The following is a 72,089-nucleotide window of genomic DNA, read 5'->3' on the forward strand; positions in this document are numbered from 1 at the left end:
GTAGACTACGCGATGTTAAAGATATCAAGGGTATGATAAGGGTGTTGTTGTAAGTAATAGATGAAATATAAGAAAACATGCACAGCAATCTTTGTGTGTGTGTGTGTGTGTGTGTGTGTGTGCGCATAGATTGGGAATACACTGAATGTGAAGGTTGCTGCTGTGAAGGACATATCTAGTCTATGGTAAGTAGTCATCCTTAATAGGTTTGGTTTGGATGTGAAATATTGGTGTGCCAAGTCAGTATGTGACATTAGTGTTGTCTCTAGGGAAAACTGCAGACTGATCTCAGTTCAGCAAGAAGCAAGACAGCATGGAGGGCTAAATAAAGGCTTAGATAGATGAAACTACCTAAACCTTACCACTCTTAAGACAATCAATTCCCTCCACATTCTGTGATGTCCATGTTAACGTACAATCTTTTTGCTGAAAAGTACTCATGTATGTTCATTAGTATTTTTTTCTCAGTTGTCTTAATTCAATGTAGACTAATCTGCTGTTTTCATGCAAAATCTTAAGCATAGTTTGTAGCCTATAAAATTTAATATTAAAGACACTGGAACTACACATCGTCAGTCTTGCATAACTTTATACATACTGCTGTGTATAGAGTCATAAGAACAGTCTGATATTTGACAATTATAATTCAAATTACACTATAATTATGTAATTATAACCTTAACAATTAGTGCTTTGGATCTTAGGTTTTGTGCTATATTTTGTGAGGGGTCATTAGAATGAAGGGGTGGCATTGTAACTTTCCAAAGAACGTTTTATTTAGTGCATTTGCAATCTGTGCTCCTTATCCAAATCTTATAACCAATTCAAACTTGGAATCCTGACACAGTTAGTGTTGCAGAATGCTAAGGGTTTTCCTTGTTTTAAAAAGTCTTGGCTCTGTCAATGAAGTGGTTCTTTGATTGAAATCCTTGCCATGAAGTGTGACATGAGCGTTTCCTCTCCGTTCTCCTATTATCAGCTGAGCCTGTGGTGCACAACCTAATCCCTCTTCATCAAAGCAGTGTGGGCAGCAGTCAGTGAGATGTGACCATCAATTAATCACCCACTACCCTCCTGACCAAGCTCAGTCCCTGCTCACATGTGAGGCCTCATTGGTTTTAAACACTCTCACTGGGAGCTCTGCTGCAGATGTAAGACTGCCCCAACTGGCTTTGTGAAAGGGCTTTTGTGGACAGTAAGGCTGCCCCCACTATAACAGCAAGGCTGATGTAAGGGGAGGTCATTGAGAGAGGGTACCATCAGATTAACCTTTCAGCTTAACCTTAACTACTTCCCTCTTATTGTCTGCTTTATTAACTTTACTTCATTTTTAATTAAAAGGAATGCTCTATATTTTCAGTTCATTGTCAAAAGGACTTTTTGAGAGTTAAGATCATCTAGTGAGCTCATTTACTCAGTTTCACTCGGGGTGTCACTGCTTTCCAGTTAAGCTGCTTTCAAAGAAACCCATTGTCTTATTGGAAATCTTCTAAATATTGGATAAACCAATTTCCCCAAAGCCCCTCTCCCTAACCCAGCGCTCCCTGCACACACAAGGCAGATAACTCACCAGCTTGCTCACCTTACTTTTCATTAAAAAGCAGGTAAATGTCATTTGAAAGTGCATTTCCATTCAGCCTTGTGTACTTTAAACTCTAAATGCACTATACTTTTTGCCACCTAGCCATAAAATATTCCATGTAGATTTAAGCATCTCAAGACCGGTAGCTTAAAGCACTGCAGAACGGAAGGGTTGCAGAGTTCATAAATGAGTAAGAATCTCCAAATGAGTTTGGTGACCTCTTAAACTCCATGAAATTAATATAAGCAGACATTCAGCATGCTGCAGGCTACTGCAGAGCTGGGGAAGATCACTTAAGCTCTCTGAGTTTCATAAAACTTTTACAAGTTGACTTTCAAGACACATTGTAGCTGCTTATTCCTGACGACAGGGAGCAATATGGAAGCAAACAAACCTTTACTACCTTCACTTAACCCCTCATATAAGTACAGGGGGAAATACTGGCATCAAAACATGTAAGACCACCCTAGGGCTTTATAAGAAGTCTCTCTCAAAAGATTTCTGATTGAATTTAGTCATTTGGGTGGCACCAGATCTTTGAGTTTTCAGTTGGTTTTGGGATAGAATATGTCCTTGCTGTTTCATCTCTGTAACTTAGCAGACATATTATACTTAGCTGCAGGGACCTTCCTACTGAAATTATATATATTTATTCTATATAGAATGATGGACTGATTTTACAGGTAGTTGCTTGAAAGTCTGTGTCCATAGTCCACTTCATATTAGGCTCCAAGACCAGTAACAAAAAACCTATTAGAATTTGTAGATGTTTCATTATACCAAAATGAAACCATTACTCTGAGAAAATCTGTTTATTAGTGTGCTATATTTGGTATATTTTCTGTTAGAAAGAATGAACTACATCCCAAAAGAAATGGAATTAAATTGGTATTGATATTTGTGATACTACTAAATGTGTGATATTATTTTGTTACATTGGCTTATATGATACTGTACTGGTTGTACTGTTGAGAAAAAATCTGCCAGGAACTGCTTATCAGTAAAAGTTGCCTAACAAATGGAAATTTTATTTATTCACAGTTTTTGTGATGCAATAGAAAAACATTGGATCGTGCTATTGAGTTTAGAACATGATATTTATTGGAAAGCCATTCAACTCTCATTCAGTTGTAGTATTTTTCTATGCTAGCCAGCAATGATTTTGGGATTAGAGTAGGGATGGGAGTAATATTTTGTTTAAGTATTAAAAAGATAATAATGAGAAAACATGGGCAAAGGTTACTTATGTGTTAGTTTAGAGCTCTGTACTATAACTTTTTTTGCCATCTTTCCAAAACTGTCCCAAAACAGATTTTGTATGTTTGTAAATGCTCATTGACTGACTTGGTTATAAGCCAAATAGCTGTTGTAAGCGATAAAACACATCAAACAATGACCTATTTTACTCGCATTGCACAGCCAGCTCATTTTGCCTAACACTGGAACTAGCAACAGTGTGACAGTGGACATTCTGTCCCATGCATCCAGTCCTGTCTGTTATTAGCAATGTGTAATGACACAGATGTGTGTGCAGAGGGAGAGAGACAAATATACACATGCAAAACATGTGCATATTGACTTGCGCTACGTTTCAGACTCCTGTTTAACATAAACCTCTTGGCTGAATCAGTGCCACCTCTAGACTAAATGCGATCATCTAGGAAAGTCTCTGGACAGACTGGCCTACTTCCTGTGATCTGTTCCCGTTCTGGCTCATGTACTCACATGGATGTCCATTTCTGTGTTCAATGTAGTTGAGAGCAGCCTTTTACACTCAACCAGAGCCACAGCAGATACCCTCCACCATTTTGCAGACATCAAGAAAAATTATGAATGTTTAGATATTAAATATTCAGAGACGTTTTGCTAACTAGCCACCTTTAGCGGTTTGGTTAAGGACAAGCAAAGACACCACAAGCAGCTAATAGGAGTTCTGTTTAATTAGGGCCTTTCAACTTAAAAAAGGCAGTGCGACCTGCCAAGTCAAAATACAATAAATTTGAAGGTTGCAAAACTTACTAATCCAAGTGAAATTTTGAAATTCCCTGATTGGCTAGAATGTCAAGCAAATGTCTCCCAAAAATGTTAGACGTGAATATCTGCAATTCTGCCAGTTCTGATTTCACAGAAAGTCATGACAGTACCTCCCCACAACAAGTGGAAGAAGAAGGAGCTTAATTGACATCTTTACACATTTACATGTTACAATAAACTTGATCTCTGCATTTAACCCATCCCCCTCCGGGGAACCCTGGGAGCTAAGGCTTAGTGTCTTGTTTAAGGACACACCTGGTGCTAGAACTTCTGCATCCCAGCTTGATGCTTTACCCATTAAGCTACTAGATGCACGATTCCAAATGGATAATGCTAGATGTGTAGAGTTTTTCTTTAACCCTTTTCTTACAGATGCATCCCTGGTTAGCACACATACATTTTACCTGGTACCCAAAGCACTTTACACTGCTTGTCATTCATCCTTTCACACTCAGTGATGGCAGAGCCGCTCTGCAGCTAGCCTGCACTCACCGGGATGTTGGGGTTCAGTTTCTTGCTTGAGGTCCCTTCCACATGTGACGGGAGGAAGAACCAATAATCTTGGGATTGGATGACTGCTCTACCTCCTGAACCACAGAGGCCCATAGAAAGTTCTTATTACTTTCTTTAGCCTTGGAGGATAAATGTTAACTGTTAAACCACTGTAGCCTGCTTCAGCCTCATGAATCTTAATGCTGTTCTTATAAATACTGTTGTATTAAATCTTTAGTGTCCCAGAGTGTCACTCTCTTAGCAACTGGTTGTATACCAATATGAACGTGCCTCTGGAAATTAAGAGAGACAATAGGCTGTTTAAATATGATCAAGTGCAGTGATGCTGACAGTATTTGCTGCAGGTTATATCCAGCACAGAAAGCTTTTTTTTTTTTTTTTTTTTGCAGAACTGAGGCAGCAAGATAAATGAGGACACTAGACTGTATTTATTGAGAATGAAATTCTCTAAAAAGCACATACTATATGCTTGATGCTTTTGGACTATGAGATTTTTATCTGTATTTTGAAATGATTGTGGGAGTGTTAGAGAAATCAATATCTGGGGTTCCAACTAGTAAAAGGGGAGAAAATGTCAATTTTTGTCTAAATCATCAAATTTGTGATGATTTAGACACACCCAATTCTGACTCAAGTGACATCACTTGAGCAGCAGTTTTAACTTCACTGTATTTGACAGATGTTATTATATTTTATGTTTATCTTTAAGATGATTTAACATAAAACTGTTATTAAATTATATGAAAGTGTACACAAAAATGGCTTTCGCTTGACCAGTTTTGACATTATAACGCTACCTGATGCAACGTAAAGTCTTGAAAAATGATTACATAATATTGCATCAGTAATTATCCAAAATTATGTAATATAATTCAGTTTTTTTATGTTTCAACATACAAATACATTTTGCTTATAATACTTAAGTACTTAATTTTGCTTGCTGGAGTTGAACTCGACTTTTGTACAGTATTATTTAAAACAAATTGCAAACCCAGTATTTCCTTTACTACTACTGTTGTTCATAGATCCCCTTGTTCAGTTTTCTGTTGGTTGAATCATGTACAGTAACTGGTAAAATAACCTTAGCATTTTTTTTATTATTTATTTATCTATTATTTTTGTCCTTTCGACTTATCCTATGTGTTCAGGGTCACCGCAGCATGTCATTATTCTCATCATATACACATCACATTTATGTCCTATGTACATCTTTCTACAAAAAAATCTATATTTAAAATAAATATATGTTAAAAAAAATATTATAACTAAATTAATACATTTCTATTCTGTTTTATTCTAGCTGTAGGTTTGAAAGAGCTCTGTGGCAGAATGATATAGTGCGTTGTATGATGAGATTATTAGGCATGAGTGAAAAGATGAGGTCAGAACCTGGGCACTGGATGCAGTAATCTCAGTTACATGCAGTCAGTATGGAAAATGTGTGGGTTAGAAGCTCACCTTTTGTGTGTGTGCGCGCAAACGGGCATATTTCTGTTTGAGAGTGAACGAAGGAGGGAGAGAAAGGGGCACGTAGTCTGCTGGAATTGCAATCTCCCCTGTGGGCTAATAGATTCGAGATGACATGCTCTCCGCTTTCGTGCTGAATGTTCACTGAACTCTTTGGCAAAAGAGGCTGCCACTAAAGAGGGTTCAAGCAGAGGTTAATATAAACAAACAGCAGAAAATACAGAGCTAGGGATTATTAAATACAGGGATGACTGACAAATCCCTCATTGCTATTAGCCCCTGGCCTCCACCTATGCCCCTTGCCAAAAATACTGTCTTCCTATTGTTGTCTTGATGATCCTTGAATATGAAGTGTCAGCTTTGCAGGTTCAGTATTGCCTATTCTTGATTTTGAAGTGACACAAAATTGTACTATTGATATTTTCTGATACTATTGTACTTTTTCCGTCAATCAGATAATCTTTCTGATAATCTGATTAACTGTTTAAGGGTTTATATAAATTGTTGTAATTCTGTCTTAAGATCTTCTATCTTGAGACAGTTTAGTATAAAATCTGAGTGTTAGTTTAATTAAGTTCTCAATAAGCCAGCGTTACTAGCTTCATTGTTTTTTTTAATTTTGTTTAAATTTTTTAAGTTCTCTTTTGGAAAACACCTAAAATATGTTTTTAAACCCGCCTCCTTTCCCAGTTATTATATAACAAGGTCATGGTGTTTAGATTGTCTGCTGCCCTCCAGTGGTTATTTTCATACATTGCTCATATTGTCAGACTGTATGGCCAACTTAGATGAGAAGGTAAACTCTGGTTATTACTCTGGTTATTACTCTGATGATATAATCTTGATGGGAATCTGTTAAGTAAAATTCACTCTAACAGCTGAAACATGTTATGAATACACATGTGCAATACTAAACTAAACAACACCATCTTAGTTAACTTAGGAATGTGAGTTCCCAGTCCAGGCTGGGATACTGAAATTTATCACTGCCAGCACTAATGTGCAAATTTTGTGATGTTGGCTGTGCATTGTTAACAGTGATTGTCATCTAATTAAATCGTGGCTCATCACAAGAGATGCTTTTAATGGTGAGATAAGCGCTGGGAGTCCACTGAAGCATTCCCAAGATCAATGAAGATGTTACAGTCTGCAGTACGAATTGTCTTAAGGTTACATAGGGCAGTTGAATTAATTAGCGTTGCAATCTAATATCCCCCACTGAAACTTTAAGAGCAAGCAGCATTCTGTTGGGTGCTGCATACATCTAGCCCCTGACTCTTATTTATTTGCCCATGGGTAGCTTCATTAAAGGTATTAAGCTGGCATATATTTATTTCTACACCTAAATGAATGGATCAATACATTTATGTATACGTCTGCTAAAAACAAGATGTTTTTCTGTGACCTATTTTAAGACTTTAAGACTGTATTACTGTTCATTTTGGCCCATTTTCCCCCCTTGCAACAGCTTTGTAAATCATGTCCATCAACTAGCTCTGGATAAAGCTTTTTTGTCATTGCAGGTGGCCTTACCACTAGATTGGTGTCTGCCCTATTTCTGTTTCTCTAATTTATACTTCTCTGTAGGCCACAGAGAAATAGTCAACAGCAGAAGTTCTGTTCTTAGTCTTCAAAAGCATGCTTCAGTGAGACAGAGGTGAGACAGTTTTAAGACATACTCGAAGCAGAAGGTTTGTTAAATACAACATGATTTTGGTCTGTGACAGTGAACTATTCTCACTTTTTCTCTACATAATGGCAGCATTCATTCTCAAAATTCTTAATTTTTCATATCAGCTTACAGAAGGAAGAATTATTAAAAGCCTCTTTGGAAGTTCTTTCTTATTGTTATATTGTAAATTTGAAGGTTAGACAAACAGAAGATAGAAGACATTGAAGAAGATAAAATGAGGGTTGGTGATGTCAGTCTAAGCATACTATAGCAGGGCACAGCTGACAACATCTGACCGTGACTGTGTGAACCCTGGGGTCCCTTACAGACTGTGCTTTGTGTCAGTAAAGTGAGCCAGGGGCTCAACTCAGGGGCTCAGTTCAGGCCACCTAACTGGAAGTCAAATCAGAGGCGCTCAGTTGGCACCTCATGCCTGACTGGCCCATGACCCTGAGGGGCAAGACCCTTGTCTGGGTCATGTACAGTCCTGTGACCCAGTTAAAAACTGATGGAAGTATGACAGTCATGTTCTTATGAAGCAGCATCCACCTTGAAATAACAGTTTCACTCTTTGCAGTGTTAACTTATAGTCCCGTCAGGTCAAATAAATGTTAACGTGTATTTCATACAACAATGCCATTTGAGATACTGACATATTTTCTGTTGTGCTACAGATGGAAAATAAAAAATATGGCTTGAGAGTCTTTGTTTACCGTGTAACTCTTGTATTCTATCATCTTGATGTAAATAGGTGTTTACCAAAGCCATTTTGTTAGTGTTTTACTATTTAAAAAAAAAAGCAACTTTGCCTATTTTTTTGCCCAATATGTCTTTAAGAAAAGAAATCTCAAAAATGCAGTAGAATTTAAGCATTTTTACCCCTTTAAAATGCCAGCACGGAGCCTTAAATTAGTAATAAAAGGATTGTTTTTTCACTGTATCTCAAATGGGTTTCTTAAGCTGTTGTATAACATGTATAGTTGGTCACATTACTGTCCACTATAAATTTGAATTATATTGCTATTGAATTGGATATGAATCTTTCGAATCTGGAATTACGTTATTGTAACTGTGATCTGAGACATATTCATTAGAACTGGCATCTGATTTCTTAAGGGTACAAAGAAGCTCACTGTAGGCTGCATAGTGGTGCAGGGCCACTGGGAGCACATCACCTGCTTCCCTTGTAGTCACCCCTTGCAGCTGTGATGCACCACAGGCCTGGTCACTGCTCGATGAGCCAACCCTAATACGCACCATCCCCCTCTTTGCACTCCTAATGGCCTTTACACTTCAGTGTCACCTACAACAGGAAAATGTCCCATGTCATGTTCATACATAATTCATTATTTAACATAATACAAATGTTTTATAATATTTCTTTCATGTGCAGAAGCTTTGTCAGTGGTTTTTGCTACGATTAAGATTTAAATTTAGGAACAAACTGGTATGGTGACACTGAACCAAAACTTTTGAAAAAGATTTCAGGGAAATTATAAAAAAAATACCCTAGATACGGCACGTTTTAAAATATGTCGGTCATATTACACTTTCTAGCCTATATAATTGGCTTAGTATACTTTAGTGTCTGATGATGGCCAGGCCTTATTTTTGTCACTGTTTGTGTTTTAATGACTCCTGGCTCTATTTGCTGATGTGGCCTATGTCAATAAAATTATTTAATATTTTAATAGCATTATTTTTTTGTTGTTGTGATATAGTTTAAAAATAGTAAAATATCCAAATAAACTTTTAAGTATACATTCCCCATCCCTAGTGATAATGTTGCTAATGGGTGAAAAAAAACTGCACCTCTTTAGCTTAATCTGAGAAGACAGAATGAAACTGTGGTCTCTCCTTGTGCGATGGGGTCTATTAGCTCACCGACATGCTACACAGTATGGCATTTGAGTCTGTTACAGTGGCAAACTGCCTCGTTACCCTCGTGCCTTGTTGTGCAGCCTGACCAATTACTTTTGATCTTAAGAGGACGTGACATTTGTAGGTTTTGCACTCTGAAATGACTGCACATGTTAAAAGATGCATCATGCCTTTTCCCTTGCAAATAATTTATAGCACTTGCCCCCAAGGGTTTACTCTTTGAACTTAAAGGTACAAGCTTAAAATGAAGCTGTTATAGAGGGGTTTTTTAAAATGTCATGTTTGGAATGCTAATTTTGGCAGTTTAAATTTGTATATTCTTTGGTGAGATAAATACTTTCCGATGGAAAACATGATTTGATTGCTATGTAGAGAACTGTTAATTTTATTGATGGTTTATATTATTAAAACAGACCAAAAAAGTAGCATTGCCCTCAATATGGTGTTAACACATTGCTGATTGAAACATCTTACAGGTACTGTACTACTGCTAGTGGGACTGAACAGAAAATACAACAGGATAATGCAAATACATTTTCTGATCTGCCAACAACCTGCATATTTTCGTCTTGTTTTATATGGCTAACTGGTAATGGGTGATATGATGTATTAGATGTCAGGTTTTGTGTTATTAGGTATACTGAAAGCCTGAGGTTTAGACATATTTTATGCTTATTCAGCATATTTGAATTGTTGCCTTTCACATTCAAATTCACTGTGATAGATTGGCAAAAATGCAAATCCTACAAATCTCTCTGTTTATATGCTGATCAAAGGTGATTTTTAAAGATGAAGGTAAATATAGACCAAAACTTTCAAATGTATGCGCAGTCCTCTTATGTGACTGTACAATTACAGTATTATTCTCCACACTGTGTAGCAAAAATCACCACACGTGGTTAAACTTTTAGTAAAATGTAATTTTGCCAATGTTCACAACCACTGATGTAGTTTATAAATGCGAAAACATTTTCCAAAATGTATATTTTGGAAATGTGTTATGGACTAAATTAATATTGTTAAAGCATCTCTTCCCCTGCAGCTATTGGGTGTTATGATATAGCAGATAACATGCACAGAAAATTACAGGTGGGTGTGTAGGAGGGAGGATGGTTGTAAACCCAGTCTTACTTTCTAATTCCCTTGCGGAGTACATGTGTTACCTCCATGGCAATTTGTCAAACACAACAACACTCCATGCTTGAGGAACTAGATGCCCCCTGGTGGTGATGTAATGGACCAGAAAAATAGATTTTTATTGTTTAAATTGGATGTACAACCAGCCAAGGGCACTCTATGTCCATTTGAGTATTAATTTGCACAGAAAGAAATCACTGTAAAGCAATTTATACAAGCCTAAAACTATATTGTATATTATGTGTCTGCAAAGATGACTTTTTTTTCTGTGGATTTTTTCAAATAAGAAATACTTACTCAGAATACAACCATTTGTAAGGCAGTCATGCTTTTTTGACTCATCACTTCCATTGTCTTACTTTCAAATTGCTATGAAGTCTTAACATGGGTGAGTAACTTATGAGTCTGACATGCAGATAAACATACACAATTCTAAACAAGGGACATGAGGGAGTGTCCAGCCAGATGGTTTTTAGCCTTTGTGTTTCTGTGTGGAGGTCACCAAATGAAAGGGAGCCAGAGCAGGACATTTAATCCTATCAGCAGAACTGCATTCCCATAATGAGAAATTAATAACATGAGCATGCTTTCAGATTAAACAGAGCAGTTAGGACCATTAGATCGCTTTCATTGCTGGCATTAGGGCAGTGGATCAGTTTTTTTCTCTCATATAATCCAACAAAGTAGGTCAATGTCTATTGAGTATTAGTGCTGTGGCTGTGATCCTGTTGTTTTCAGCTCCAGGACATGGAATTAACCCCAAAGACAGCTAAACTGGATAGGGCAGAGGTTGTTGGAGGGGTAAGGTTGAGGGAAGGAATCCAGTGCCTATACACGTGGGTATAAAGTGTGGATAGAACATCTAAACCTGTAACAGGTCCTGACATTCAGCTCGTATATTCTCAGAATTTGAACACGTGTGTCTGTTTCACTCACACATCAATAATTTGTTAGTGTGCTCGCATCACATACTGAACCCAACTTTCTTACTTCTATTAAGTTTCCGTCCTAGTAAGCTCTGTACTATATGGACCAACACTATCACTGTGTTCACGGTGTGAGACAACACGTTTTCACGTTTTCAAGAAAACTTCTACAACATGGTTTCATGCAATAAACTTAAACTTGAATTACTTGAATGACCTCTAACAACACAGTGATCCCATTCACAGCTGACCAGTGAGGAATAATCAGCAAACAAACAGAAGGCCCATTTAAGATCAACGTCCTAATAACCACACCCAAAAGCTTACACCCAATGAGATGATGAGTCACAGATCATGTCAAATTAGTGCAGTGCATTTTACTGTGGTACTTGAAGCCCTGATGCCACACGCACATGTGCACACACACACACACACACACACACACACACACACACACACACACACACACACACACACATTGTCAGCTTGTCACTGCTGCCCTCTTAAAGTGGAAGCATGTATATTTTGACAGATAAAGAATGAGTGGCAGGAGAATACAGCGCAACTCCTGTCATATAATGAAGTGAACAATGTAAGATATGACAGTTGAACCATGGAGATAAATAGTTTTAAGTTCCTTTTTTTGTGTTTTCTTTATTCAGGGAAAAAACACATTCAGAAACTATAGGATAGCATGTATGCCTGATGCAGTAATGTATGAGTCAGGCTTCAGTTGCTATTCGGATCATTAGAAAGATTTTGTTTTTGTCAATTCTAAAAATGCATGTTTACTATGTGCTGCAGGAATGCTGTAACTACATTGAAACGTGGCTCCCTATGAGACATATTTTCAAAGATTTATGAAATAACCTATCCTATCCCTGACAACCAATGACACCCATTTGAGCAGAGAATGCAATGAACCATTGAGGCTTGGGCTGCTCTGTCCAGCTCTTACAATCACAGAGGAACCTAAAGCTAGTGGTGGTGCTTCTGAAGCAATCTATGATGCCATTAAAAGTGACAGCAGCTGCTCTGTCTGTCCTTGTGCACAGCATCAGTAGTTCCCTCTGCCACTTTTTAAAGAGCCAGGTCACTTTTACCTCTATTGACCCTTATGGTTTTAATACTGATCTTTTTGTGAGAGTGCTCAGGGTCTACGTGATCACTTAATTTTGAAGATGTTCTTTGGAACCATAAAGATGAATAGCGGTACAGGAGATCATTTTTCTTGTACTTAGCACATCTACGTATGTTGTGCAGTTAGCCCATTATATCTGGTGACGAATTCACATGGAAGATGTCATGACCTGGATTGCCCTGTTGCTGTGAATGCAGTGAAAGTTGGCCAGGCTGAATCCCAAGGGAAGTGTGCAGTGTTGTTAGTGTGACCTAAATAGGGCAGTTTGGCACATTTACCTCAGTTGACCCGCACAGAAACTGAAGACAGAAGAGAAGGGGAAAGACAGAGAGAGCTAAACAGAGTGTAAGAGCACGCACATACAGTGGGGGGGAATTTGAGGGTACATTTTTCTAATTTTTAAAAATGACATTAGCTCAGAGCTCAGAGACAGGATTATGCAAGGCCTAAATCTGGGGAAGTCTACAGAAAGATTTCCGCCGCTCTGCAGGTTCCCAAGAGCACAGTGGCCCCCATAATTCTCAAATGGAAGAAGTTTACCACAACCGCAACTCCAAGAACTGGTTGTCTGACCAAACTGAGCAATCAGAGGAGAAGGGCCTTAGTAAGAGAGGTGAATAAGAAGCCGATGGTAACTCTTACCGATATATATTCTGACTGTGTGGCAATGGAACAAAGTCCAGAAAGACAACCATCAGAGTGGGTAGATGAAAGCCTCCTCTCAGTCTAAACACTTGAAAAACTGGTTGGAGTTTGCAAAGCACCTGAAGGAGTCTCAGACTTTGGGGAACAAAATTCTGTGGTCTGATGAAACCAAGATTGAACGGTTAGGTCTCTGTTCTAAATGTTATGACTGGAGAAAACCAGGCACTGCTAATCATCTACACAATACCATTCCTACAGTGAAGCATGGTGGTGGCAACCTCGTGCTGTGGGGGTGTTTTTTAGTAGTAGAGACTGGGAGATTGGTCAGGGTTGAGTGAAATCTGAATGGAGTAAAGTGCAGAGACCTACTAAAAGCTGTTCAACAGCACTCAAGACCTCAGACCAGGCCTAAGGTCCACTTTCCAACATGGCAATAATCCTAAACACACAGCCAAGACAACATATGAGTGGCTTATGGACAATTCTGTGAATGTCCTAGTGTGGCACAGCTAGAGCCCTGACTTGAACCCTATTGACGGACTCAGGGGAGACCTGAGAAAGGCTATCCACCTAGGGTCCAACAAGGATTTGCAAAGAAGAATAGCTTGTTGTGTCATACCCCAAAAGACTCGAGCCTGTAATTGTTACCACAGGGGCTTCAACAAAGTACTGAGATCTGGATACTTAGGAGATGTTATTTCACCCATTCATTATCTGTAATTACTTATACCCTGTAGGGTCGGGGAGGCTGGAGCCTATCCAAGCGGTCATTGGGGGAGAGTCCGTAAATTAATACATTTATAGACATTTCTAAACTTCTGTTTTCATTTTGTCACTATGGAATATTGAGTGTAGATTAATAAGGGAACTTTTTTTTTTTTTTTGGCCCATCCATCCATCCATCCATCCATCCATCCATCAGCTCAAGTTTAATTTTGTAGAATGATGGCAGAACTATAGCAAAGTGCTTGCAGCATTAATTTGAAATACACATTAATAAATGTACATATCATCAGTCTGTGTGAAATTAAGAATGAAAAGTAATTTTATATCAAATAGTTTCTATTTTACATATTTTCTGTCTTTTTCTCCTAATTCAGTTATTCTGATTTTGGAAAACATACATGCAAACTAGGCCCTTAGAGTAAACAGGTTTTTATAGAATTTGTGCCAGAACTGACTGCTTCTGATGTGTCCGTGTATGACTTAATTACTTGGCTGGTTAAGCTCTCGGCCACTCGGATCAGTGACCTCAGCTCTTAATAATCTTACTCTGGTCTTTGGGAAGTGCAGCAGGTGACGGCCTAGACAAAAAACTGCCATACAACTAACCTGGTCCATAAAGACACAGCATAACAGCCATCACTTTTACATCTGAGAGTAAAAATAAACATCTTTTGGAGTTAAATTAAAAAGTTAAATGTTTTTTAGAGTAAAAATGTAATTTTCTTTCACCTTCTTGAACTGTACTTAATTAGGTTCTACTGTGCACTTGAAACATGAGTGTACACAGTGAGAACCTTGAGTTTTGCGAGTGGTGGTTGTAAAAATGGTGTTGGAGGGCATAAGGGCAGTGAACCATAGACCACAAGGAACTCTTAATCCTGTAGAGGGCAGTGAAGACACATGGCACAGTGTAGGCCTAGGTTGTGTTCTGTACTTACAAGGCTTTACATGTAATTTTCTTTAAGTGTGGTAGAAACATAACATGCATACACTAGTGACATGTAATAAAGGAAATTTTTATGGAGCCCCTGATCTGAAACCTAAAGTTGCCAGTGAAAATCCTGCTAGTTGATTGTGTACATTTTTCCTTTATTGGTTTTGAAATTAGAGTTGTGTGTTTTATTATTGTGGGGTAAAATAGTCCCCACATTCTAGTTTTATATATACTGATACAACCTTTTTCTACTTGTCCTGCTAATATGTGTAAAGTGTAAGATAACTAGCAATTTAGAGCATTTGTGTTCTTTATAAGAGACCATATTTCTTGCTGTATCAGGTCTCCCACCCTTTAAATGAGTGCTTCAGTGCTTTAAGGCAATTTACCTCCACAAAGGTGGGGAGTGTAAGGCTGGGTTTTTCTGTTTTCACAGAGTCGGTGCAGTTTTTTGCGAAGTAAATTGATTGTTATTTGTAAAGTTGATGTTGTAGCCGTTTAAGTGTTAAAATAACTAATAAATTTACCAATTTCTTATTCTATGGTCAGTACAATTCAAAACATACTTGTACAAACATACTTCTAACTATTTGTCAGTCATTTGTCTACTTCACTTTGTTTGGCGCTACTGACGGCCTGTGGGTCAGGGTTTTCTTGGAGGGGCTGGTGAGAGCTTTTAAAACACTGACATACTATCAGCTGAAGCTGTGTAGAACTGCAGCTGGGGCTTTTGATTCTCAAGAGTTTCAGCAGTAGTGTTTCACACATATTAGTTGTAGTCTTGCATCGCCTGACTAATTGTTTTCTTTTATAAGATTTTTATCTTCGCATATTAAATGTTCTCAAAATGACAACCATGTCACTCAAAATGTCAAGCTTTTACAGCTCTGAAAAATACAGTAATTGTAGCAGTGTACTGGGCTTGGTAAAATGGCCAAAGAATTTTATAAAATTAGATGTATTAAAACTGTATGCTTTTGTCCCAGTAACTCAGGCCATATGTCTAATATTGACAAAGATATATTGTAAACATTGCAAAGAATAACACTAGCAGCAGCTGTGCAGAAATAACAAAAAAGTAAGGCCTACTCATAGTAATTGCATACTGGGCTCTGAACATACTGAAAGCTCTGCGATGCATCTGGATTGGCCACAGTAATCGTTGCTAACAGCAGAGCCATAGAGACAGAAGAGTTGTGACAGGGGTCAAATACGATAGTGAATTGCATGGCTCATGTGTCTTCCACATGTTCAGTGACAATGATTCAGATCTTTTCTATCAAAAAAAGTACAATTTTAGAGGTAAATCAATTATTGTTTGAAATATTTTTGAAGCCATGTTAAATACTTTTAGAATTGAATTGTTAATAAATTGTGTATACTTATTGTTCAGCTTTCTAGAATATCATCTTTCGGTTGCTAAAATATTTAATTAATAATTTCAACCTAATATTATGGCAAAACATTATTCCTGCTTGTTAAAAATGTAGTTAGTTTCTTTCATATTAGTTAGTTAATTAATTAATGATTGATTAATTCACTCAATGCTATGTCTTTTAATCTGTTATGCAAATTCTCTGCACAGTGAGGCATTCAAATGCTGTAAAATGACCTATTATTGTTGCTAAATCAATTTTAAACCAGGTGTTAATTTCTGCAAATTTTGTTTTTAGGTAAATTTGTGGCACTATGACTTTTAGTTTCAAATAATTTTAACTTTACTTGAACTTTATTTAAAGTCTCCATGGTCTGCCATTTTATGAACATAATGTCTTTATCTTTTTAAATTCCCTCTAGCTAACAGGTGGCTATCGCTACGGATTCTAGGAAGACAGTGTTACTTTCTTTTAATGTTTATACCACATACAAAGACGAATGCAAGAGAAAGGAGCTGGTATATTGGGCATTTGCATACCACTGAGGTAACATGACTACCTTCGTGTGGTATAAATTTATTATCCTTACCTGATGCGAACGCCATTGCTCCAGGTTGTTGACTACCGATTTGGTGTCTCCAAAAATAGTAGCTCATTTTACTGTCGTAAAATCTGAGCTGCTCGTGCTGCTGTAATGTTTTTTCTATTTAGGCCTTTTGTTTTTTCATTAGTTAAAAAACAAAATTAATCTAATTTATTTAAAATCTCACCCAACCCTACTGTGCGCTCTTCTGGTTCCACAAAATCTAAATCTAATTTTGGTGTTCATTCTTGTGAGTTATTTAAAAACTTAATTGGCTCCTTAACTAGCGAACCTGGCATATTACTGTCTAGCATGAACGTTTGTTCTTCTCACTCCATTTTACTTTTTTGCCACATTGCTTACTTGCATGCTTAAGCATAGGCACTTAGTATTTTGGATTTTGGTGTCCCGATTTTTTCCCGAACTTTTTTCCACACAGAGTACAAGACGAGAACTTACATTTTAGTACTGGCCAAAATGAGTATCGTTACTAAGTACTTACCAGTACTCAATTGCTTTGCAAGTAGCTGGATAATAAAATTCATATCAATTGCAGTTAAGCAAATCCAACGACAATGGAAATTTTTGTACATTGTTCTGCCAAAACAAAATGGCGGCCACAGGTGTTTAATAAACGGAGAAAGTTTCATTCAAAAGATCAGAAAGAGGGGGGAAAAAGACAAACAAAGCACACACAGTGAGATCCTAGATGGAGAAGCGTGGACAACCTGGGCAGAAGAGTCTGCACATATAAAACCCTTGTTGCAAAGTCTGTCGCAAATAGCCATTAAAATATTCTTGAGGAAGTATGACTTTTGGTAACTAGATCTTAATACTTCAGCACTAATCGATTATTTCAACACAGCTCTAAACAACAGATGTTTTACAATGTCTACCTACCTGCGGAGGCTTACGTGGTATCGGACGCAGTATCGGAAAGGTACAAATACACAAAGGCAGGATCTGGGCCGATCCCTAATTTTGGAGAAATATTTTAATTTTAATACTATTTCTGCTTCAGTGGGAAGGAAGAAAATGTGAAACTTTACATGCTGCAAATTTTGAGGTCCATATTTTAACCCAGTTGTTACATTTTATGAGCTTTAATGTTAGCTGAGACTTCAGGGCAGATAGTGGCTCAGTTTCATAATTACTGACTCCCTGATCATTGGACTCAGTTTACTGCCCCACTTAGTCTACAAGTTTTGACTAACGAAACACCTTTTAGGAAAATATAATAATGCCATCACTAATAGCACATCAAATTGAATTACATTAAGCCATTCATAGCTAATTTTATCTTAATAATTCTCCTGTTAAGAATGACGAGAAAGGCATCAGAAGTGCCATCAAGGACAGAGTTAAAACTTAATAATTGCATCTGAACCTTAGTCCATAAAAATTTCTCTTCAACAGTACTCCTCCATCAATCAAACCACAACCCACATGCTCCAAACTCACACAACAAAGCACTCCCATATATAGCACTCCATGGCTGCAGTGGAAATATCAGGTCTTAGTAGGCACTGCACATAAAAAAACAAACAATTTTACCAGCTCACTTTGCAGTGCATGGTGCTTGGTCATGTATGTCAGATGATTATTACATGCCACTCTGAGACAGAAGGTCCCAGGATAAAATCCTCCTTGGAGCTTTAGACTATCAGACTGCAGATTCTCATCCGCCATAATGCAGAGGATTAGGGGAGTAATGCGTATGATGGCAAGTTATGGCACATCATAGCGCATAGTCCAAATTGCTTTCTGACCTAGGTGTTTTTAAAGGGGTAAGTAATGCAGATAAACAGACCGAAAAGTCAACAGATAATGTAAGTTGGTGAAGTACAAGTCCTAAAGTGTTACACTGTAAATGGTGCAGCCAGGTTATATTTCATGTGAATCACATGGGGCTTGGCTTGACTTTGACTTTTCTTACTGTAAAATTTTAATTAAATTTTTTATTCACATGCCGTTGTCAGTTTCATTGTGCGTTTGAATCTTTGATTTCTGATGAATTTTCATATACAATGAAATCTCCTTCATCATGTCCTTCTCTATTAACCTGGGTATCACCGCTCTGAAAAGGGACGTCTTTTGTCACATTATAAGCAGTTGAAGGTAAAGGATAGGAGACAAGCCTGGGTCATCATGGCAATCTTCCAAACAGCTTTTAAACAGTGTTTCACAATTGATAAACAACCATGCCTGTAATTAATATTGTGCATTCATGGTAAAAGGCATTCTGCATAATTACTCCACTGTCTCCTCCAGAAATATGCACATTCAGTGTTATTATAAAGCACACCAGTATATCATATTAAGTCATAAATAATGTGCCAGTAGAATTAATTAATTTTATACACACCCCTCCTGCTTGTGTGGTACTTTACATTTAACTATGTCAGCAGTTATTGATGCACTCTTTAAACAATGACATTTTACATCCAACCCTTTAATTGGAGTTATTTTGTGAGGCACTGATGGTGTTGGTAAAAATTCCTTAGAGATAACTTGAAGGGTTTGGTAAATAGGTCTTTTTTCCATAAAACGTGCAGAAATTGGGTTGACAAATGTAGACAAATAAGACAAATGTTGTTCAATGACACTGAATTGTTTCCTTATACCTGTTAATGATGAAATTTTACCTCGTGTTTTGCAGTAGCTGCTCACAGCAGGATAGTGTTGAATTAATGCTATATATTAAGTAGCTGTTTGCTGACTGTAAACATTTATTAGCCAATTAACCAATGTCAGAAATGTTATACAAATTTTTAGAAATAATGACTATTAATGTAATGAATGTAAATGACCAGGTAGGTTTTATAAAGATGGGTTAAGACTTCAGAAGTCCATCTTCATACAGAACTCTCAAACCCATATTAAACTTTATCCAGTGACAGAGAATCTCTGCTCCTTTCCGGACTTGAAAGAGAGAACCCATCTTAGTGCAACTCTATTACAGAAGATGGAGAGAAAATTCACTGTTCTCATCATAGCAGAAATGCTAATTGAAATGATAATTCACTTTAACTTTGTTTATGTTACATAGTTTAAACGAACCTTACGTGGCTGCATTTTTGCCAGGAACAAGAACTCTATATTTTTTCCCTAATCTCCTACAGTGTAGTTGCGCCGTTAACATATTATTTACTGCCAATGTATTAACTCGCATTAACAACTATTTACATTTATTTCAACAAAATTGCATACAAGAACAGTCTAGAATAAATTGTATACAGAGGACTACATGATGTGTTTAGGTAACATTTGATATTATTTTACTTAGACATGGTTCTTGACCTCCAAGGCACCATCTGAGTCACTGCATCTGACTCAATACACGACCTGTTCGGTGGTGATCGTGTCCATAAAGCGTGGAAAATGTTTGTTTATTTAATCTTCCTTTGATCTTTAAACACACCATGTAGTGTCTCTAACCAGATTGCAAACGCATGAATAAACTGATGTTTTTTTTTCTACGGTTATGTTTGGATACAGTTATTTGATTTAAAAAAATTAAATTATGTATTCTGTCAGATTAAAATGTCTGAATATGAGGGCATTGGAGATCATATGACAACAGTTTTGTAGTTGCTATCCCCTTGTCAGGTTTCCTTTTTTGATAAATACGAGATGTTGTCTTTGATGGCTGCTCAACAAAGAGAGAGCTGTCTTCAGCTGTAACCTCTCTGCACCAGAATCTGGAACATGACACATGTCAGGCTGTGATAAATGGTGCAGAGTCTCAGTAATTTCACCAGGAATGCCCTTGAGATGCCCAAAACCCCAATTGCAAATGCTATTGTTGAATTAAACCATAAAAAGAAATCCTTCCCCCTTGACATCATAGGAACCAAGCTGAAAATAGTTTTTTCTTTTACTCTCGCTAGGACCTATTTTGTTATTTGCAATGCAGTGTTTGTATTGCTGCTTGCATGAAAGAGAACATAAAAAAGTGCATGATGAAGACCCTTTGTATTAAACTGTCACTTGTACTTTTCAGAAATGGAAAAATATATTTCATATTGCATATTGCTCATCTTCCCAAGTCGTGCACAATTAACAGTTATTAAATTACCAAAATGTATTTACTATTACAAAACAAAATCCCAGGTCCCAAGAAAAAAATTAGTTTTTGCTTCTTCCTATTAGTTCAAATAAAGACTGTATGTGTATCTGTGTGAAGCTAATTAGCTGCAAGTCTGGTGTGAAATCTGATCTGACGAAACACTTAACGCAGCACGTTGAATAACTGAAAGACGGGAATTTGCTTTGTACTCTCCTAGCCTGTAATGGACTTTCTCATTACTGTGTAGGAGACACTCCAGGATTCATTTTACAGAAATGATTGTGCTTCAGTTTAAGAGATGAGGGCAGACAAACTGAACACACTTTAACAAAACCAACCCTTAGGTCAAGACTGTTCTAAGTTAATACTTTTCTCTTGTAAAAGGGGATCACAATGCCCAGTCTTCTAGTAATGCCAAAATCCCACCTTTGTGTAGCCTATCGGACTGTTTTCGTATGCAGTGTTGTCTTATCCTCATTCTGGTGCAGATTTACTTGATCTTGCTACTGCTAGCTATGATGTGGGTGTGGGGGTGAGGGGATACCCAATTTAGTGGCAGTAATGAACACACGCACACATTTAAATACAAGTGAGTAAACTGCACAAGTTCTTGGTGTAAGGATTAAGAGAGTAAAAGAGGAGTGGAAACATTGGTATATTCATTTAGTATATTGGTATATTCATTTAGTAGATTCATGTTGGGAATCAGAAATTACAAGGTTTGAAGGTTTTTGAGACAGTATTGTTATCTACATGAAGTAATAAGGCAATGGCAACAACATTCATCACATCAGATAAGTTTTCAATGATGAGACAGCCTTCTGAGAATAGACATCTATACCGTCACTGTCATCTAGTCCTCTCTGTTTTAGGACCCAACACAAAAGATTTTATTTAATAATACCACTGACTGACTAACGCACAATTTGAAGATGTTTGTGTAATTGTCTTTTTTTGTATATAAAGTAAATGACTGCCATTTTAGGATACCCACCTACGGTACCACATGTATGAGACACCATATTTACGAGCAAGCCATAGGACATTAAAGAGAACAGCATTTGTGTGTCTCTTGCCCAATACATGCTCATATAACACTAACTTAATGTAAAGCAATGACTGCACCCTATCAAGCTTTAATAATGTAAGTGAGGAACAGTCTGCGACAAATGGTTTCCAGATCCTATTCCCTGTGGAGACTTATCTGTAAAAATAACAAAAAAGGAAAAAAAAAAAAGACTTATTGTCACTGGTATTCCTGCTCAGGCTCACTGAGCATTCTTGTGTGTGGTGATTTGCCCAGCAATTAATCCAAAAACTGCAGCTAAACTACCCTCTGTGATATCCTCTCCATCCTATGACAAATAGAAGAGGAGAATCTTAATTAGGAGGGAATGCACTGCAGATGTATTAGAGTAGCAATGCAAAAACAGATGAGGCCATCACACCACTCAGCAGGGAGCTGAGGAGACCGGTCCCCCTTTGCTGTGTCCTATCCATAATGCCATGAGTGTGCCACATGCCTCTGCTGTCATCTGCCAAGTGCCACTGGGGCCCCCAGGGGCCAAGGAGGTCTTCACAATCCAGCACTTGAGTTCAGCATGTCACTGGTACTCTTATTGACTCATTTAGAAAACCTTCACCATCACATTGACCCTAAAATCTGTCTTCTGTTGGATATTAAAACGCTTCGAACTGTATTTTTTTAAAAGACCTATAGTTTTACTTTCACTATTTTTCTTAGACATTTTTGTAAGGACTCACTGGTACAGCCAACATTTTTACAGTAAAGTTAACTGGATCTTTAAAGTAAATAGATGTGAACTGATGTAATAAATCATGCAACCATATCTCCATAGCTTTGCCTTATGTCTTGGCCCTGGGACTGCACCTTTTTTTAATTTATTTTTTAACTTTCCATGTTGGTCATTGAGGTTCCTTTTTGAAAAATAGCCACAGTTATACTATGTCTGTTCAGCTGGCTGCTTTCAATTTTATACCTGCAACGTTTCAATCTAGGCCTCCCTGCGTCCTTTAACATTCGGTGCCCGCATAAACACCCTCCCCCACCTTCTTCTCCCTTTTCTAGGATTACTAGTAGAGTCTGCACTTGTGCTGTTATTTTCAACCTTGGTGGACAGGGGCTTCCGTATGTATTCTGGAAATACTTCAAAGAAAAGCAAAAAGGCAGCAATTTTCTGCTTGAATATCCCTCTGACTAAATCCATTGATCATCCTTGGGGTTCCTGAAAGAGAAGGAGTGAGATGGAGAGGCATGTTTTATCCTCTAATAACTCCTACCTTCACCCCTTCCTGCTTCTGTGTTGTTGTGTTGTTGTTGGTCGCACTTCTGCTCTATTCCTTGGAGAGCTGCTCAGATTGAAGTTATTTTATGCTTCGGCTCCCTGGGCCCCAATTTGAAAACTCTTGTGAGTCAGTTTTCACACGCTCTTGTCATATGGCAAGGAGCACCACAGAGTTTTGCCTTTTACTTTTTTCTGTGAATGCATCTTGTAGGGCACTCTGCATTTAGTGACAAATAGGTCAAAGAAGAATGACTAGTTTGTCTGTTAAAAAAAAAACTCATTTTTTTTTATCAGTGATTAGCTGTATTATATCTGTATTTTTTATTATAATCTGCATGACTTACTCTAAGATACTTGATAATTTTCTCCTGTAATTCATTATTGCATTTTGTTTATATCTACAACTCAATCATAAATAGTATATTCCTAGGGCTTCTACCTAACCTTATAATTGATTGCCAGTAATGCCGGATGCACCTGTGGCACAATGGAGTAATTTTCTATATTTTTGTCAACCCCTGTGTAAACTAAAATCAACACACATTTGCATTTGCTGACTGTAATGTTTGTGAATCCAGAACTAAATTTATTTAGTTGTCTGTACCACCATTGTTTTGCCATTCTAAAAATTTAGGCATTGACTAGATTAGCAAAGACCATCCTTTTCACACTCAATATCCCACCGCATGCTCATGAACATGGTTTGTATTGTAAAAAATGTTTCCTAACTCTGTTCAACTGGAAAAGGTAAACATTAAAAAATTAAGTGTAAGCATGTCTGCCTCAAGAGATTGCTGTGCACTGACCGTGGCCACAAACCAGTCTCCCATAACTGCGCTTGGTGTTCTCAGTGCCTTATGACAAAGAACTAGTCTACTAATCTAGTCAGGATATTGTATTGATATAAGTTATTCAATATGTATGGTGTATTTGAGCATGTGCAGTGGCCTGAGCCTCTGCCGTACAACAACTACTCTCCAGTGACTCTGAAGGTAATGGCTATTATTAATCTGTAGCACAGATGAACTGCAGCGCCCATCGTTTTTGTAACAAAGAAACACGTCACCCAATGTAATGATGTTGCTCACTGTTGTGTTTTAAAGAGCGTTTCCACAACAATAGAGGTCAGTGTCACAAACACAAAAGCTAAATCAAATTCTGCATTTTCAGACCTTACTATTAGTGGGCACAATGGTTTACTAATTGCTTGTTTGCTCTTGTGTTTTTTACTGGATGTGATTATGGTAACAAAAGTATTGAAAACTATTGACATTGTCCTTTTAAAAACATTGTTTAGAATATAAAGGATCATTGAAGAATGGTACTTTGATATTAAGCATAGATACATATGTTCACATCTGGTGGCAGCTCAGAAAAAATCTGATTTCAGCCTGATCTGTTGACCACTGTGAAGCTCTACTATAACAGTTGGGGATAAAGGTCCCTGCTCAAGGGCATCCCAGTGGTGTTAATGAGGGAGGGGCAACTGGTGCTCTTTCACTTTCTCCACACAAGTGTATCCTGTTGTTCATTGGATTGAACAGGGGACATTCCTTTTGCAAGCTTTCTTCTTTAATCTTTAAGATGACATTATATTTTTAGCCTCAGCATACAGTAGCTGCGAGGGTCTGTGAGTTTGCTACAGTTTCTTTGGAGTATTTAAGGCGTCATACACTCAGTAATGCTAGCTTTAGAAATCTGCATCAGCCCGCAACCTTCAGTCTATCTGCAGATATTTTGTGTTTAACATTAACTTTCCTCAGACAGTCCTGCTACTGAAAATGTATCAACAGGACCACTGGTATTTGGTAGAATTATTTTTGAGATTATTTTAGTTTTAGTTAGTTTTAGTAACTTAAATTAGGAGTAAAAGCTGACTGAGACCAGTGTGCTGTGAAAAATACTACCGACTATGAAGATTCAATATTTTAACACTAGTCATCATAATGTTTATATATTCATTTGTAGAGTGGTTGCCTACTGACCATAGGGTTGGAGGTTCTCGCCCTGCTAATTACATTTCAAAGTGTCTCTGGGGGGGACAGTGAACCCCCAACAGCCCATCCCCATCCCTAGCTGTGCAGTGCCGGTCACAAGCCCGGTAGAAATTGGGCATCAACGGCATCCAGCGTAAAATCTGTGCCAAGTCAACATGCGGACAACGATCTGCTGTAGCGATCCTCAACTCACAGGATAAGCTGGAAGATTTAAAATAAATAAAAAATTATGCAAGAGAATTCCCTTAGATGTTGACTTTAAAAATCAACCTTTTTTTTATTTTTACCTTTAATTTCTAGAGATGCTGTTAACAAAATACTGTAACTAATTTAAATGACCAATCTGTTAATAAGACTGCATGCATTTCAGACTTGTGCCGTGTTGAAAGTGACATGTAAATGTACTTGTATGGAAAGGTGCTCATTCAGACATGAAGCTGACATGTATAGATGCCATGCGATCATTGGAAAGCAGTCCATATGTGAAATTTGCTTAAATAAATCCTTTTGTTGCCTGCTATTTATTTTAATTTTGTAAATAGTCATGGCACATGTATTTTGTCTTGCCTGTTTGTTGATTAGGTGGTGTATATCTGTGTCACAAGTGAGCTTTGTCTAATTTAGGTGAACTGGTGTGGGCACCTTTCAGACACCATTTTGCCTGCCCGCATCGTCCATCTCTGGCAGGTTCAATAACTTCAGCTAATTGAAGTGATGATGGACATGCCAGGCCCCATTTATTGCAGTTTCTAGACACCCATTCGCTTTCTCTCTGTGGTCTGGGTAAATCCTAATGCTGGAGCACTTCTTTCAGGCCTAACCACAAATTTGGCATCTGATGTGTCCTTTGTATTATTAAAAATTAAAGCAACAATATGAAAAAATGAAATGAATAATTGAATTCTTTAAGATTATTATTCTTATTATTATTCAACATCTGGAAGATTGGCGATGCTGCTTACTTTACCCTATTTGAATGTTAGAAAAGGTGGTGGGTTTTGTGGATCAGCGGTAGAGCATTGGGTTGGGATGCAGAAGACCATGGGTTTGAATCCAATACCACTAACTGTGGCCCCGCACAGCCACCAAGGGCCACGTTGGCCGGTCCAGACCCACGAATAAAATGGGAGGGTTAAAGCAGGAAGGGCATCCGGCTTAAAAACGCCTGCCAAATCAACGCGCGGAACACGTTCTATTGTGGTGACCCCTAAAGGGACAAGCCGAAAGCCGCCAATCTTTTTATCTGGAGTGTTAAGGTGTTAAAGCTTTTTCAAATAGGGTAAAGCCAGTGAGTCTTAGTCCCCAAACACAATCCAAAAACAAACTGCATAGACTTTTAATTTTGCTTAAATTTGCTTATGCTAAAATCAGATAAGGTATAAATACAATTCATTTTTCATGTTACAGATTTCAATACACACCCTGTTTGTCACTGCATTGTGAAATTTAGTTGTCATAGTTGAGTTCATTTAACTTGAAGCTACTGTATAGTTGTTGTAAAATTGTGTAATATGCCTATTAGATCATCAAAAGACAAATGTCATTTATGCCATGGTATAAACTTCTGTGTGATTGCTGAGGCCCAAGCCTTGACACTTGTGATGTACTCTGCCAAGAACATTAAGTATCCGAAAGTGATAAAGCTTCAATTTGCTAGACCATTAGACTAATTACTGCAATAATTAAGTAACTACTTGATTAGAACTAATGGGTACCTAATTATCCAGGAAGAAAGGATCAGGTGGTAATTAATAGAGTCAAGCTGATGTCTTCTGACTTACCAATGCAGCTTACCAAACATAAGGGACTGATACTGGCGGGGACAAAAATTAAAATAAATAAAGTAAATGCCATCTGAGTGTTTACCTAGCTCCCTGTAGCTATGGCAAACAGTTTGTTAGTATCACATCACATGAGTGGATTCTTAACGATTGTTAGCAATATGTTATATGAGGCGATTAGCCTGCATCTTTTTTATCCTTGACAGCGGTTGATCTCAACAGTACCGATACTGATTACAGAGATAAGGGAGTTTACATAGTAATTGATTTGAAGTATCTGGATGGATGGAAGGATGGATGGATGGTTGGATGGATTAGACATTAGTTTTTAGTTCTCCACCACCTTTTCTTTGTGTGTATTTGTTGGTGAGGGGGTGCCATGTGTGTAAGAGAAACAAGGAATGCTGTAAACTTAATTTTAATCACATTTCACAATGAGCATCTCACAGACACAGAGAAAGATGAATAGAGACAAATCTAAAATTTATAGAATTCTACAATTTGCATAAAGGGTATTATCTAAACATATAAGTGAAAAGGAAGGGTGTTGAAAAGGTCATTAAATTTTAAGTATACTGAATGCAGAAGACCAATCCATCAGTCTGCTACTTACTTAACATATAATTGTTATAGGGCATGCAGCAGTCAAGCCTAGTCTACATATAATATGCATGACTATGAATGGAAATAAAAGTGAAAGCTGACATTTTCTGATGTATAGTTCTTTTTTCTATTAATGTTTGAATAATATGTGCCTGGGGGGTGGGCTATAAATTAGAATGGAGAATTGAGGTATACATTTTTATGAGTCATCCTCATCTATTTCCATTATGTATTTAAGAATGAAATAATCACTGTTATTTGGATTAAATAGTCGTGTACTGCATTCCTTCAGGGAGATTGACTAAAAGTTAAAGGTGCCTTCAGGAACCTTCAATTTTCCTCAGATGGCTTCTAAAAGAATTTAGTTAATGAAAACTACAATGTCATCAAAAAGGAGTATTTTCTTGATTTCTTATTTTCTTTTCTTTCTTGATTCTTGATTTTTTTTTCTTTTTCTTTGGAGTACAGTTACAGTACTTGGTATTGAAACACATATACTGGATTAATTTGCCAGTCAGTAAACAGAATAAAAAACTATTTTGATAATCAAGTGAATTAGAATAGGTTCCAACTTCTGTCAGATTTTGCTTGTCATCGTACAGTGGTTATCTGTGGGTTTCTGACTTTTTTTACCCTTAAGAACACAAGTGTTAAAAAATCTGTATTTTGGACTTAATCACAAATAACAATCACTTTGGAGGTTCTGTTAAGTTTTACTCACACTAAACGATCAAAACAAAATTATCAACTGCTAAGTTACTTGTTGTACTGGAACTAGCAGCCCTGCCTTTACGTGTTGTATGGCAGCATACTTGTTAATGTTTTGTAAACATTTTTATCCTTTTTAATTACTGGTAATGATATAGAAAAGACCTGTTCTCTGCCATGCAACTGCCATGGTCTTTAGTCATCATCCCACAACCTGTTTGTTGAGGAACGCTTTTTGTACTGTTGTCATCACAGTCGTGGTCTCACTCAGACTGTGTCTTTACAGATAGAACAGTGAAGAAGTAGGTGTGGGGTCTTCAGTTGATGGCTCCTCTGAGGGTCCCAGTGAGGGTTTTTAACAAGATGAGCAGGGAGGCCAGAGTTACTATACCTAAGCTCTCTCCCTTAGCATATTCCTGTGAGACGATGCTTTTTTTTTATATTGGGGTGGTTTAAAAATAACATACTTTGTGTGTGTTTCTGTCATGGTACGGTATTTTGGAAGTAGGGGCTCATATAACTGGAAACAGTGGTGTCTATTAATCAAGTGTTTATAGGCCATGGTCTACAAGACATCAAATTTTACTACTCTCAGCAGAGATGGCTGTTTGAAACATTGGCTCTCTGTAGACTTGTATGTTCATTACTCTGGACCTTTTATTTTCTTTATTTACACAGTACAGGTATGCAATATTTTGGCAAAGAAGCAATGTATATTTTCTTTGAATATGTGAGATGTTATTATACAGTATCACAGTACTTATAATGAAATAACTCTTCGCCATCAAGTCCTTTCCTTGTACTTCACTGCACTGAATTGATATGCAGTCTAATCATCTGCTTGGAGCTGATGTGATGTAAATGAAAGTAATTAGGGAAATGTCAAACATAATTAATAAAATAGGTTTAAGTTGTGAAAACACTTGTCAGCAGAATGAATGAAGATTTCGCCTCTTGTCTCCCTGATGCTGCCCTCCCTATTTGCTGCTGTTCAATTAGGTCACAGATTGCTCCTAAGTTACCGCTCCCCTCTCACTTTCCCTTTTACCCTCTATCTCTTGTTCTCACAGCCTTTCCAATTCTATGCATGGCGACCTGTGAGAAAGGAGGGGGTGCCACCATCCTGTGGAAGGGAAATAAATTTGCCTGTCCATCTACCGCCTGGATGAAATTAATTGCAGACTCCTCATGCTGTCTGGGTACAACTGGGGCATTAACATAAGCAATTTGCGTCCAACTTCTTCTGCCGGCTGTTTAATAGAGCATCGGACCTGGCCGATAAGGCTTAAGGTCCCTGATGCATTAGCATTTTCATAATATCAAAATATTATAGCACCATGATTTGCTAAAGCCCATTCATTATTGATAAGAACAAAAGGTTTTATAAATTACAAAAGGGGAGCATGACCTATAATTACGGCAAGCAAATTAGGGTGTGCAGTAAAGTCAGTTACATTTTGAAGGAAAATAATGATGCTGGAGACCTTTCTGCTTCCCTCAGGATTGAAAAAAATAATAGATTCCTTCACAGCCTCACATCGGGTTGAGGAGCATGCTCGCTGGTTCATGAGGGACAATGTATACATACGAACGAGAGCAAGTGTTCCTGGCCCAAACGCCACTGCTGCATGAATAAAACGGGCCATTAGGCAAGTTAGTGATAGTTAATGAACATACTCAAACAGAGATAGATATCTATGCAAATAAATATAAAATGTCATTCATGACAATTTTATTCCGAGTGCTGTGAAATGACAAGATATGAATTGACCTATATAACAAAATACACCTAATTAAGTGTGGTATGCAGTTTTTCAGAACCTGTGTTTGTCTGTTAACATTTGTAAAGGAAACAGTGTTAAGCAGTGCAGATATGTAAACTACATAATTCTGAATAAATAAAGACCCTGATCACTTTACAAAGCTTACTGTCAGTTCATACAGCGATAAATGTGCTTGCTACTACTTGTTGATTTATAAATGATATTGTATTCTGTACTGTGAGAAGTAGAGTGAGATGTCTGTCCCTTTGCTTACACCTTTAAAAATATCACCAGATTTGATCTGGACAGTTTAATGTTTGTCGTGTTTCATGTTCTCCATGTTGTTGTTAATCATCTGTCTCCTTATCCCTTCAGGCACTCTTAAGGCAGATGTGTGACATATATTCAAGCATAGGTTTACTGTATGTACAGTGGAGCAGTTAATGTTGCTTACATTACATTACAGTACACAACACTATGAGCACTGTATGGTGTGTCCAAAGTCACAATGATGTCATTTTCTACTGTCCTGTGTTTCCATTTGCGTCATATTTTCAGGTGGGGACCCACAGATGCTGGTTTAGGCTTCAAGGTAGATGAGATAATTGCACAAGTTCTCTAGAGACATCCCCTATCATTATCAATTGTTGTGTTTGCCCAAGATGACAGGAAGGGAATATTCACCAAAACATTTTGTATAGCAACTAAACACACTTAATCTGACTAATTTCTTTTCAAAGTTACAAAGCTTAGTTTTACTTCAGGACCAATAAAATGCTTATCAAAGACTATTTGTGTTTTGATACTTTCCAGCTCATAACTCTAAGCTCTCAGTATACCAAATGTAATAAAACTGCTAAGGGGTTGTTGGATGGTGTAAAAGTCATTTTTTCGTGTCAGTAATCCAGCTATTTATTAAGTATTATATTATTGTTATTATTATTTAGTAGTATAATTCTTGACCTGCTTAACTTACTGCTTCATTATTATGTAAACAGAAACAATCAGGAATTGGTGTTAAACTCAGATTCTTTTGTTTTCCTTTTATGACATTAGGGAAAACACATATACAAATCTATCTAAACCAGCGACACCCACTGTTCCTTCTTTAAATTTATATAGCTGATGTTCTGTTGAGACTGGTACTGTCCCTGAATGTCTTAACAGTGCCCCATCACACAGTAATGATTGCTAACAGGTGGCTTTGGAGAGACAGTGTTACTTTATTTTAATGCCTGTGGACAAAGAGAAACAATGTGATGTGTGATATGTCCAAACCTCTGAAGAAACATGCGGTCGCCACATGTGCAGGTGTCTCTGAAGAAACGTAGATAGCTGACACTACTGTTCTAATCCAGAGAACTGCTGGTGCTACTGTTTGAGTGACAGCAAAGGAAGAATTAATCTTAATAATTCTTAATGATTCATAATTCACACATTTCTTAAGTAAAAATCTGAAATAATCAAATTAATTAGTTAATATATTAATATTGCCCAGCTCTATTTGTCCTCAACAAACAGTACATCTATAGGCATCTGCTTGGATAGTTTCTGAGCAGTTACATGATAATACTGCATTTGAGAAGTTTTCTCACTTATCGTGCTAAAGTAAACTTATAGTTTGACTGTGTCCTATTGGGCCTGTCTAATCACTGCCACTGTGTCCCAGAGTGATGCAGTCTTTTTAAGCTCTAGCTGGGATGTTGCCTTGCTCTTTGCATTCAGTCATACAGCATTTCAGGTTAAAGATATATTTTGCTGAAGAAACAATGACCATATGCAGAGAACAAGCCCAACCCAGTACCAGGCTTAGTTAAAGGTGCCTTCGTCTCCACTCTCTCTCCTTGTACCCCTCTTAATTTCTCCCCACCTAATCTCTTTCAGTCTATAACAATAAGAATTAATTAGCCTGCTTATTTTTCTCTGGTTGTAGAGAGGCTCTCCATATGGACAGGCGACAGTCCTCTGAGTGCCTGATTAATGGTGTAGAGAGACAGTTGCCAGTTTCAAAGCTGTGCTATCTGGCCCAGGTCAGAACTTTCATAAGGAAGCTTAATGTTAGTCCACCCCCAATTAAAAAATGTCAGTATAGAGTTATTGCTACATAAAATCAATATGATCCGCTTGTATAGAAAAAAGGAAATTTGTATTGTTTTTGTAATGCACCAGGTCATCATCACTTAATGTGAAATCTATATTTGCAGTGCAATTTTCTTTATTCTTTTATATTTGGATTACATTTGATGTGGAATTTTGTGACACTTTATGCTTTTAATCTATTAGCAACCCCAGCACATAAGCAAAATACATTTGATAACATTTTCATATTTTAAAACATGAGGTTTGTTTTCATATCATGACCAGACCACAATTTGTTAGACTGTAGTTCGAAGATATTCTTAGTGTTGAACATTTGTAAATCTGAGTTTGGTATAAAATTGTTACTGCTGTTGGTATCCTTTCGAGCAGTGCTTGGAATTTCAGCCAGCTAGTTCTCCAAACCAGAGAAAGGAAGGGCAAAGCATCTGTCTTGCCACTGGAGCTGTGACTCATTTGTCACTAATGTGTCAAAGAGAAGATGACATTTACAGCCTGGTGAAGTGACTGCCTTCCAGCCCATCCGGCACCCTTGAAGTAATAAATGTTTACCTTTAAGAAAAAAGGTCTGTGGGTTCAGTATTTTCTTCAAAAATGAGAAGGTTCCTTTGCTCACTGGGGTCTTATAGTATTTTCTCCATCTTTCTTTTTTTTTGGCAAATCATAACAAGCTGTTTTCTCAATATGTTAGATTAATACAAATATTTAGGATGGGTTTAATCAATAATGGTTTTCGGCCTTGTTTCATATTGAAATTTGACATAATTTTACTTTTATTTTTTATTTTTTTGTCCTTTCGGCTTATCCCGTGAGTTCAGGGTCATTACAGTGGATCATTGTCCACATGTTGATTTGGCACAGTTTTTACTCCTATTTCTACTGGGCTTGGACCGGCACTGCACAGCTGGGGAGGGGAATGGGCTGTTCCCCTCCCCAGCTAGGGGTTCAGTGTCTTGCCCAGAGACACTTAAACATAGAGCCGGGACCGGGGATCGGACCCCTGACCCTGTGGTCCGTGGACGACTGCCAACTGAGCTACAGCCGTCCCTTGACATAGTTTCACAGTAAAATGTCGTCTAATATAACAACTAGAAGACTGTGCACAACAGTGATTTCGGGATCTTAACTGTATTTCATGGAAAGTAAAATTACCCATAATTGTCTCTTAAATAAAATTTCAACAGATGACAAGATAATTACTTTTCTCACCAAAACCTCCACCAGGGACAAAACTAATGGCTTTCACTATTTATTTCTAATGGATCACAGCAAAAAACTTGCAAGAGGAAAAAATACATCAGTGTTATTCATAAAAATAACATAATGTTCCCAGGACCTTCTTTTTTGTGATAATGACTCTTGTAAGATCTTCCAACTGTATTGTAGTCTAGTCAATGTTTAAGGATCTCAGTGAAATGCCGAACATTTTTTATGTAAAGGGGATAACTACATTAAATAGCTACATTGAATTGAACTGATAAAATGGGAACTTATCTTAAATATTGAATAATGATCTTTATACAGACAGTACCACACCAGGTCTTGCTTGAAGAGCCAATGAATTGAGCTAGTTCCAAATCAATGAACAACTGTAAAAATGTGTAACTGAGATGAAGAGAGAACCAATGTCTAGGCCTTGAGGGCCAAGATGTGCAATATCATACCAGACTCTTATCTCTGGACAGATCTTTCTCCCGAGAGGACTACACTTCAGCAAAGAGCAGATTTCAAAGGTATATCAGGTGCATGACCTTAGGGTTAGTGAAATCTACAGCTAAGCAAGATTTGCTGAAAATTTTGGAAACCGAACAAGACATTGTGTAGCCAGCATACAATTAAATACACATGCATGCATGCATTCGCAAACACAACTACCCTGACAGTTTTTTCTGGTACACACTCGCTAAAACAAGACTGTCTTAAAAGCAACAACAAACCATAAACTAGAATATCTACTAATTTTCTAAAATTAATTTTAAGAGAATTGGATTTAATAATGACTGACTTTGCATTATGCCAAACCATAATGCACAACTTGCTGTATCTTTGAAAAACTAGATCCATTATCATTCAATTTTCCTCTCATTAACCTTTGGTTCATTGCTTAATGTGTAACAGGCCAAAGGCCATTGTAATCTCTCTCAATGGACACACTGTTCTTGATCAATATGCTTCTTGCTCAGCAACTCACATTGTTTTATTTTCCTGCATGTGTTCCAGAGTAAGGTGTGAAAGGATCATTCCAAGTCTCAAAGGAGAGGCTTCTTTCAATATCCTCAAAGTAGCGGATCCCACCCACTCAATTGTTCTCTACATAATCATATAAAAAGATTCAGGAAGAGTTGTTTTTTATTGTTGTTGTGTTTTTCCTCTGCTGAACAATGCCCTTCCGCCACAGGGTCCCATAACAGCCTACCAGTCTGTGTTCAGCGCACCTCCACCCCTCATCCCACCCTCGCTATCTCGTTTTCCTCATCTGGCCCAGACCCACTTCCACATCTACATCCCATTGTCTGACTGAGGGCAGCACGCGCAGGGCTGGGGCCAGTCCAAACACACTCATCTCTTTATCTGGTTGACTGCCAGCATTCTTTGAAAAGCATAAACTTTGCTACTTTTCTAATCAGTTTAACAGTTGTGATTTAGTTATGGAACAAATATTACGGCATCTTTGCCTGTTAGAAATTGGCCAATATTTACATAGCTTTTTGTTTGTGTCATGTCATTTGTTGGGATTCGTGCATCCACGTGTGTCGGAGAAACCAAATCCCAATCCATCATGCATTCCCCAAGGTGGGCCGGCCAGCGTGTGTGTTTGTCACCGTCCCCTGTCAGGAAAGAAAGCTGGAGCGTGTTCTCCGGACGAACCCCCTTTGGCTGAGGAAGTGCTCCTCTATATTGGCCTCTTTGTGGCTCGCTAATCGAGCTTTCCTGTCAGCAGGCTGCACGGTCCCAGCGCAGGGTGCACTACGTGATACAGATCCACTCCGGTGCTCCAAGGGAAGTTCTGGGATCAGCAGATAACAGCACAGCTCCCTCATCTAACACGCAGCATAGTGTTGCCTCTCTCTGTCTCCCTGTCTTTGCATGAATGAGGAAAAGACACATTTTACCCATTTAAAACATTCCATTATTCAGTGCTTCAACCTGCCAAATAGTCTCCTTTGGAAACCCCCACAATTTCCTTTTACCTTATAAAGTGTGTGTATAATATCTGTATGAAAAATAAAAGTCCCCACTACAGAGATGAGTAATACAGTGGCCAGATTTAGAGAATATTGTGAAAGACAAAAAAACCTCACTTTGTACAATAGTAAAAAGACAACCTACCAAGTGTTGAAACTGAGAAATGTTATTTCTTCATTTTATGTCTTTATTTTTTACACACTGTATATGCTCATTTTGAGTTTGTTGCCTGGAACACATTTAAAAAATGTTAAGACGGGGGGCAACCCAAAACTACAATTGATGTGAAATGTTTAAACACATGGAGGACAATCTTTGAACTAATTAGATTAATTGGCAGTCGGTCAGTATCTTGATTAGGTATAAAAAGAGCATCACAGAAAAGCTGAGTCTTTCAGATGTGCAGGATTCAGCAGTCTGTGTTTGCATTCATTTTCCAGTCTAAACTTGTATTTGGGGGTTTAATCATTTATGGTAGATAATATTAATCAAACATTTAGAGAATCCAAACAAATCTTTGTATACAATGGACAAAGCCAAAAAACAGCACTGCAATAAAAACACAACTTAATAGTGAAAATAATCACTTACTCCTTATTGACACAATGTTAAACCATATTTACTGTTCGGATTATAACAATGTTGCTCCATAGTAAAAGAGTATGGTTGCTACAGTGGTCTGCCTGCCGTCCAGAGGTGTCACCCATCCTAAACATTTGGAGACTTATAAAGTGAGAACCACAACAAAGGCCTCAAGCAGTTGAGCAGTTGAAATCCAACATCATGCAACAATAGGGAAAAAGTGTTTTCCAAACTAAAGCAATTGGTCTTATCACTTTCCCAAACACTTACAGAATGTTTGTTAAAAGAAAATGTGGTGAAACGGTAGGAAATTTACCTATTTATATCACATATACATTTTGTTGGATATGTGTAAAAACTGAATTTTTTTTTTCAACATTTGATGTGTCTCTGTACATGTGCGTTTACAACTGCCAATAGTTGATTCAAGTTGATTCTAAATTATTTGCAAATGATTGCAATATCTTAATGACGCATAAGCCAACTATGAAATAATAATCTTTAGACATCAATTTTATTTGATTTTATATTATTTATTTAGAGAATCCAATCACTCAAAACACATTTTTAATGTGTTTGGAGAATCATGTATATTAAAGTTAAAGTATCCAGCAGACCACTTGTGTTCACATTTTGTTACTGCCACTTCCACTAATGTACAACATACAGTCGGATTGTCAACATGCCCAGGGCTGCACTTAGCCTGCTGTTGTTTGGTCTGCCAGGATCTCACTAAAACAACCACTGTCGTGCATTGATGATTTACAGTGTTTCCCTGCAACAGGGGGACACATCAGGACACATTTGCTTTTATACTACAAAAACCATGTACTGTAGTCAGATGTGTGTAACACCACCTCAGCAAGTGGTTTGACTTATCACAATCCATCTTGCTTACACATGTATTTACTGTTATCTGCTTGTGATCTGATCACTCAAGACACTTTTAAAAACCTAAGTGTAAATGAGGACTGTTTGTCTACGCCAGTTTACCATATCCCCCAGCTTAAGTGGGGAGGACCACTGATGTAAATGTTACAATATTGTTTTTCTCTTAAAAAGAAGGGGGGGGGCTATATCAAAAATGTTATATTCTTCACTGCCCAACTAACTATTCACCTATTATTGTAACGCACATGTTTGAAAGATAATTGAAAGCTGTTGTTAATTTTCCGGAATCCCTCGCATATTGATAAGCATCAAGGTGTTATGTCAGATGTAGTATTTTGCTCAGAAAGTACTACTTGAAACCCCAGATTGACGGTCAAAATGTAAAAGTCATCCTGTGTTGGCCAGCTATGGTTGATGATGGGTCAGATAGTTTTAGTGAATAAGACTTTTTATTAGGACGTAATCATAATTTTCGAATGCCATAATCTCATATCCTGCTTTGTGCTCAGATAAAGCAAAATAATTCAAACATAGGGTGTTCTCAAGCAAGATAAAGTTAACAAAAATCCTAATCTATAGGATAATCATGCAGTGTAATTGAGTGAAATTTTGTTTTTAATCAGAATTGTAGTTGCAATCATGCAATCATGCTTCTGACTGGAATTCTTATTTCAAAACACCTTGCAGCCCTTATCAGCAATATCAGACCCAAACTGAAGTCATTTAAAGCATGTTGATTAAATTTTATAGAGAAAAGATTCATACAGACAAACCAATAACTCTGCTACTTGATGTAAACTCCTATAATTCCTGATGTCCTATGTTCATTGCTGGGCAACATATAACTTCAAAGTGTGGCATGTGAGTCCCAATACAGTATTTCAAAAACAGGCATATCAAATGCAGTACTGAAACCAGTGAATTATTATGGCTTTTACTGGTGACATTTTCCAATGGTAAATGGCAGCAAGCTCACGGGAGAGCACAGCTTTTTGATGAATATTTTGAGTCAGTGGGACCAAAGGACAATGCTGGGCATATGTTGCCTCCTGTTTTTGCCTTGTGAAATGATAATGTGGCCTGATTTAAACAAGATTCTGAAGCCACTAGGAACACTGAGGACCTGAGTGTGTATATAAAGGTGTTAATATGTCTTTGTTTATACAATATATTACCGTATATTGTACAATACTGTACAATATATACCAATTAAGTGCAAAATGAATGAATTATTTCATGATAATTTCCTTGTTAGACATATGTGAAGATGCAGATCCCGAACATGTTTCTATATTTTATTCTGTAGAATACTTGTTGGTTGACTCGTAAAAGGTTTTTGGTTTTAATTTTTATTTTCAGCACAGGTCCAGGCACTCCCACTTGACCATTTCCTCCAATCTAAGCTGCTTGTTCTTCATGTAGTGCTGTAAGATCCAGCTACCAGTACAGTCTGCCGATACGTCATTTAGCCAGCAAGTGTTCCGAGTATTATAATAAAACCAATATTAAGCAAACGTTTTCAATGTGAAGTATGGAGAATGTGAAGTTGACCTCACAGTGTTAAATGTTATGGGACCCAGGTGCCATATTGTGAGATTTTCCCTGAGTTTCTCTTGGAGAGTTGAAGGCTGTGTTTTGACTCTGTCATGATGAAAAGCGTTGCCATGGTCGTTCAGTCCTGCTGCCATAGTGTGTTGTTAGAGGAATGCTGCCTTTGCCAGTAAGACTGAAAACTCACAACTTAAGGCAGGCAACACAAAAGTTAAAGAGGAAGTGGCATCCCACTAATTTAGCCTAGAAAAACAGTTTAAAAATGTACAAAAAAGTGCTGCATGCATGCAACATGAAATTGGCATTAAAGGACTTGATTTGACATCATTGGCATGGACTGTCCTTCTACTGCTATGCTGATGATACTCAACTCTACGTGAGATTGAACTCGACTTCCTCGACACTTCCATCAACTCTCACCTGCTGACTGGAGGACATTTATCTCAGAAACATAGCCAAACTCTGCCCTTCCCTCCAGGCTGGACTACTGTAATGCACTTCTCATTGGGATCTCTGGCAGGTGCCTTCAAAAGCTCCAATACATTCAAAACAGTGCTGCCAGGATCCTTATGAGGGTGTGGAAATATGAGCACATCACTCCTGTTCTCCGGACACTTCACTGGCTCTCCATCCACCTTCAGATTTAATACAAACTCTGTCTACTTACCCACCAGTGCATCCATGGAAATTCCCCACAATATCTTAAAGAACTCATATCACAATCTACAACAAGACACCTTCATTCCACCAATACATATTGCCTCTACCCCTCCAGAACCAAACTCCACACAATGGGGGATCGAGCTTTCTCAGCAGCTGCCCTGGAACGCTCTGCCTGAGAACCTGTGGGCACACAGACTGTGTACTGTTTCAAAAAACATTTAAAGACTTTTCTGTTCGGAAAAGTATTTTAAAGTGATCATTACTTTTTTATGTTATGTCATTTTATGTATCTTGTTTTTTATGTTTTATTCTTGGTTTTAATCTGCTTGTGTAGCACTTTGAGATTTGTCAATAAATGTAAAGCGCTTTATAAATAAAATGAATTATTATTATTATTATTATTATTATTATTATTATTATTATTATTATTATTATTATTATTATAAAGTCTTGAATAGAATTTTTAAAACCCTGCTTCTTACATATAAAGCTCTAAACGGTCAAGCTCCATCATATATAAAATATTTCATACTACCATATCATCCCCAGTAGCCTACTTGTTTCCCAGAATTTTCAAAGTTAGAATGGGAGGCAGAGCCTTTAGCTATCAACCTCCTCTCCTGTAGAACCAGCTCCCAGTTCAGATGCGGGAAGTAGACACCCTCTCTACTTTAAAGTCTAGGCTTAAACCTTTCCTCTTTTGTAAAGCTTATAGTTCGTTAAAGTAATGCTGCTATAGGCTTGGACTACTGGGGGACCCATCCCCCGATGCACTGAGCTCATTTTCTCCTCTTGACCTTCTCTCCTCTCCTCTCACCCGGCATTTATTTGTCACCACTGTATAACATTAACATTGTGTGTTCTTTCGCTCGTAGTTGTCTTTCTCCTTCTCTGTCTCCCTCTCTCTGTCCCTTTCTGCAGGTGTGCCTAGCTTTGGAGCTGTTTTTTTTCAAGCGCGCAGCTACTGGTCCTACCAACCTGCATAACGTTTTGTTGTTGCTTTTTGTTGCTCTTCTATTTTTCTCTCTCCACTTTCCACTCAACCCAACCAGTCAAGGCAGTGACTTTTGCCGGTGACTTTGTCTGTTGGTTGTTTGGTGCTGGGCAGATAGCACACAGTGTAACCAAAAAAACTAAAGCAAAAGTTGTAAAACTCAAACTAGTAACTTAGTAGTAAAAGCAGTAACTAGTAGTAAAAGTTACTGAACTGCTTCAAAGAGGTCAATGAATGACATGACAGAATGACTTAAACAATGGTTCTCTGTGTGTAAAGAGAAGCATCTAATAATTTAAACATCTTTCAAATTACGTGTCTTTATTTCATTGCTGATTTAAAAAAAAAAAAGGCATATGCAGCCTTAACTTATTTACAACCTTGCTGACGCTTTTTATCTTTGGCATTACTACTTTCTGTCAAAAGGGTACAAGGACACATGTTAGAGACTTGTGTTTAGACCTTCAAAATTTTTATTTTGTTATTATTTAAGAATCAATATTGGTTAGTAGCTCTAAGGATGCCAAAACTATCGTCTGCAGCTAATCTAGCTACTATATGTTCAACATGTTGATAAAGTCTTTTTGTGTTTCTGTTATATGCATCTGTTGGGACGCAAAACATTTTCTTTTATAATCTTCTGTGCGATATATTCCATATACACAGTTGAGCAAATCATTTTTTGGCATGGCTGGAAGCTCTGTAACATTTGTGTGTAAAAACATGCACACTCACACGCAAACATTTACATTAAGCAGTTTTCATAAACAAAATCAAATTGAAAAGGGTAAAGCCAGAAATTAATTATCCATCTAAAGCAAATGTACTGGAAAATATAATTTATGGAACAATTATGAAAATGGTGTCCTTAAGTGAAAACCCCACAATAATTTAATTAATATTTCATTAGATTACTCTTTTAATTCTTAGCCATGGTGAGCGTGACTGAATGTACAAGGCTGTTGAGTGGAGTGGTATTTTAGCTTTTAGGAAGAACAAAAATAGGCTTTCAATGAGATTGGAGGGTAATGTGTGTTGTCATGATACTGGATATGTAATAAAGGGTCAATGCTCTGCAGGTGATTAAAAGATTTAGAAGATGAGACCTTGACTGTTAGTGCTGAGATATGTCATATAATACAGCACTCTGTTAGTAGCAAAAATACATGTACAATATTTCATAGGTCTGGTTTTGTATAGGTCTAGATTTTTAATATCTCTGTATTTGCATATTGTGTAAGTTATTGTGTGCATGTGTATCACCTCCAATGGTTCTTTTGCTTAATGTCTTTCTTCTGCATAGTGCCTCTTTATGCCAAGGATGGACTGTCACTCATCCACTGCTCTCTGTGCAGTTTCATTGGCATGCTAAAAAGCCCTGATATTTTTGTCTTACATTAAAGAGGGAATTAAGCTGAGCTATTGAGGGCTTATATCCAGGGCATTTTAACTTTTCTTTTCATGATTCTTGGAAGTCGTCCAAGCAGATTGAAAAGATGTGGAGGTTAGAGAATGGATAGAGAGGTTATTGACAGCGCTGAGGTTGGTACTTTGAGAGACAAACGGAAACAATGTGCTGACTGTTAGCCAAAGACTGGCTTTGCTATGTTGCACGGGGACATAAGTGTCCTGAGTGGCCCTTTTTTCCCCCTCAGTGTTTCTTCCCTAGTTCCTGGAAAGCCACTACATTGAAACATCTAAAGCAGCAATTTGTAAGTCAAGAGTCTGGCAAAATGGTGGAAAAGTGAGTTGAAAGTGTATGGTGTGTAAAGTGAAAGCTTAGAGTCTGTTTAGGGTAAGTGGAGCTCTGGTCAACTTTGGATGCCACTTAAGTGGTTTCCTGCAGCTTGCTATACAGACACCACCAACACTGTGTTCTTAAAGTCCTTTTACTTGTGTAACACATGTAAGCTTTACTTCTGTCGGAATACAAGTCAGTCTCTCAAGTTAAATACTTGGCAAATTTAAACATATTACAACAACATTTTTCAAAATCAGCCATCACTTAGTAGATAGATTTTTGAACATGAATTCAGATAAGAAAATGCCACGTGTTGAAATGATAAAATGAATATAAGACAGACACACAACACGATTCAGATTTTTAAAATATTTTTACACATTTGGTACCATTTTGAAATCAAATAAAAAAACAAACAAACTGGGATATATCAAGAAATGAAAGATTTCTTTATACTTGGACAAAGCATATTATGAAATAAGAGTCATGAAAACAAAGCCCTCTTTGTCTCTGTACATACTGTACCTGCCTTGACTGAATTTCAGAATTTATGCAGTGTTTAGATTGTATCACTTTTTTAATGCAGCCCACATGCCATACAGTAGAAAACATCTGTGTTTTTTTTGAGGTGCAGAGCACAAAACACAGTCACATTTACCATGTGCCGAGAAAGTGGATTTGCATTTTGGATGTACTCCATGTCCATGACCATGTACTCCTAATGTTATGAGTTACCCATTGGTTTATATTCTGTCTTACTGAAATAAGGCTGTAGGCTGATCATTTCAGCTGAAAACTGCAGTGCTGTTGAGCTTGTCTAATTGGCAGATGGCAAACCGTGCTAAACATTGGCATCCTTGACAACACAATTGCAGTGGTGGCTCGCCAATGGCACACCCCTACTGCGGATCACCTTCAACTTCTGCACAGGGCAAATCACCAAAATGCCAAATGGGCACAAGTGATGAATATCCCTCTCCCCAGTTCTGGAAAATGTCATTTCACCAGCACGGTGCTCCCACAATACACCCACATGAAAATAGGGCCCTTAGTCCCACAGTTTCACATTTAACAACACAATGTCATATATCATGGTTTTAGTTCTAGATGTGGACACATTAAGATTTGGTAGACTTGAAAGATGGCTCTGAAAGTTTGTAGCTTGTATCATTATGAAAGCCAGAAGCTTTATTCGGCCTGTTTTTACATCTACAGTGGGCGCCAGTAGCAGGTAAGTAGCATTGCAAAATAACAATAAGATATACATTGGACCTGCACCACATGGAAGATATTACAAATATTTATCTTTTAATTTTTTAGTTGTTTTTATTCAATACCTACAGAGTTTGTCAACTTGGTAGCATAAGTGCAATATTTTTAATATTTTTGAATTTGTAGGAAATCTCTATAATTTCTAATTTAATGATTAACTGGGTTAAACGGGATGTTCAGTGACATTTGGAATTTTCTAGTATTCATTACCAAAGATTTTCAGTTCAGTTCATCGAGTTGGTTGAAGTGTTCTTTTTTCGTCTTGTAGTTTTTGCAGTAACATAGAAAGGCTTTTGTGATCCGGACTTAGAACAGCACAGCAACAAGGCAGAAATATGCTCAAAACAGAGGCAACCTGGGGCAGCTTTTGTAATAGTTTTTATTGAGTGTAAATCATTTTCTTTAATAGATGCAGTCAAAATAATTGTAAGGAGGGGCAGCCTACAGTACAGCAGACTACCAAACTCTCCCAACTGATCCCAAAATATGCTGTGAAACGACCATCATCCAGGCAAAGACTCTGGATGAGCTCACAATGATCTCTCATTCCTCTTTTAATATTAAAGGAAAGCCTCTAAACCTCAAACAGAGCCAGAGCACATATCCTACAATTATATATTATTTTAAGCAATGCTAAATTTTTATATGAATGTTCAGAGATCTTTAGTTTAGTTGCTAGGCTAAGGACAGCAATTCTGTGGTTACAGTACCTACTAACAATAAGAGATGCAGCAAGCTGCTTATTTGTTAAATGTGTCAGAAAAAGTTGCATCACATTTGCAGCATGATCAGAATGATGCCTGAAATGTAGTTTCAAGATCCATCCAGATTTGTGAGTTTGTCATCCTCCAGAACTTTCAGTGGTTACATGTGTTGCTCACTGTTTACTCGGTTGTCAGGCTCTTGCCTCTTCTAGACTCTTTAAACAACGTAGTTCTTTTATATACACTTAAATGTAAGTACAAAAAAGTGGAATGTGGAAATCTTGACTTTTAAATGATTTGCATTCTCTTTCTATTTACATTACATACAGCATCCTAAATTTTAAGGAAAAGGTTTGTATATTTACTGTGTATATATTGTTTACCAGTATATATGTTCAGAAATGATCACCTTATATAACTGATATGTCACACTTATTAGCTATTAGCTGCACGTAGCAAACATGGAGTCACTGTGGGGTATGTAGAACGTTGATTTTACTTTTCCCTCTAGTTTGGCCTCTGTCGATTCCTGATGAATATAACGTTGCATAGTATACTGATACTAGTAATGTCTTGCAATATCCTGCCTTTAAATAAAACGGTACTAGATATGAACAATGAGCTGTTTTTTTTTTTCCAGTTAATTCTAAGTGCATTAGCAGAGCATTGTGTTTGATGTCTGCTTACCGGCAACTCTTATGGTAAATCACAGACATGGCTTCAAATACAAGAGCCCTTTTGGGTTGCAAACAGCTTGTAGTCAAAGTGGACACATGAAGCAAAGTGCAGCATGGGGAAGCCAAGGCAATGGACATCAATAAGCCTGACTGTAAAAGATGAAACTAACAAACACATCTAAAACATCTCACTGACAAACATGCCAAATTTATAGAGATGTGATAGATAACAGGTCAAATGTGGGTCACTTATTCTGTGACAATTACATTTTTTCATCATACACACATGCAGTTGTTAGTTATTTCTATAACCAGTAAATGATCACAGTAGAGCGCAGATCTTTCGCATAGAGATGAATAAGTATAAGGGAGATCAGATTACTGCAGACCAAACCTTCATTGAAATGAACATGAAAACACAACAGGCACAAAAAATACAGTTTTAATGTAAAGGAAAATAAAAATAACTTACTTTGACTGTAAGTTTGGCACTTCATAGTGTTGAAACTCAAACCCAGTTCAGTCTCCAAACTGATCATGTGTGGTCAATCTACTGAATTAAAGTAGACTTACCCCACATGACTCAAAACACCTCACTGGTGAAGGCCTGCTCTCTTTTGAGTAAAAGTATTTGGAAAAAATTGGCAAAATGTATAGTTTTATTTTTTTGAGGACTATTTTATATCATCATATATTACTTTGTCATTTGTTTTCAATTTATTCTGTTTTGTTTTTCATTTATGCTGTTGTATCATTTCAGTGTTGTATCAAGATATTTAAGCAGGTACTGGTATCAAAGCTTTAATTTCTGTATTGTGACACTCTTTAACTGCTACAGTACATGCTCAACTACAGTATGTTTATAAGATATTCGTTTGTTTTTGGAGCTGACGAGGCAGCAGTGTATTTGAGTTTTCCCGAAGAGTCTATAAAGCAGCAAAATCAAAGCTATGGTGATAATGACCTGTTTTCAATATGAGTGACACATTTCACATTACAAGTTATTATTAGATGAGTGGCTTTAAAAATCCAAACAAATGAATAGTTTTTTAATTTTATACAAAGTGCTGAATCCATGTGATAAGCTGTTTCTTGAAAAACATCACACCTCCTGGGCGAATGTAGAGTAATTGGAAACTGCTTTATTAGCCAAGTGTGCTGAAGCAAACATGGAATTTGCTTCTGGACACTGGTAACTCTGAAGCACATTACAGAGCACATTTAATAGTAAACAATAAACAGACAACAGAAAAAAGACTGTAGACCATAAGGAAACTAATGAATCAAACAACAAGTAAGAACTTCAGGGGCTTATATGGCTTACTGGGAAATCTGTATGGTAACATGTTGACTGCAGCTTCTATGTAAAGCATTCTTGAAAGACTCCCTGAAGTGTCACAGTAATTACGAGAACCATGGGCTGTCGCTGGAAACAAACTCACTGACACACTGATAAAGTCCCTGCCCCGTGTTTATATGGCATATTGCAAAGAAATCAGAAAAGGTAATCATGTATGGAAACCGAGGTTAAGAAGCAATGTAACAGTCTATTAAGTTTAATACAGATATGTAGAATAAGCATATGCAGGGAGACATTAGCATAAATCTTGGTTACACACGAATGGTGCAGTGCACTCTACTCTCTGCCTGCCGTCGGTTCTAATGACAAATACTGCGAATGAGCCATGTCTGCCTGGCGACTGCTCACTTGAGCTCTCAATTAGCCCCTAAACCAGTAAATCGCCTTTACCAGTTCATACAAAGCACTTGTAATATTGAGATGTACTCCAATGACAGGATTTGTATTATTTCATTATTCAGTTTCATAAGAGCAACTCTAAACATGGAAAAATAATGTGGGCCCATGACATTTTAAGCTGTTGGTAGAAGCTGTTATTTATAGTCACTTGTAATAAATCATTAACAAGAACAGTATCCTGCTTAAATATACCTCAGTAGCACACACAACTCTTGTCTCTTAATACTACAAGTCATTCTGAAATGACAAAAAAATAAATAAATAAATAGAAAAGTGTTAATTATCATAAAATCCAAATTTAAACAATTCCCCCAAAGATTTGTTTTCCCCCATTAATGGCTTTTCTCTATCAGGGGTGCAGATTAAAATAATATATAATAATAACTATACATAAAATAACCTTTTTGTCTTTATTAATATTCACCACAGTTGTGCATTTTTAATAACGCAGATTTATAGAGTTTTGTACACATACAGTCCCTGAAACTTTAGCAAGGCCTCTGCTTCTTGTGTGTTGAAGTAAATTTTAAAAATACTTTAAGCAATTAGGAAGATGACTAGCAGAAGTTAGCACTACCTCATGTTTTGAGAAAGTAAATGTGGTCAACAATGAAATTTGTCCTCAGTGGTACATCCAGTCTTTTGGTCAGAAGCAGTGAATGTAAAAACAAAAGTCAAACAAAAATAATATCCACTCCTTGTTGACGCGGATGAATTCTGTGTCCTTTAAATTGTTGTCAACACTGATAATCAGCAGCAAGCTGCTACAAAATTATTACGAATGCAATGATCACATGACAGGAAACCCATACCCAATTGAGTTGGTGCTCACTGTAGCGCCTTCAGGGGCTAATTGGATTGGTGTTTAGCAAGACCTGCAGATGAGGCAAAGATTACCTTCATGCATAAAATTGTCTTTGTTTTTCTCTGTTGTCTTGTCTCCTCCTTTCTTCCTTGGTTGCTTTTCCCAGTGCCTCCCCCATCTGCACAGGCCATCGAAGGAGTCATGTAAGCATACCTTTGTCCCTGCATGGGAGGAAGAAGAAATGATCTGGTATTAAATTTCAATAACACGTTTTCCCAGGTCCTCCAGAGTACAAGCAATCAAGGGTTAAATTGGATCTGTAACGTATGCTCGGTGACCCACAAATCGCTTACCCATCAAACAGACTCATTACGAGCCGGCAAGCAGATGAGTGTTTGTGAGCCTTGCCTCTGAGCGGTGGGGATTGTGTGTATTACCGCTAACACGGCTGAGGTATTTAAATTTTGATTTTTTCGTAATGGGTTTTGACATGTTTCATTTCCTCTGGGGGAAGCGCTCGAGACCTCCGAAAGTAAATGTTGCTAAAAAGTCATCAAGGCAGAATATTAAAATGCCATCAAATAAGAATTTCACTAATGCGATGGGGCTTGGGCTTCAGGTACGCAGGGCCGGGGTCAGAGGGGCTTGGTTCTGGGAGAAACACTATTTGTTCCCCTTGGCTGCCTTCTTTCCCTCTTAAATAAATTATTAAACTACTTCAGCCCCCTCTTGCGCCTCCTCCTCCCCCTTCTTCTCTGCCCGTCCACCTCTTGTGCCTCTCATAACTTAGCCTTAGCTTTTGAAATAAAAGGCCAACAGGGGTAGGAACTGGTAGAGTACCAAAATAGCATGCCTTTGTTGGATCGGAGATTTATAGAATTTAGCCATATTTTCACAAGGTGCAACATTTTCTTGTAATAATTTATTTTACTATGCATTCAAGAAGATACTTTTAATAAACGTACTATAGCAACATAACATGAACAGTTTTTTAGATATGAAAACTCAACTCAATAAATAAGTTTCTTTACTTTTGACTTTGCCAAGGTAGGAACCACTGCTTTACTGGTAATTTTTGTATTCCATGGGTACTCCTTTTGAGGCCATTACCAAGCTGACAACACACCAGCTGTCACTAATTGCCCACTAATGGGGTTTGGTGGTCTGATGGTTTGTCTTTGAGGGGCGTTCCAATTCTATACTGGAGGTCCTTCTGGCTTACCAAATCAAAGGGGACACATTGAAAAAAAGCATGTCATGTTATTGTTATATTACTTCTAACTGCACCTCCACAATAACAACTAATTTATAGGGCAGTGTATGTGGAGACAAAGATTTTATGCGCATGTAATTAATCAGAGATTATTTAATATTCACCTGTCATTACCTTGTATTGTTTCAAAAAAGGGCAAAGATTGCTTTGTTGGTGGCAGCAGCCATTATCATGCATGATATTTTCTATTCCTTGTCATTGAAATCTTTGCAGGAGACAAGAGGGGCTTGTGTCTGCCCTCTGCGTCAGCCAGCCCGCTAATAGATGTGAGAAGGTCAGCTGGCATTAGTGGCAGAAGTACGTTAGCATTTGTGCTGAGCGTCTCTTGCCAGACTGTGTGCATGTTTGAAGGCACTTGGACAAGCAGGCCCTTTCATGGTGATGAATGGCTTTTTTCAAGCGTTCTGCTCCCTAGTTATGAGAAGGGTGACCTGGTCATTGGACGACTTTATGAAGCTATAAAAAATGTATGTCAGTCTGCAGTCTCTAATGCCATCCCTAAACGGGAAAAGGGGGAAGGGGTAGCTGGAATGGTAAAAAGGCCATTTACCGTCACTCTAAATAGCTCTCTGACTGCCCTTCTCCACTTATCTGACAATGTCCTTGTCGTCAAGACAATTTTTTATTCTCTCTTATTTTTATTTTCCCTATTTTTTTATAGGTTATATTCGAATCAAGGAGTAGACAAGCCAGTTTTCTGCCCTGTAGTTTACAGTTCAATACAGCCCACTAGCTTGTATTAGTGTGTTGATACAGCCATGTCAGATAGGTTTGTGTGTTGCTCATGCTCTGCTAAATGTACTTAAAGCGCATCATGTTTATACATTACAGTACTGTAATGTATAAATGCTGCACAATTGATCCTAAATGTGCATAATGCAGCAAAACAATTCATTCATACAGTTATAGGTAGAAAACAGTTGGAGTACCGATCCAGACCCTACATCAAAGAGCCATGGTTTTTCTCCACATGTGACATAGCTGGATGCCATTAATCATAAGTGTCTCCTTTTTAATAAATATGCAAATTTATATTAGCCAAATGGTGTTACAGCTTTTGTCATTAATAAATAATGAGCTTCTTTGTTGGATATCTAAGGTACTGTATTTAGATACAGTACAAACTCTCCACACTATGATGCACTTCTTCTACTGAGTGCATCTGACTCAGTTTTATTATCATATTTTATGTCACTGTGCCATGCTGCATCATCAATAGTTTAGAACCAAAACATAGTTTCTGATCTAAAGTAAAGAGCTCTGTAACCCATTAAACAGAACTAGTAAAGACGATATTTGACCATATTTATAATCTGCCATGTACTTTTTCTGAGTATATTTATAATTTCTATCACATCACAAAAATAAACAACATAAATAAAACATGGTAAACATTTAAAAGAAATTCTTAACTCAACTAAATGTTTAGCAATTAGTGCCTTTTTGTTTTATATATCAAACAAACTATTTTTTCAGGTTGTCAAGGTATGAGAAACAAGCACTCATCTGTAACTTCCTCATCCAACAGGTTTTGTTCTGTTGGTTATGGCTATTAGCTAACAGTGATAACATAATTACACTGCATGAGAAAGACAGGGACACAATTATGTCTAAATATAGTGGAAGAATTGTCATCCTGCTTAGTCCATATTGCTATAAAGCTGGGGAGGCAGTGGCTCAAGAGGTAGAGCGGTCATCCACAAACCGTGGGGTTGGTGGTTTGATCCCTGCCTGCTCCTCCTCCGTATGTTGAAGTGTTTTTGGGCAAGACACTGAACCCCAAGTCGCTCCTGGTGGGTCAAGTCAGCACCTTGCATGACAGCTGATGTCCTTGGTGTGTGAGTGCATATGTGTGAATGGGTGAATAAAAAGCCTTGCCAACATTTTTGGACGCTACATCCAAAACAAGAAATGAAAATGTTTACTTTTAAATCATTGTGAGCTGGGTTATAAAATGTTAAGCTGTAGATACATTCACATAAACATACTATGTCATAATAACTGTAAATGTTGTAAACTCAATGATTAGTGGTGTATCATTAGCCACACGTACTGGATTCCTGAAATTCTCCGGACTTTCTCCAGAGGAGGTGTATGTGGAAAAGCGAATGAGTGAGACACATTATTTAGATACAGCACATTATCTGGGTTTTATCCTGCGAGCCGTATTACATGCGTGAGTCTGTGCGTGCAGCAGTCTGCACCAGTTTTTGTCAGAATAGACATTTTATCATATGCCTGCCATAGCTCCCACTGCATTTACTGCACACAATGCATGCTACAGTAGCACTTCTTGCAATAGCATTAAGTTAGGCTATAACATTTAAGTGTGGTAATGTTTTTTGTAACAGTCATTATTTGCACAATTTACGCAACAGAGTTTTAATGAGTTGCACTTTACCTAAGATTGCTAAATATTTAAGTGAGCCCTCTGGTTTCTAAAATAAAACAGAATTCCCATGAAGAATGGAAATAAAGGAAATTTTCCATTATCAGGGTAGAGAGGCAAAAGTGAGATGCGGGGGGCTGAACTGAGTGACTCTGTCTCTTGGTGAGCAATCAATCATGGGCCTCTCTGCAGACTCTTTGATCTGAAAACAGCTGTAATCTGTGCTCATTGTTGCTAGAGTAGATTGTTTGCCAAACTATTACCATAACTGTCAGGCCAAATCAGAGAAATAATCTCATGGCTCTGGACAGATGCGGTTCCTCTGCATTATTGATATGGTCATCCAAGAGAGAGGGGGGAATTATAAAACATAGTTCTATTTACAAAGGGAGATTGGCTTGGTCCTTGAAAGTGAGTGAGTGGGACAGGCACCTCTAGAAAGTGAGATATAGCCAAGTTCAGGAGAGAAAAAAAAACAAATATCCTGGCCTGTTTTAGGGTCAACTCACCCCATGGGTCTACTTCCTCCCTGAAAATGAGTCACCAGAATACACAATGGACTGATTTCCTCCACAAGCACCTATATAGAGACATTAAAATATGTATGTACGTATGTTTTAAACTTTTGTTTGTTTTTAAGTTACATGGCCTTAGTGACAAGGCAAGCGATGTATTTACTATTCATAGTTTAGCATAAATGCTTACCTGCATCTGGTTTCTATATGCAGCCGCAGAGTGTGACAGAAGGGGGAAAAAATGCCTTTAGTGAAACATTGAACGTTTCTATTAGAGCACATTGTTGTGCCTCGAGAAAAGGTTGTGAACCTGAGCAACCAATGCATGTTTATTTAGCAGCCCTACCAACTCACGGAGACTAGCTCAGTTAGTGTGGACAATGAAAAAATCCCACCTCTTGAAATTACAATGCCTTAAGAATGTAAGTACAAGGACGTGTGAGGTTGCTGGTGTCAGCATTCAGACACAACATGGCCTTAGGGGTTGGCTATCTACTACATGCAGGTAGAATTAAAAAAGTACATGCTGTGTGTCTTAAATATTGGAAACGCAGTGTTTAGGACAGCACTATACGCTACTCATCTTCTTCAGGAATTTCTTTAAGAGGAAAAGGAACAACAGATGAAAGAATAATACCGTTCTACTGACTTGGGTGGATTTTTTTTTCTACTAAAGCACAAATTACAAAATCATCGGTGCACCATTTGCCAGACTTCCCTTTGTGGAAACATGTGGCCCTTGTTGGCAAAGGACAAAATTTGGCAGGATCCTGAGAAACCGATTACAAGTACTGGCATATGGAAGAACAAATAGTTCCACATTCAGTGCATCAGGTCTGTGCCATCTTTATGGACTAAAAAAAAGAGACATGATGGATGTCTAGAAGTGCTCACTGGGCTGAGGCCAGGTACTGCTGAGGTACAGCACACTGCATGACCCTTCCGTCTGCAGTAAATGTCCTTCTAATGATATCATTATTAGTCTACTTGTATTTGCTTACTTTGCTCTTAAATATCCATGAAAAGTTAAATTCAGGTTTATAATCATTTGAAAAACTGCTTGTGCATATGCTTCATTTTACAGGGTAATTCTATGTCAGATAATTTCTCAATTTGTCATTTTTAAAGTACTTTGTAATGTAATGCTACCACACTATAGAGGAATTACTGTCCTTCAACCATTAAAACAACTTGCTGCCACTAGGCTTATTGTTGACTAGTTGTAAACATTTTATTGGGAATTACCAGATTTACACAGCATTGTTTCCACAGGTGCAAGTTGTTTTATTTTATGCTAGGATGACGTTAATTGGCACCACAACAAAAGAAACAGAAGTAAACTATGGTTTAGTTTTGCAACAGTAATTTTTGTTAAGGTTGAATAACCTTTAAGATAACTGGATGCAAAAACTTGTGGTTAAGTAAGAAAGACGGACTTCATTGATTAGTCGGTCACTGAATATGAATAGAATGAAACTTACTGCACACCCTTCCACCACCCACTCAGATCCTCAAACTATTGTCTACGACAGTGTTTTTCTTTTTTCAGGTTAAACTCATGTCAAACCGTGTATGTGTGTGTGTGTGTGTGTGTGTGTGTGTGTGTGTGTGTATATATATATACTGCACATAGCAATAATGTGTCACAGCTGTTTGTGCAAAGGAAACTCACCCTAAGTGAGTATTTACCTGCTGATGTTTCATTTTTTTCATGGCTGTAACTGTAAAGACAGCAGTCAGTGGCAGAGGCAATGCAACCTCCTTCGACCCATAATTTACACCTGTTAGTTGACTCCCTCATCATTTGCGGGTATACTCAGGCTTAAAGGTTAACAAAAGAGAAACAGGGCAAGCTCTGCTGCTGCTACAACAGATCAATGTCAAGTAAATAACCTTTTCTACCTTATTTCCTGAGTCGTATTGATTTGTCTCTCTTTTTTCCTTCTGACTTCTTTCACATGCCACCTTATCCTACCATTATGTCTCTTCCTCACTTATTTAAAAACTGTTAAATATACTGTTCAATGGTGTAAAATACTATTTTTTTCATCTTCCAAACATTCCTGTGCTTTCAAAGACAAAAAAGTTTTTAGTTTGTCAGTATGAGTATAAGTGAAGTATCAAGTATTTTAAGAAGGCAATGGTTTTCTTTTAGATTTTAGACATATTTAGTAAATATTAATCAATAATAGTAATACAGCCAATATTAATAGTGTGTATACTTACTCATATGAATGAGTGCCAACAAAATGTTGAATGATAATGATTTAAATGTTATCTACTGATTAATGTAGCTAAAGCTGGAATAAAAAAAAAAAAAAAAAAAACAACGTTTAGTGTCTATAAACGTAGCTATTGTGTAAAAAGTATAGTCGTTTTTGCAGACACAGTTAATTTCTCAGTAAAAACAAACCAAACTTCCCTAATTGGTTCTGTAATCACGTAAGTGACAAAGTAGCGATTTAAAGATATGGATAAACAATGAATTAATTGATCTAACCCAAAAACGTTTTTTAAAAATGTTTAAAATTTTAGATTAGACTGCAGTAAAGTTTGCAATTTAAACTAATGAACATCTCCCTTTTGTGATTGTAAAGCTAATGGGAAAGAGAGTCTTTCTACAATAGCTCCAAATTCTTCATTTACTCCATTATTTCCACTATTGAGGCAGGGTTTTTATTTCGGCAAGCCAGGTTAGTCAGGGGGAGTGTGTGCTTCAAAAGTTAACAAGACTTTAATGTATGAAAGTATGAAACCCACAATGTTCATTACACCTTGCAACACACAAATTTTCACTAAACAAACTCACAACAATCACATTGTTTCAATCCCATAGTACAGTTTAATTTTTGGTATTAACTTTGATCTAGAAATCACCAAAAGACATGATTTATTTGTTTCATGAACACACACACTTTAACTGAAGATTAATAAACTAATCTTTTTAAAGTTAATTAATTTAAGTAATTAATTAATAATTAGTTTAAAAGTTTAACATTTTATGGGACAAAGCATTGATCAAGAGGAAAAAAGAGTAATAATTATAACCCATTTAATTTTACCTCCTCTACCACACAAACTACAATGGTCTGTTGCCAGCTAAATGTGATTTATTGTTAAATTTTTATTGTTATACACTGTTTGTTTTACCGTTTGTTTTTTAAGTCAAGATGAGTGAAAATATTACTATTAAGGATATTAGTGAGGAAGAGTTTATCACAACATATCTGACTTGTTTTGAACAAGTATTTATATTTTGAATACACTACAGTATATCTGAATCCTCACTATCACTTGTCTGTGATAGTTAATCTTTGGTCGCATTATGTCCTCAGATGACACTACAAACACAGTTGTGCCCATCGATTCTTTTTTAATGGGAAAAAGAAAGCAATGTGGCAGAGGTTGGACAGAGGTACAGTATGCATGTACTTGCCCTTGTGCTTCAAAAGCTGTAGATTGCCCTTTGAAAACAATAAGCCTTAACATATACGAATGATTTTGGAATTTGGATCATTATTCCAGAATTATTTCGTTTCAGTTAAAGCTTTGAAGGAAGTCACATTACATAGAAGATATGGATCAGTATTTATTCCTTTCAATACTATTCATCACTCATTGATTGAAGTAAGATAAACCAAAACAAACTCGCAGTAGTTACTCTATGAAATGTCCAGTAATAAAAAGCACCTGCTGGTGTCACACAGAGCTCAAGGCTTTACTGGTGTTGAGTTGTATGAGTTACGTCAGCAGTGCTATATGATCCTGGTGACATAATGTATCACTGCGACCACCAGTGTTGCCATTCTATAGTGAGAAATGTCAGGTGTCACTGTCTGTTATCCGCACAGTATTATAAGGTTTCTGAAAACTTTAAGATTGTGTATAATGCTCATAATCCTCCATCAGGAAACATAGGAATGTGACTCAAGTAGTGTTCTGAAATGTAAATGTGCGTTTTGTTATTATATGGGTTTTTTTGCTATGAAAATCTTAAGCTAATTATTAAACTTTTTTTTATTTATTATTCATATTACTGTCTTTGTTTTGTGAAACTATTCTACTTTGATGTAAATACAATTAAAGAGTAATTATTTAAAAAGGGGAAAGGTCCTATTTCCATTGTTACGGCCTAAAATGCCCGTTTTAAATTGCAAGGTTGAATCCCCAGAATCAATAGGGGAATGGTTAAATTAATTGTTTTAATCAGGGGCTGAAAAAAAATCAATATACACTTAATTTATATATACTGTATGTACTCCGAGTCAGCAACTGTAAAGCAAACATCTGATCTAACAACCAGTGCACTTTTCTTTATGTGAATGACACATTTGGTAAGTCAGAGATGTTTCACATATGTTTTCTGACTCACTCTCTAGCTTACATGTACTGGTTCTGCCAACATACAAACAAAAACATTCACCTTTTCATGTTGCTTTAACTTTTTTAAAGTATTTAAATTTCAAGTTACTAAAGCAGGTAACTCTAGTGATGGTACTTATAATAATGCTTTACAGAATAGCACAACCACCAGTTTGTGTTGTGATTTAGAAGTCTGTAGTCCATTTTGCAGTTTATACACTTGGTGAAGTATGGCTGTTGTTCACCAGTTTCAGCTGAAGAACCTTTCTGCTAAGTGAAACCAGGCCCTCGGGTTTAAAGGCAAAAAAAAAAATATATAACAGAAAAAGAAGTTCTCTGTGGTCCAAGGTCAGTGACCTGCTCTGTAGCTGTCTCTATTCCACCTCAGGGCACCTGCTAATGTCAGCCCTCTTTTAGATTCCCCAAATCGTGGCTTGCCACTGGTTATTTTCAGCTCCGATAAGTGATCCCAGTGACCCCAGAGGTCTGACACACTGCTTTTTTTTAGCTAGAAGTCAAATGCCATAGCATTGCCTCCGGATCAAAGCCTTCAAAGTCAAACTCTACTTAGGCATCCATTGAAATCAGAGCTCCAAGCCCAAGTAAGTGTGCAGTGCCAGACCGAGCTCATGGCTTGACTTTCACTCGCACCACAGCCAAGTTATGGGCCAACATAAAGTACACACACAAATGCATATACATGTTTCTTTTCATTTCTGTTAAACGCTATTTTCTGCTGAAGGATTATCTAAATCATGCTATAAAATATCAGTGATATCCACTAATAGTCTGATTTGATGGACGCGTTTAACCACGCTGACAGAGTGCAAATCTTATTCTTTTTTTTCTTTTTTTTTTTTTAGTTTTTAAAATACGACACTGTTGTTTATAAATTATTGAAGGGAGAAGGGGTATAGATATTGTGTTCTGTTCCTTCCATTCTCTCACCTAATCCTGGTTGTGTCCACTTCCTTTTCCTGTTCCCGACATTGCTGTACAACCCCTCCCCCACCTGGCAGGATGCTGAGTCTGGCCTCTCAGCAGATAATGTGACGCACACGTGTGCTAGCGGAAGTCGAGGCCATGAGCCACAAAGGTCTACTCTGGGTCCCAGATTATGATAACGTCAGGAAGCACAGAAAGGAAGAGGTGTCTGCAGGAAGTTGGCAGGCTTGTGAAGGCCTCGGAGAGAATCACACTTATCTTTCTGAGAAGAGGGTGTCAACCCAACTTTAACATGATGATTATGGAGAATGGGTGACACAAATTTTATTGGTTGTCATCACAGTACTGCATACAGTGCATTGTTTAGCTATTGCAAAATTCTTGGCAAAGCTTTTTTCTTTTTTGCCTTTGGACATCAGCTGCCGTCTAGCCCTTGGCCTTTGATCTGATGATGTTATGGGTTTTTCAGTTAATCTTAAAACATAATAATTTTATTAATGACAGAAAAGGGACTAAGTGGAGGCAACACACCTTGAGACTACTTAAGCTATAGTGAAGAAAACTACATCCTTAAGAACATATATCCAATAGACGCAGCTCAAAATAATGTTAAGGTTGGAAAGTCCAGACGGTCTTTAAGACTGTATTCCCCTGCTATAAGCACTCTTGATTTATGAGATTCTCTAATGGTATCTCTGTTCTGATCTGGCTTTCTTTCACCCTGCTCTCCTCTGAAGCTTTAAACTCATCAGGTCTCCTCAGCTCTGTCGTTAATCTGAAGTACAAAGGAAGGTATGGCTGTAGAAAATTAGGGATTTTTCCTCCTCTGTTTTTCTTCTGTACCGAAACTCCTGCTGTGTGATGAATGATAAACTGATGACCAGACTTAATCCATGGAGAGCTGGCCCCCGCTGCTTTACTTTACATTCCCCAAACAGATATAGTCCTTGGTGGAAATTTGCCATGAAATTGGGAGCTAGTTGGTGAAGTATTTTTACATGACACCGCATTTGATCCCCAAGCCTGTAAGTGACATGCTATAGGGCGAGAGTGGGTGAGTCACGAGAGTCTCTTTGTCAGCTTTGCTATATCAATGTAAATTCAAGGCGTACAGCACTGTATGTGGCTGTGAGGTTTCCTACACTGTGGGGCATAACTTCTGGGACTGACTTAAAGGTCAAATCCCAGAGGAGTTTAGCAACTCTAAGTGACCCTTATGGGGTCATGTTTGTACACAGAGTCTAAGTCTGACATCCTGAATACAGTATTTATAAAGTTACTGTACAGTATATACACTCGATTGCAATTTTATCAGTTAGGCTACATGTGGATTAAACCGGTGTAGTTTAATAGTCTTAAAATTAAATTCATCACATTCATCTATGTATGAATACTTTGCAACAATAAATATACTGTAAAAAACAGTACTGCTCAGTGTTATTTATTGCTTGTTAACATTAAAAATACAGATGAAAAAAATGCATTTTAAATCACAAACACTACATTGCTCAAAAAAATATTACAATCAAAATATCCTCCAATATTTTTCAGCCTTATCATTAGTGAACATAAACATACCCATTTATAGACGTCAAAATGGACGTTGCGTGCACAAGGGGCAGTATCGCATTTAACAAACTTCAATTTGCCGTAAAAAGGACATAATCTGGAAGCAGAAATTAAATGCTTGTGCTCTTTGTGTAAACAACTTACATCACTCAGCTTTTATAAAGGTCAATGAGGATTCCAATGATAAAATGGACCTGATGAACTTTTTCCAGAACTCTGCAGGAATGGTTCCTTGGCAGGATGCTCTGCTGAGGTGTGGTCTACTGAACTGAATGCAGTGTAGAGCACAAAATTACAATGACATGAGAAAGTATGTGAAGCCTCTGGAGTTACCTTGTTTTCATTGCTCAGATGAGGATGTGATGTGTTTGATAGACGTAGAAAACTACAATGTCCACTCCTTTGTTGTTATAGAATAAACCTATGAATATTTTGAGAGATAACAGGAGTGGTCATTTCAAAGACCAAATGGTAAATTGTGAAACTATTTCAGTTTTCATTAACCAAACAGTTTGTGTCCCATGTGAAGTATAGTATGCTATCAAACCCAGCCTTTCCTGTTTTCCTTTTTTAAAATATTCCTTTTTTTGGAAAGAAAAAGTCAGAAGTTGAATTACCAAACACATTACAAAACACTCGAGTGGGACCCTGCTGTGTTCTAATAAAAGCCTATAAAGTACTTGGTGGTAACATTTTATTGGGATAGCAACACAGTAAAAACAAAATCAATACACAAAAGACAAGAATTAAGCAGCAGTACAACAATAGAATATAAATAAATATAATACGTTTAATTCTGCCTTTTCTATCAGCACTTTCCGATTGCAGAATGCATTTGCTTTCACTTAAACCACATTCTTTGTCTTTCTAACCAGAGTGCTTTTTGTTGGCTAACCTCAACCCCACATGGGTCTCAGGATGTGACCTCTGTCTCTGCTGCCAAAGCCCTGCACTCTCTGTGACCACCATCAACTCGGACCACCTATTTATTACTTGTCCTTGTAAGGACATAGCACCTAAGTCTGTTCCAACAGCTGAAATCTGAGTCACTAGGTAATGGTGGTCATGGCTCTGCTGAACTGTAGTGTATTATAGTCAGCAGTGTTTGCTGCTGCTTAGCCTACCTTCATTGATATAAGATGAATGTCTAATCTTGTGCCATTAATACTTAGGAGAAAAAGGTTTGCACATGTCTTCAGGTTTGTGAGCTCACAGTACAGAAACCTTCTAAAGCCTGACATCAGTTGGTGTTTCACTGAGGAACTGGTGCTGAGCCCCTGGCTGTACAGATGACAGTTTATTATGATCTCTCTGACAGGGTTTGCACGCTGGGGGACAAGGAACGCACAAACACACACACACATATACTATGCCATCCCTTCACTAGCTGTCATTCATGCATGATTCTCTTTCACGTTTCCTCCTCATCTGACTCTTTAAAAAAAGCCCTGTTCCCTGTTGGTCCACTGTCTCCCACTTGATCTTTCTAGAGCGAAGTACACATGCACACAAAGAGATGTAATGTAAATTAGGGCTTAGTGGAACTACACACTATTATTACTCTAATTGCCTTATTTTACTGTGTGGTTTCAACATTTAAGGTACAGATGCATGGACAACATTTAACACAAATAATCAATTATACTGTACCAAGGCTCATTATTAAGCACTGTAAATGTTGTACCGCACAGAGATGTAGTTCCCTTGTGTTCATGTTGTTGCTGTATCTGATCATCCATCAAGCTTCACACACAAATTTAAAATGGACCCACAAATGGCAAAGATGTTGTAGGGCAAAAATGAACATATTGGCTTGACCTTGAGAGGCACCATGGTGTTGAGGGGTACAGAGAATATTAGGTACTGCCCTTGGACTGTTTAATTCAATAGCTCATTCACTGCTTTTATCAGCTTTTTTTCTACATTTGGCCTTTAACACAGATTTTTGAATCCACTGAGTACCTGCAGCGAGAAAAGACTTTTGTAAGCTGATAATGTGACTGAGGCGTTTACAGTACATTTTGTATTTGGGTTCTTCTGTGTCTTCCTCTGGTAACAAGCACACCTTTTAACCAGTGCAGATAAACCAGGCCCCTAAGTGCAAAATGCCAGTGGACCCAAAGTCCACATTACAGCTAATAATAGAGGCGGAAGAAAATGATTTAGTGCCAGCTCTGCTACCATTTAACAGCTATTGTCTTGCAACAGATGAAGGATATGAATGGGGAGAATGAGAAGGACCATCTGGTTTGATGATCGTCTAAAGGAGTTAACCCCATCCTTCAGAGGGAAAAAGCAATATTCAGTTTAAATGTATTTGACTTGGCGTCCTTGATTTTGTAGAGTCCAATACAAAGTTTAATGCTGAATTTTGCTCGATTCTATATTTTGTATAGTCACACCCACAAACATGATAGTTAAAGGTTTCAGTATAATTTGCCTCATCTACCTGAAAGGTGGACAGTGAACATACTGCACAGTTGGTGATTTGCTTAGAGCTTGTTTAAATAGTTACATCCTTAATAGACCAAGACATGAAATTTGCTGTTGCACTCTGGTGTGAAATTTGAAGTCAATTGGTTAAAGCCACTGTGGGGAACATTTTTTGTTTACTTTGCTGCCTCCAGTGGTAGTGCAGATAAAAGAACAGTGTGCCACACATCAGTCCCTCTGCCATGATCCCTTTTAACCCAGCACTGCAAAAGTTTGAAAGGTAAGACCCACTGCATGTTTCTTGTGGAATTGGTGCAACACTTGTTTACACGTTTACATAGCTAGTGTTATTGTAACATAATCAGTTAACCCATGCATTTGTGACGACAAAAAAAAACAACAATATACAAGCAAGTAGAACTCAGCACATGTGATATACTGAAACTGAGCAGAACGTACACATTTGGTTTTGCGTTCTTTCGTCTTCTGTTGAAGCCATGTGCTGCTATATCGTCCGCAATTCCAAAGATGGTGTCCGTATGAATGAGAGCAGGGCTTGTGCCAGTATGAGTGCATTGATTGTTGGAGGGAGGGTGCACTCACCCTCACAATAGCTCACACATGGACTGCAAAGAAGCATGTTTGGCCCTTCAGCTATCATACAGTAGAGCTAAAGTTTATCATTATATCAAATTTGGCTTTCTAGCTACAACTCAGTGTTTCTCTTACTGCAAAAGGATATTAGCTCAGCTATATAGTGTTTCTGTATAATACGTACTACGGTATACAGGATTTGCATATTCTTTGAACTTGTAAAAACTTACAAGAAACATCAGAACTTTGTAGAAGCTTGAATCAAAACCTGCTTGATCAGGATTTAGGTTAGATATTTACTGAAACTGCTGGCATGGAAGAAGGCTATAAACATGGCATATACCCCATGTTCAGTATTTGTGGTACTTGTTATACCCATATTACCCATAATGGCACTTGTTATACCCATAATACCCACAATCTTTTAAAGCACAATTTATTGCATTAGATGGGATTGTCTTACTGGACTATATCTTTAGCAGTTTGTAGTATCCAGGTTCTGCGTGACTGAAGTTCACATCACCCTTTAATGATCATGCTGTCACATTGTGTTACTCACTAAAGATTTCAGCCTATAGTACAGTTCAGTATAGTTCAACTGAGACATGTTTTTGTAGTTCGGCATTATTTTCTTTGTTGAGAGAGAGAGAGAGAGAGAGAGATTGTAGTTCTGCGTTATTGTCTTTGTTGTGTGTGAGAGAGAGAGAGAGACATTGTAGTTCTGTTATTTTCTTTGTTGTGAGAGAGAGAGAGAAAGAATCTAATATATAAATGAAAGTTACTCACTAAAAGATTTCAGCCTATAGTACATGTCAACTGAGACATGTATTTGTAGTTCTGTGTTATTTTCTTTGTTGTGTGTTTTTTATAGAGAGAGAGAGAGAGAGAGAGAGAGAGAGAGAGAGTCTTTCTAATATATATGAAAGATATATATATATATATATATATATATATTGAGAGAGCGAGAGAGATAAAATATATAGAGCTTATTACTAAAAGCTGGTTTTGTGAAGTTTCTCATTTTGCAGATCACAGTTGAAGTCCCATATATAAAACTATTCTTGCACATTTAACATTCACAACACTGTGTACAGTAATTCAAGTTATGTGAAAGGCCCCACATCAAAAAAATATTCTACACTGCACAATTTAGTTGTTCTGCACATGTGCCGTGTACCATTCGGTGTAAGACAAAGAACCCATAAAGGTGCTAAATTGCACTTATATTTAGTGAGTAGACTCTAGTGCTCTGTCACCTTTTGCTCCTCTCTCTCTTTAACATCCTTTGGGGTTTTGTTCACCTCTCGTACTTTGCTGTCATTGTCTTGATGTTTTTGTCAGCTTGAGCCTGGAGGGCATCAGAGCAGCAGGTTTGTCCTCAGCATCTCAGTTCTGTGCTTTTCATTATGACAGTAACTGACTTACTGTTTCAGGCATGGAGACTCATATGGAGGCAGAAATGGCTGTAAAAGTCAAGACTGGTAACCTTGTCCGCCCATGGTCATGGGTCAGTTGGCAAGTGCACGCTGAAATTCGCCTCACTAGGAAACCCCTTTCCAAGACTGGTAGAGTGAATGAGAGGAGCTGGGCAGGAAGAGACACACAGAGGTGAAAGAGAGACAAAGCCAACACAGTAAACTCTGTGTTACAAAGGAAAACTGTCGGAGTTGTATGGCTTGTATGTTTTTAGGATTTTCGTGGTTCAGTGATCCCTCTCCCAGATGGCCAACCTACACCATTCATGTATTTGCATATGCTACTGTATATAATTACAGTATAATTTCAAATGTTACAATACATATTATATCTACAGTAGAAGATTTTTCATATAATACTCCTCAGTATTGTTCGTTTCTATTTGAAGTAGAAGTCTAACCATTAGACTTGAACTTGAACATGTCTTACTGTATATTAGAGCATAACAATAAGTTATTAGATGATCAGAATGTTTCTCGAGCAAAAATTTAATTTATGGTTTTGGCTTTGCTGTGCCTGAAGTGGTGGCAACCATTATCTGAAATTGCATAGCCAAAGAAATCAGTTTAGCCAGACAATTGCAGATTTATTGATCAGGCAGATAACGGTTTACGTGTAGCTCTATGTTAAATCATTATTTTGCATCATTACAGAATGAGTGTATGCTGCTGGGTTACTTCTGGTTTCATCACTTTGACCTACTCTACAATCTTACACCTCTCCTAAACACTTAAAAGCTACAAATTATGTTAAAGACAAGATACTGTAAAGTTACATAACATCTTCAGCTTAATCTGTGGCCTTAAGAAAGACAATGGCTTTTTGTATTTACTCTCATTTCCTTCCCTAATTGAGTCGCAGACTAAAGTGAAGCAATACAAAGGCTTTTTTGTTAGCTACAAGAAACACCTATCCAAACACATTGTGCAAGGGCATGCTGAAGCAATTAATAACCCTCTGAGGCCAGCCAGTCATAGACTTTCTCAAGTGCAGTCAATTTCAGCCAGTAGGTCACCCCTGCCTGGAATGTCTAATAAATACTGAAATAATCAGGACTGTAATTACAGGGGTATTTCTTGTTATTTTAGATCTCGGAATATGTGCAGAAAATTTATCATGTACATGTCTGGAAGTGGCTGGAAATGGTTAATCAAGTAATTGTGTGTGTGTATTTGTTATTTTTTCTTTGATTTCCCAAATTCAAAAATCGCAGCAGACCTAAACAAATACAGTATCTAAAATCCTTCAAGGCTAAAGATAAGCACCAAATATTAGAAGCTTACATGATGTTACATTAACCTTGTCAACAGAAAATATAATGTTCCTAATTCCCTAGTGTCAACAACTAATGTAAGTGAAAGAAGAGTCCCACTCAGCTATTCAGTCCCATATGAGCATACTTAAAGACTTCTGACATGCTCTTGAGATATGGCAGTCCTCTTGGCAGGTAGCTTGATTAACTGCTGCAGTCCTGAATGTGTTATCAAATGATACAGCTTTCCCTTCTACAGCGATGATCTGTTGGTTCTGTAGGTGTTAGTTATTTCCCTATGTTTTCTACAGCTTCCACCCATTAACATGTAACACTTAGGAGATCGCCGGGTAAATGATCGACTCACATGACAGTTATGGGTCTCTGGCTGCGGATGACAGGGTGCTTTAAAGGCGCCGTAAATTATTTTGAAAGTAAAAGCAAAGCCTGTCGGGTACAGGGAGTAAGCATGCCATTAACATTCTCTCTATTAGGATATACACTATACATTTCATTTAGTTGACATTTGTGTGGGCTTCTACAATTAAGAAAATATGAGGCTTTTCACTACGCATTGCAAAGCATTGCTTGTACACTGCAGGAGCTATTTGAGGGCTTGAAAAGGTTTAACATGGTTAATTGGAGCAGTGAGGGTTTTATTGAGGAGCTGTCTTTTGTTGCTTGCTTTCCCAACCCTTTGACCCACAGGCATACACCTGGTATTGGGTCAGGTTACAGCCAGGCTCCAAGGCTTGCAGGTCAAGACCTAGTGCTTCACAGACTTCTAATCCCTTGCATGGCAACATATTTGACTGAAGGGCCAGGTCTACATACTCCCAAAGTTCATACTTGAAAAAGTACAGCATTATCTCTTTTACTCACCTGCCCCTTTATTGTCATTACTCCTGCCGTCTCCAAAGCATGATTATTTAATACTTAAAGGATATTGAAAGTTTTTTTGTGACATTATCCTGCACTAAATTATGAGCCTACTGAATTATGAGGAGTAAATTTTGTCTTTGCATGAGTTTGTGTATGTGTGAACGGTAATCAGTATGGGTATGCGGGTAGGAGAGGGAAAGAGAGAGTCTTACCTTTTCCATTTAGGAACTCCTGGCAGAGATAAAACCCTTAATTCTTAACATCATGGTTTAACACTCAATACTTAGGATATACCTCAAGAGACGATGCTGTGACATTTTGACTTTCATATCAGATGTTTAGTGTTTCTTGGAGCACCTAATTTTCATTCTAAGATGTTGTCGGCTATGGTAAAAGAAATTCCAGCTGCCAAGAAAGGTGACTGGAAGGCTACTGAGCTGGAGCATTGTGTGAAGACTCACTCCTACCAAGTCAGTGTTTTGACCTGAGGGTGCATACTAATTAAACTACAGGTTATTCTCCCAGGCAATACAGTGATAAGTACACCAGGGGGAGCAGTTATACTGCTATACTGAGTGAATCAGAGAAATTAGGAGCTTGGAGTTCCCATCTTAGATGCTTTCATAAGCAATAGAATAGATATTTCTTGCATGATTACATAAATAAGCACATTTCTAGTGCAGAACTGCTTCACAGTTTGCCCAATTGCCCTGCCTCAAGTGGCCCCTGCTGCTCCTGTTTCAGAGGATTTCGGAGCATAATCCTGTCTGACTCCTGACCAACATGCTCGTTCACACACGCTCCCAGGCTGTACTGTTGTGAAATTGCGCTCAGTGTCTATGGCTACAATAAAAAATGAGAGACAAAATAGTGTTGGTGGGAGGAAGTTTATTTGCATCCCCTTCTGTTAATCTTTGTTAATTCTGCTCCTTTGTACGCAATAATTATTAAGCTGTCATTTATGATAGTGCCATTAATGACAGATTTTGTGTTGGCTGATAACAGCCGTGACCGTTTTTAGTTATTTATATATTTTTTTTACTTCACTTTTCCTCAGGCTTTGAGAGCTGTTGCACAGTATATTCTTGTGCTGTTTGCTGCAGTCAGATTACTCAGCACTTCCTCGCTGCCTGTCAAAACACACAAAGGCACAACGAGCTAAGCTACTGTATGCTCACCTCCTTGCATCAGCACTCTTTAACAATTTCAGTAACACAAGTCAGTGTGCAGTGCTGCATTTGTGTGTGACAAATGCCACCAACAGCTACAGCGTTGACAACAATAACATCAACAACAAAACATTTATTCACACAATGGTAAAACATCATGACAAGCAAATTCTATATGTCGGTGGTTGAAGATACAATATCTTCCTAATGCATACTGTACAAATACCATTTTCTAATGTACATTAAAGTGAGATATATGTGATGTATATGTGATGAGTTTGTGTGCATATACAAATATAAAAGTAATTTATGCTTCTTGGCAATACTTCATTATTTTTATGTCTGCTAAACATGCCAGCCAAGTAATTTTATCATACTCTATATTTACAATGTCATATTAATATATGTCATCTGTACAGTGTGTTTAATTTCTAGCACTTTTCATTTATTGTATAACTTCCTTGTAAAATGTACACATTTCAAGTTTTACCAAATGTACACAAAGTAGACAGGTACATAGGGAAAATATAGAATTATGCAAAAGACATTTCCTGCCCACTGTCAAGACAAACTCTATTGAAAATGACATTTTGGGTTATAGATTTCTTAGTCATTAAACTTGCAATAAAAATCTTCATATTAAAGCTCTGTGCTTTAATATAATAAATTCAAAGCACTGGCACAATTACATCATCAGCCACTGACCAAACGTCTATAAAAAGATTGATAAATTCAGATATTTTTTCAGCATTTTATGATAATTGTAATGTCTGTTTTATTTATTCTTGTTTTATAATGTTCTCGGTGAAACCTAAATTACATTTAATAATCTCATTTTAGAAATGATTCATATCAAATAGCTGAAATTAAAAGTTAATTTAAAAATTAGTCTTTGTGTACATGTGTGTGTATATGTGTTTGTGTGGGTTGGCAGAACTCTTCTCTCCTTGTTTTTTCAGGATGAGGTAAATGGCTCTATTACCACACTTCTTTAAGTTGGTTATTGCTCTATATAACTGACATACGGCGCAGCCTCCATTTTTGTCCCGGACAGTTATGGGGCTGTGGTGATCATGTGAGGAATTTCTCTGGTGCCCTTGGTTTAATAGAATGTGTGTCTTACATCTCTGATAAATACACCATTTGAGCAGAGTAGCTGAGAATGCTAGCCAGCCATTGCTTATTTTACCCTGTTCCTTTTAGCGTGCAATATAACAGCCACTTAGAGATCTCAATACAAGTGTTTTAGGACATGACAACAAAACTACCAATTCTACCTCTGATAGATGCTTTATCTGACTCAGTTATCAGGAAAAAGGTAGCACTTTGTAACATCACTTGAAAGGCTGAAATGCTGTTTCAAGCCAGAGACACTCTGCCCCCTTTTTAATAGTGATTGCTGAACTCTGACTCTCAGATTCCCTCTCCTCACCCCTGACTTCCTGTCTTAACACAGCAGAGGACTCTGCTGTGAGTCTCGTAGTCATTCCTCTGCTCTTGGCCTTTCTCTTCCTGCGGGAATTACTTTAAGTTGTGCTGCAAAGAAACAACTGTTTATTAAGTTTCCACTCTGTTAATTCTCCACTTTGTTGTGCTTCTCTAAACCTCTGACGCTCAGGCTTACTACGTCAGTTTCCTTCCCCCAATACACTTAATGACAAGAAATACGTTATGGGTATTAAGAGGGTTTATAGATGAAAGCTGTGTTGCATATGTTAATGTGATTAAGAATACACATTTTTAAATAACCTTGTAACTGAGCTGGTAGTTTCTGAAATGTAAATCAAGTTTATGCCTTAAACTTTGCCTTTTCTTGTCTGCATTGTCCTTTTCTAGTTCACTTACTTGACATTTGTTTAGTTGTTAAAAAAGTGTTGACTTAATGCGAGTAGATGGGTGAAAAAAGCAGATTTTATAAAAATGTATCTAATCTAATAAATGCATTCACTGTGCATAAATGTTTCATGTAACATTTAGCAATGAACAACATAGATCACTGCCCGATACCATCGTGTCATGTCTGGAGTGTGTGGTCCTAACATATATCATTGTTACTACTATACAGGATGTAGGTTTTTGATTTTCACTGCTCATATTGCACTAAAACAAATTGTGGTACACATACACAATCTGTTATTTTAGTAAAAACCGAAGACAAATATGTGATTAAATACAGAGGCCGATATGAAGCAATAATTTACCATACTTTTTTTTTTGCTAATAGTCTTTGTGTTTAGCTTGGTTTCTTTCACTTTTTAAGTTTATTGTTACCACGCATGTAGGATCCACACAAACTAACATACTTTAAAAAAAAAAAAACCCTGTGAACATTTCTAAGGATGGAGGGTGGGGCATAGAGCCATGTACACCTCTAATTTAAGGCTTCTTTATTCCCAAATGTTAAATACTAATGAGTGGCCCCCATTTTGAGCTCAACCCCCACTGGAGGCCTGTTCAGGATCTCCACTGAGGCATTTTGTGTGTGTCTACCCTGCTCCTTTCTTCTGCTTTTAGCCACACAGGCTCAACTTCACAGGACAGTCGACAGCCCGTGGACAGCAGATGAAAAACTAAGGCAGCATATCCTGCGCCTGTTAAATCCTCAACTAATTAGCAAAAATGGTGTCCTTTCTTTCCTTTTTAAGCATTTAGTCTCGGGGGGTGGCAGAGAGAGAATAAGACAGAGAAGAGGAGATAGAGAAAGGAGGGAGATGGGGAGGGAGGGAGAAAGGAGAGATGGGGTAATACTGAGAGCAAGACTGGAGCGAGGGAGTGACTGAGAGGGAGGAGAGGCATCTGAGCTCTCAGCTGGGCTGTTTTGAAAACACACTGTTAAAAGCCTCTCGGTTAATTCATGGCTTTTGTTTTTAGACCTTTTGTGTTTGCCAGTTTGACCATGTAACATCATACATCTGGTCTATAGATTTTTGGGGGCTTTCTCGCTCAGGGACACACAGAGTCCCCCTGGGCTCACATTCGAGTGGTCGTGTAACATAAAAGCGCCTCAAGTGTGGGCTGAGGGATAGACACAGAAGAAGAGGCAGAAATGAGAATAGATGGCTGGTATGCTTTTTGAATGTGAAGTGATAAGAGTACAAAATAATTTTACTATTTACTCTCCTGCAGGTTGTGTTGTGGAGCCTGGTGAAACATTATTTTGACTGTACAAAATATACAAAACATGTATCTATATTTTAAGTGAACGTAGGACTTAATTTAATTTTAACTAAACTTTTAATTATTTTTATCAATATACAGGAACTACTTCTCGCCCAGGTGCAGCTAGTTCCTAAAGTGTTGATGTTACCATGGGGTGGCCAAGCAGCTGCTGACACTGCAGGCAGTCTTTCCACCCAGACAGCAGACCTTTGTAGCAAAGGTCATCATATTGTGAAGATGTTCTGATGCAATGAACCTTTTGAGCGAACAAAGCACTACATTTAGTAACAGAAACGATTAGCAAGGAGGTGGCTATGCTGGATAGTAGACATACAACTGCACTGCCACACCTTAGACCTGAGTTTGAGTCCCATACTGTATGTGATAACATTTAGGGAAGAAACAAGTTTCAAGTTTGACAGAAATCGTGGTTTTGTTTGAAGTTTAATTAACAGTGTGTGAAGTGACAGTGCCTAAGAATAATTATAAGTTTAATTATGCCAATGGTCACAAGTCTGGATGTTGTACAGTAAGATCTGTTCTCTGGGAAGTTTTTTTGATTATCATTATCACCATATTGCTGTTTACCCTCTGATTTACAGTTATTTTCAACATATCCTCATCACTGTATGTTAATAGAAAACATAATTAAGTTGCAATAATGTAGATGAAGACCTAATGTAAATGTCAGAAAATAAAGTAAACTAACTAACATATGGGAAAGTGACTACTTTGGGATAACATTCACTCCTTTGAAAGGGAGGACATCACAAAAAAAAATATTAAATTGTAGAAAGTACCTGACAGTCATTAACACAATTTGAAATACATGATGTAAAAGCACTGTTATGGCTCTTTAACTATCCCTAACCTAACCCCTAACAGAATATTGTTAATATGCCCTTATGCTTTGCACCTTACCGGAAACCACTTATAATCACAAATGAGATGACTAATAATCATCAATTAATTAATAATAATCAATTGCTGTAATTTCATTTGTTGTGCTTGCATGAGGGCATGTGTTTTTTTTTTTTGTTTGTTTGTTTTTTTTAATTGAAGAAATCTCATTCTGTTTTGGCTAATTAATTAAAAACTGGAAAGCAACATCTTTAGAAGATCATAAATACAAGACATGTTCACTCAATCTCACAGTTAGCTGGAACCTCAGATGATATGGTTCAGTCTTCATATTACAGAGTATGTAAGGGTCAAGGAACTACACCCAATAAATCAATGTGAAATATAATAAGAGAACAAAAAGGCCCTTGAAAAATGGTGTCTGCATTTGCATGGTACATGTACAATATGCAGTAGATGTGTACATGAGCCATACAAGCACACACACCTGAACACATGAGGACATACACAGATATAAAAATACAAAAAGATCACTACCTCAACCCCAACAATGACAGGAAAGGAAAGAAGAAACCCCAAATGTGTACTTGGGTTATAAATTAGGTGCTGTCAGTATTACAATGTATATTAATAGTCACACCTCTTTTTAATGAGTTTGGCATTGGCAGCTGAGAGGAAATACAAGTCATCATAGCACAGCTCATGCACACCCCGATGAAAGAACCTATAATAAATCTTGTGCGAGCAGGTCTCACCATAAATATGTATCGCATAAGGCATCTGTTTTACATTCTGCATATAAATCAGCCAGAGTGCTGAATAGCAATGAATCAGACGCCCGACGCTTGATTTGATAACAAATCAACTCTGAACTTGGGAGGGGAAGAATTTAAAGCCTTCAACAAAAGTGGGGAGAGGTGGGGTCAGTGAAGACCTGTGACATTCTGACATGCTACTCCTTTAGCAGATAATGCTCCAAATTTATTTAATTTTTCCTGGTTCGAAGTTAAGACTAATCGCTTTTGAGATGTGTTTTCGTAGACTTTCAACCCTCAAATGTCCCCATGTCTCAGCTCAGTCAATCGCACTATTATATGACATGATAAGAACCTACTCTACACCAAGAAGGTAGAAAGATGCCTACTGAACTATAATTATGGGCTGAGAAGTCCTGATAACAGCCCTTTGAATGGAACGATCCTTCCCTTTTGGGTGGACTTTTAACTTATTTTGTCTCACATAGTTCCATTTGCAAGGTAAAAGTCTCTACAATAATCTTACTATAACATTTTATTTCTAACCATGCTAGGGGTCAATTATACTCACAGCTACAAAATAAGCACTTAGTACAGGTTTATCCTGAGCTATAGGCCTGACTGATTCTGGGTTTTTGATGCCAATACAATATACATACATAGGACAGAAAACTGGAATTGTTAAGCTGGGACACTGTGTAAATCTACACGTTAATCAGCCTCGATGTTCGGGCAGAACCTTTGAGTCAGTCAGTCGCTTCTGACTGTGAGCTCACTGAACATTTGCACCCTGGTCATGTCTGTGCATTGACAATAAAGTTTATTCAAACAATATGGCTTTATCCTATGTGTTGAGAACGATGACTTTACTTTTTTTATGATTATGCAATGAGAGGATTATGACAGGGAAAAGAACATGTCACACAGTCTGTACACCAATCAACCAAAACATTAAACCATCTACTGTGTGTTACATTTAGCGAAATAACATACATGGATTACTACGTCAGCAATGTTAAAGCAAGCTCACTCCCATTTATAATATATAATATATATTTTAAATATGACCATTTTAAATATACTACCCAAATTTTGGGGATGCCAGAAATTAAACCGATCATCCAGGAGCCGGATCTTTGGTCGGTCAGTTGATTAATTGGGACACTGCTCGCACTGCAAGTGATACAGCTGGTTGGGCTGAATTTCAGTCAGGTTCTATAGTCAGTCGGATGTGACCATATCTGGCCTAAAATAGAGGTGGGTACAATGTCTGCCCAGCTTTAGTTCTATCACATGGACATAATATGGTATGCTGACACTATTTCTAAATTATCTTTATATATAATTATACTAAAATGTACAAAATCTATAAGTGTACAAAAATACAATATATAACACAGCATAATGGAATGAAGCATGACACTTGATCTTTAGTCTGACAAAATTTCTAAATGTGGATTCATAGAACTAGGGGCAAAGAGGGCATTAGGGTGGGAGAGTCTGTAAACATACTTAACAATGAAGCTGGCTGATTCACAAAAGGAAGACATAACCATCAACAGAACAGCAAAATGGGAACTCTCTCCACAAACATACAAATTATCCTGTGATAGCAGCTGGGGTCTAACATCTGCCTGTGAAATCAAATACCCAGGGAGCAGATGTTCACACAACCCATGGTGTTATTTT

This window comes from Channa argus, chromosome 4, assembly GCF_033026475.1.
Source record: "Channa argus isolate prfri chromosome 4, Channa argus male v1.0, whole genome shotgun sequence".
NCBI lineage: Eukaryota > Metazoa > Chordata > Actinopteri > Anabantiformes > Channidae > Channa > Channa argus.